Below are 72,089 nucleotides of genomic sequence, written 5' to 3'. Positions count from 1 at the left end.
GTGATTTTCGAGTTTGTTTGATATGGTGCAAAATCTGGTTCCGCAGATATGAATAAAAAAAAAGTATTTTTCTTTGAAAATGTCGAAAAAAGGCAAAAAAACATTTTTAAAAATCGTATTCAATTTGTTTTTTTTTTTCAAATCAACTGTACAGTTCTCAAGTTTAAGCCAATTGGGGCATATATTTTCAATTTCTTTTGTTTTTTTTTTTTTGCATTTTAAAATTACTTCTTGAGAGAAAAGCAACTCCATAAGACTATGTATGAAAAGCAGAGAATGTCGTTACAATTTTCGCTCAGTAACTTTAAAAATTGAACAGTTAGTTTCTGAGAGACATTCTTGCAAAGAATTCGAAACGAATTTGAATTTTAAAGACCCGGGGGTCATTAAAGTGGATTGCTTTCCATTTTTCGGGTTCGATATTAAATGTTGTAAACCTTCTGTGAAACTTTCTAATCTTTTCTAAATTTCAAAATCATGCATAACTTTTAAAAAGGTCCAAAAAAAAAAAACTCCGCAAAAAAAACTCATTTGTATCGTTTCGAATTCTTTGTGAGGCTGTATCTTGGAAACAAATTTCCAGAGTCGCAAAGAGAAAGTTGTAGGAAATATTCCAAACTTTCTGAAAATAAGGGAAATTTTCTTTTATACTGTAACTATTTTTTTTATGAATGCCAAAGACATCTAATTGATCAGAAAATCCAATGTCAAAATACAGATTTTCATATATTTACGTACCTATTTTGTATGACCAGCCCGCAAAATTGTATGGAGATTTGTATGGAAAACTAATGATGAAAAAATTGCTTCTTTTCAATGTCTCATGGAGTTATATTTTTTTTTGTAAATTTGACTTCTTAAATTTGGAGACTTATTGTATAGTTATATTTATCTGCCTATCTTCAATTCAATTTAATTAGTTTTTATTAGAAAATTATCAATTCACAATGTCGTAATTCCTAATAGACCTAATAACCTCAAAGCATCGATGCCAGATTATTTTATGGAAGATCTGTAATTTCTTAAAAATAAATCTGTATTTTATCTGCATGATGTCAAATTCGAACCCATACAAGACACTACTAAAATTTTTACAGCAGATTTAAGCTTTTTAATCACATTAAAGTATATTTCATTTACTTAATTGTTAAAATTTTGAAATATAATGATTTTTAACAAATCTGTACATACAGATTTTTGTGATTTTTGTAATCGAAAAACCTGTAAAATACAGATTTATCTGTATATCTGGCATGGCTGCCTCAAAGAGTTTTGGTGTTCCTTTTAACTATGATTTGTACTATAGTTCAATTTGATATAATTGGATATTCTATCAATGGGTTTGCCAAGAGAAGGAAAAAATATTTAAAAATCTGAACGGAAAATCCAAATGAGGTCAAATTTGTTTCAGAACCTCGATTATGGTCTAGATTATGATATGGAGAAAAAAAAATAGATAAAATGCCAAATGAATATTTTTGGCATTTGGTGAAAATTGGCTTTTACCTTTTTTAGGGGGTTTTTCCCCTCACAGTGAATTAGTCCACAAGTTGTAAATCATGAACCACATTACCAACATGGATCGAAATTTGGCAGGATGTAGGGCTCGAAAAATGCAATTTTTTGGATAAATAAACGATTTCAATAATTCAGTTTTCGACCGAATTTTTATTTGAAAACCGCCAGATCAGGTGAAAACATACTCCGAGTCCCCTTAAAAAATGAATAAATTCAAATTTGGTATGAAACTGGCTCTGGTTCAGCACATCCCCTTTCAAATGCGCCTAAGAGAGCTTAAATCCATAATGTGGGCTCTGAGAAACCCCCTACCACAAAATTGAGCACTTTTTTACCACACACGGACGTCACGCGTGCTCTACGGTAAATTGAGCGCGAAAATTCGGATATTGGAGATAGACCAATTCTGTCATTGTCAAACGATCGGGCGTCGAAAATCGATCGTCCCTGATTTTTTGCAGATTTTTCGAATGAATATTTCTCGAGAAACGATTTGAGAACGAAGCTTGATTTGGAGTCGGAGCCAAAAGCAAACCCTATACCTTTCTTTAGTAAGAAAGGCAAAAACCTTCGAAATTTGGAAAGGTATAGAAATAGAAAAGCTTATCTGCTTATCTTATGTTTTAAATTACAGCTGTTCACCAATTAACCACCAATAATGTTCGCTCGAACTGCGCAGAAGCTTTTTCCGATCACTCGAGATAAATTATCTCGATCGGTCAAGAACGTCAACTTTCGATCGATTTGGGCACGAGAGGGGGGAGCTCTAAAAGTCTGTACCCAACAAAACAACCCACATGTGGCACTTTTTAACATGGGTGGCCAAAAGGTGCGTTGACTCTCTTTCGCGCGCGTTGGTTCGGTTAAAGTGGCATAATTTGGCGCGCTTGCTTGTCCTTACGGAGATGCCGTTATGCCCCCCCGTTAATTGACTTATTTGCAAATGTCAGCCCGGAGTGTTTAACATGGAACAGCGCGTTTATGCTTTTTCGTCGGGCAGGGTTGAAGTTGATATTTGATTAAGTTTGTCAGGTTCCATCTAATTTGATTTTTTTGAAAAACTAAGGTTATCTTTTCAAATAAAATAAAGAACCAACAAATCGGACGCCAACCTTGAGAGGCAATTTGACACTCTCGACGCCCATTTCGGTGCATCCTCGACATGAAGCATCAGCCACAACAACATATGACTCAGAGTCCAAGGGGTCAAGTAGTTGACGCGTCGACACGTTGCTGAAAAAATATATAAAAAAAAGCTTTTAGCTGACCGTGTCCTAGAAGACATGAGAAATGGGACGTGACATTCTCCGATTGGCGCTGGTGATGTTGAAATTTATCATGTTCACTGATAATTTTGAAAGGTACGGAGTAAAGATTTGGCCTTGTACTATTTTTTATTTTGATTTTATTGAAATTCAGCAGTTACAAATATTACATTTTTGCTAAAAACCTAATCTTTTATGCTATCTATAATTGAGTCGTTCCGAGTCAGGTTTATCCATTGACCACTCAATAAATTCAACAAGAACGAACTTTACACAAAAAAAAGTCCAAAAAGGTGATGGACTAACCAGATCTGACTCACCTTGGTGCGGTTCGGACCCGCGAACGGTGACTTTGGAGAAGGAAGTCCACCAACTAGCGGTGTCGGTTGTATTTCGCTGATTAAATTCATGTTTATGGGGCTGGAGCCGGTGTTGAACATGATGTGAGTAGGCAAAATTTATTGAATCTTTTTGGGAGGACAAATTAATCAGAAGAAACGGTTTCGTGTGTCAGAAAAGGGTTGAAACTGGTTTTTCAAGAAGAGGTATTCTTGTTTTTAAACGGAAATTTAAATATTTTTGCGGTGGTTGGTGATCTTTTGACTGTTTTGAAATTATTATTTATGATTTAGATATGAGTTTTTGATAATTAATTTAGGCTTGCAATTTGAAATACAACCGAGTATTAGTTGTAAAACAGTTGTGCTTGGTTAATATTTTGAAATTTGAATATTTAGTTTCCTTTTTTTTATACCAGATTTTGATTTGAACTGCATGATGTAAGTACATACCAGACTCGATTATCCTAAACGCTCACAAAAAATTCACTAAGGACAATGGAGCCACGATTTTTTTTTCGTTGTCTGGTTTTGGGTCGTTTAACTTAAATCTGACCCTAACACTGCTCTAAAGTGATCTTGAAATATCTAATCAAAGATGGCTGATAATATTGACAGAACTACGCGAAAGTGATTTAGTTTTTTTTTAATCAAATGCAACTGTAATTAATGTCGAATTTTATGTTAAAAGCAGGAAAATAACGAAAACTAATTCAATCCACCTATGTGGTTCAGATCTTTACAATTTAAGACTCGTTGCGAAGGTCTTTTGATTACCTAACCAGCGATGAGTCGGATGATTGATACCGATACTTGAGATCAACTTAAGTGGTCATAACTTGAGACAGGGTTGCCAGATCAGCAATGTTTTAGACTCATTGGAAAAGGTCTTTCAATTAGTTATTCAACGATATATAACATGGTGTTATTTGGCACGATTTCAAGCCAGTTATCTAACTTCCGGATAAATGCGAAAACACATTTTTTACAGTACTTGTTCGGTAACTGGGCTGAGAACGTAGCCCAGTCACCGAATGCTGCTCGCTAACTGGGCTGAACGAAAATTACGAGGGGACCACCAATGCATAATATTTTTCTGATGAAATATTAAAATAAATGTAACTAAAATTTATTTACAATGCTTAATTTTCACATTTCTTTAATTGTGACATGAAACTAAATAAAAGTTTGAAAAAGTTTTTTTATTTATTGAACATGATTTTTGCATCCATTAACCCCTCGATCGTTTCGATTTGTTTTTGTTTTTTGACGTTTGTCTGCTTTTTAACTGGGCTACGGCCCAGTTATCGAGCGCCCGGTTGAAAAGTAGGCCAGTTAAAGATCACCCAGTTACCGAACAACCACTGTATATAACTTTTGAACTACTTATGGAAACATAAATTTCGTTGAAACTCAATCCACAGTGATGTGTGATGCGTGTTTTTGTTTTCAAGTTGATCGTGAGCACTTGCGAGGCAGCAAATGAGAACACAAAAAATTTTGGAATTCTGGAAATCTAACGGTGAATCACAATCCAGGCTTTGCAGGAAAAGGTTGGGGCAGCCTTGGCCATAGCCTCTTGCCCCAATATTAACCCGGTAGGCCTGGTCAACTGCCTGCCGATGTCGAGGCTGCAGTTTTCGATTCTGTGTCGATAGGTATACATGAAGGTGGGTCTACGAGCTTTATGTGAAAAGTTCATTCTAATAGCAGGATCATAGCCTTACCTCAGTGAGGAAGGCAATACCTCAGTGAGGAGGACAAAATGGGATTTTTTTGTTCATGTTTCGATTATCCGAAGTCCCACTTTGGATAATCGAAACTTCGAATAATCGAGGCTTCGGATAATCGAGTCTGAACTGTATTGCATTTTTCAATTAGCATTTAAAACGATGACGTTTTTTTTAATAAAGTTGCTCTTTGATTACTTTTATTTAAAAATTTGGAAAAAAGTTGAATGTTCAAATTAAATGTTCCTGAAAACGAAACGAAACTATTGGCACTACGCCCCCCGGGGCATGGCCTTCCTCTAACGTGGGATTTCTGCTCCAGCGCCTCTGACGAGACAGGAGAAACCGGGACCGACGTTTTACTTCACCATCCGATAGAAGCTCAGTGGATAAGGCGGGAATCGAACCCGCGTCTCATAGCATCATCGGGATCGGCAGCCGAAGCCGCTACCCCTGCGCCACGAGACCCTATTGTGTTCCTATTTATTTGAATAATTTTAAATTGTATAGTTAAATTATTGTGCTTCAATTAGGAACAAATTTACGACCACCAACTCGGCATAACAATAATACTTTCGAAACAAAGAATCCCGTTAAATTACCCTTTGGGCCAAGCAGGGCCGTAGCCAGGATTTTTGTTTGGGGGGGGGGGGGGGGGGGGTTGGGTGCAAAAATTCAAGGAGTATAAAAATCAGCAAATCATTTATACCATCACTTGGTTTGTGGTATAATTATTGATATGAATTGTAAAATTTTAATGTAATGTATGCAAAAAAGTTTTCGAAGATTTTCATATTATGTTATCAATGTATTTATTGAAGAAACTCGTTCGTCATTTTTTTTCTTTATTTTAACAGCTAGTTTGTATTAAAGGAGTAGAGAAAGTGTTTTTTTTAACATTTTCTTGAATTGTTTAATTGTAATCCAATTTCGTGATAAACGTCGCTAAATTTAAAATATACTTAACTTGAATCAAATTTTTGAAAGCATAAATTTTTTTTAAAAGAAATATCGATTTATCTAACCATAAGTATTATGTTTTCTGTATTTTATACTGAGAGAAATTTTAAACCGTCTGGATTTACATTTTCAGCTGTGTGATAATTGTGATGGTTTATCTAACATTTTTCATTTTTTCTAGCACAACATAAAACTCATAACTGGAATAATTGTTTTTCTTAAAATTTTATAAACAAACTTAAACAATGTTTTATATTCATTGTTCTAAGCTATTGAAGCCATTTCATATTTTGCGAAGCTCCTGGTGCTCTCAAAAATAAATAATTTTAATGAAATACAAAAAAAATATAATCGTTGAAATTTCAGGTTCTGAAGTGTCTCCATGGCAACAAAAAAAAAAATACGTCGAATCTCAAGTTTACATCAACTGAGTTTACAAGTGATTCATTTTTTCCGTGTCGAGTAAATTCACATGTAGGCCTATAATAAATATATATTTGAAGAAAAAAAATCAGTGCCTGTGTTTAATTTTAATGTGTTAAAAAATTTAGATAAAATGTATTATATTAATTTTTAACGCCAAAATATTCACTGGAAGAGTTGTTAATAAAGCATATGTAACCATTTTTAAATGCATATGTAACCGTTAAAATTTTCCTCGATTGCATCAAACATTAAAACGAATCATGTTTAACTTTAATATTCCGACTAAACGCCATTTTCAAATTCATTACTCATTGTATTCTGAAAATTGGTCCAGAATTTGAGCAAAAATAAAATTTTAAAACATGACAACAAAATTTAATCAGATCTCAATTCTAAATATAATTTTTTAATAAAATTTTAATCTATATACATGTTTAATAATTTAGGATTGTAACCATTTATTAAAATCGATGTTTGTTCAAGCAATATCTTGACTCTAGGAACAAAATCCTGCACATTTTATGGTTAAGAAATTTTATATTTACGAAACCTTGCTAAATTAAAAATAAAGAAAACTTTATGTAAGAATTCATAAATTGATATCTAATCTTAGTCTGCACTTGAATTCAAACATACCAATATTCGAAGCATCAAAAAAATAAGATTATTAAAACATAATTTATTGAAATGATTGAAAATTATTTTTTAAATATCTTTATTTAAAAATGATAAAAAATGTTTTTTTTTTATAATTTAAGGATTTTTTTAGTTGTAATTATTTTATATTTTTTTATGTATTTGATTTTTTTCATTTTTGGAATTTCTGATTTTTTTGAAATTATCATGTGTAATTATTATCTTAAATTTTTGTTTTAAAAGTAAAGAATACTTTATGTAAAAATTCTTAAATCAATTACATTTTTCCTGTAAATCAAATCTTAGTCTGAATTTTGCTACAAGAACAATATTTTACTTTCAAACGAAAATTTAAAAAAATGTCCTGTAGTACGGAGACTCTTAAAACTCCATACTAAAAAATCTCAAGGAACGGTCAAGAAAAGGTTTACGACTTCTCTTAAGCGGTACGCAGCTGAAAAGGAACAGAAACAAAAAGCGTCGTTTGATATTTCTTCGGGAGCAATATGTGTTGATGAGATTTTGATTTGTTTATTTGGATGCGACTGAAAATAACGTTTGAAAATAATGTATTCACTTAAATAATATTGAAGAATTGCCTCATGAAGCTGACTATCAAAACGCTGAATCTTAAAATGCTGAAATAAGGGAAAAGCCATTACAAAAATCACTTAATTTTCTGGTAAATATAAATTAATTTAGGAATACTAGAATTCAAACATAAACATATTTAAAGCATCCAAAAATTAAGATTGAAAAAACATAATTTATTGGATTTTGAATAACTTAATTTTAAAATGATATTTTTTTTAGTTTAGGATTTCTTAAGTATCAATTATTTTATTAATTTTTCAGTTTCAGATTTTTTATTTTTTGGAATTTCAGATTTTTTGATATTATTCTGTTGAATTGTTATCTTAAATTTTTTATGTTTTTATTATTTTTATTTTTGATTTCTGGCATTTCTTTGTCTTATACCAAAAAAATTTAAATCAAAAATTATGAAAATTTAGAAATTTGAAAGTGTAAAATTTTTAAATCTTCAATTAGCCGTTGCGAATATTATTCTGAAGTTTATGTCACTAAACTCTGACCAAAGTTGAGAGGGTTACAAATTTAAACTACAAGCTATGGTTTTATTATTTTAAAAGTGTTCAAAACACACTTTAAATCAGTACAGTTGTTTTGCATCATTAGTTTTCAAAATATCTAGCTGATGGCGAAATCCTTTTTTCGTGAGAGAAAACTTTCCGCGGTTCCGCGACATGTTACAAAAATTCTAAATATTTTTAAACGAGCCTAAACATGTCGTATATGATTATCAAAGCAGGAAAAACATTTCAAATTTGTTTTCCGGACCGACCTGGTCGCTGGTCCTAAAAAGACTTAATCGAAATAAGTTATTTCCATTAAAATTGTTAAGCTATTTTTTTAATATTGTATTTGCTCTCTGTTTTTTGGTCCATTTTGAAAAGGTGGCAACATAAACTTCGGAAAATATTTACAATTGATATTCAGAAATAAGAAATTATAAAAAAAAATAATAAAGAAATTTTAAAATTTTCAAAATGCAAATTCTAATCTGTAAAATCCAAAAAATAGAAATTAAATAGTTTAAAAATTAATTGTTGATCAGAAATTATATAATTTGAAAGTGATGTTTAATTAATTTAATTTCAGAGTTTTTGAATCCAAGCTTAAATTTTTTTAACGTTTTGAATATTTTTATCATTTTATTTCTTCCTTTAAAAATCGCAAGCTCATGCACAAAGTGAAAATTAGTTGATAATAAGTATTCACTTAGTTGATCTTCCGATTTTTGATATATTAAATAAAAATTGGAGATTGGGCACGGTGGAAACTAAAAAATGTGACCAAAAGAAAGCATTTTGGACGAGTGGTTTTGGAAAAAAGGTTTACGAAAAAGTAATAACAAAATACACACAGATATTTCTCAAGCATTTTTCTCTAAGGTCTTAGATATGTAACTAACCATATTCTTAAAACCAAAACGATAAAATTAGAATTGTATTTCTGATAATAGTCAAAATTCACTCAAATGTTTTTCATATTAAATGCTTTCGTTTTTGAAAACAAAATCTAAATATTTTTGAGAAATTATGATAAATTTTGAAAAATGTAGAGAAAAAACATGTATTAACAGTTTAAAGGTTTTAATGCAAATAAAGGAGGGCTATTAATTTTACAATCCAAATTCGACTAGCCGAAGCCTCGATTATCCAAAGTTTCGATTATCCGAAGTTCGAAGGACTTAGGATAACCGAATCAGGAACAAATGAAATCGGCATGTTTTATTTGCTTGTTTCGGCATCTGTTTTTTTAATGGTCCAATACACCAAGTTTTTGCTTTTTGGGTGTTTTTTAATACCCCTGACGGTTTCAAAAGCACCCAAAAAGCAAAAACTGGAAATTTGGTTTATTAGACCTTTAAAAAAAACACCAGAAATATTTCCTGACCTCCATTTTGACCGCCACATTGAATCCAAAAATTCTAAATTATTTTATGGTTCTTCAGGGGTCATACTTAAGTTCTACAATCAAAAATAAGACAACAAGATCTAAGGATTTTTGCTGTCCCTATTCAGACTGTAGTCCCGATTCGCCCCAGATAACGGTAATTATTTCTATGTAGCCCCTTCGAGCAGTCCGCTCGGAAATTGCTATTTTCGAAGGTTAATAACTTTTTAGCAAAAAACCCAAAAAAATAAGGTGTCTTCGGGAAAGTTTTTCCAAATTTAAAGAAGATATTAGTTCTGAAAATTGATAAGAACTGGATAGTGCGCCTTCCATTGGTCAAAACTGAAACAGTTGCCCAAACTTGGTGGTCAGTGGTCAGAAAAAGCTCAAATTTTGGAACTTAGGCTAGTGATGCGTAAATCTTTGATTTCAGGGGATAGCCCCAAGTAAGCCCAGATTTGGACCATCCTAACCAATGTAATGCTAAAACTACAAGATAAATGAGATGTTACTGAATGGAACAATGTTCAAATCTGCAGCTCAATTTTTAAATATCCAAATTTTGGATCCATAATCTACAAAAACTGAGCCCGGCAAAACTAAACTAAACTAAACTATTGGCACTACGCCCCCCGGGGCATGGCCTTCCTCTAACGTGGGATTTCTGCTCCAGCGCCTCTGCACAGTGGTTCAAAAGGCTGTTTTGACGAACTTAATTGATTAGAGCAAAAAGTAAGCATTTTCGTGCTTTGACATGTTCTACAACTTTATTCAGCACTCATCACAGCAGGCTATGGAATTTCTAACTTTTAACAGTTAAGAGATAGAGCTTTGGTGTCTTGGGCAAAGTTGTAGGGCTGAAAATTTCCACAAACTTTGTCGAAGACGCCAAAGCTCTATCTTTGCGTTGAATACCAGTTTTGGAACCTTTTTCATAAATCCCTGCCAAAAAACAGTTTTTTGACTAAAACTATGTTAAACTTTGATTTTAGACGATTACAATGTTCAGAAGAGTTGTTAGTAATATCAAAACAAACAACTTTGTCGAAGATGCCAAATTGATAGGAGCTATATGTTATGAATTATAGCAAGATTTCGTGATAATTTAGCTAGTTTTCGAGCTCGGTATACAAAGCCTCGGGCAAATTTGGGCAAAAACCCATACAATAGGCTTCAAGTATGACTATTCCACTACAAAATGTCGGGTGAATCTTTCGTCCGAAGGTTTACGGTCATAGATTTCCGAACATTTTAAGTTAATTTATTTTTGATGACTATTTAAATGTATTTAGGACTCTTTTAAGGCACATAAGCCATTTTTGCGATTTATTCGGACACACGGGTCTCGTGGCGCAGGGGTAGCGGCTTCGGCTGCCGATCCCGATGATGCTATGAGACGCGGGTTCGATTCCCGCCTTATCCACTGAGCTTCTATCGGATGGTGAAGTAAAACGTCGGTCCCGGTTTCTCCTGTCTCGTCAGAGGCGCTGGAGCAGAAATCCCACGTTAGAGGAAGGCCATGCCCCGGGGGGCGTAGTGCCAATAGTTTCGTTTCGTTTTTTTCGGACACACGAGGCGTGTAGGCCAGACTCTTGTGAAAATTTTGATGTATTGGAAGTCTATTTTTGAGGCTATCCAATGTATTTTTGGGAATATCTCTGAAAAAAATCCCTTCCAAAAGAGCTTTTCGGCGAATCTAGACATCTAGTCATCGTCATAACGTTGGTGTTGCAAAGACAATAAATTATTTCAAACATTCATATTATTTATTAGCCAATAAGTTCGAAAGATAGACTTCCAATACATCAAAATTTTCACAAGAGTCTGGCCTACACGCCTCGTGTGTCCGAATAAATCGCAAAAATGGCTTATGTGCCTTAAAAGTGTCCTAAATGCATTTAAATAGTCATCAAAAATAAAATAAATTAAAATGCTCGGAAATCTATGACCGTAAACCTTCGGACGAATGATTCATCCGACATTTTGTAGTGGAATAGTCATACTTGAAGCCTATTGTATGGGTTTTTGCCCAAATTTGCCCGAGGCTTTGTATACCGAGCTCGAAAACTAGCTAAATTATCACGAAATCTTGCTATAACTCATCACATATAGCTCCTTTCAATTTGGCGTCTTCGACAAAGTTGTTTGTTTTGATATTATTAACAACTCTTCTGAACATTGTAATCGTCTAAAATCAAAGTTTAACATAGTTTTATTCAAAAAACTGTTTTTTGGCAGGGATTTATGAAAAAGGTTCCAAAACTGGTATTCAGCGCAAAGATAGAGCTTTGGCGTCTTCGACAAAGTTTGTGGACATTTTCAGCCCTACAACTTTGCCCAAGACACCAAAGCTCTATCTCTTAACTGTCAAAAGTTAGAAATTCCATAGCCTGCTGTGATGAGTATTTTGAAAAACAAATTTTACCAAAAGTAGGCCATGACAACGCTGAACAAAGTTGTAGAACATGTCAAAGCACGAAAATGCTTACTTTTTGCTCTAAACATTTAAGTTCGTCAAAACAGCCTTTTGAACCACTGTGCTCTGACGAGACAGGAGAAACCGGGACCGACGTTTTACTTCATCATCCGATAGAAGCTCAGTGGATAAGGCGGGAATCGAACCCGCGTCTCATAGCATCATCGGGATCGGCAGCCGAAGCCGCTACCCCTGCGCCACGAGACCCACAATGGCCCGGCAATGGACAGGCAAATTACTTAGTTTGATCAATCAATTCTTGATTCTCTATCTTACAAATTATTTCTGGGAAGAGAACACACAATCATTGATTTAAGATTTTTTCAAGGTAGTTCAATTTTAAAAAAATTGGAAAAAATTTCGGGGGGGGGGGGGGGCTGCAGCCCGGAAGCCCTTCCCCCTGGCTACGGGCCTGGGGCCAAGTATTCCCTTTCCAAGCACTTAACGGGTTATCACAGTGTGTCCGTAACTCTATCATATATCATCGATTAGAATTGAGATTGAACTTTCGTGCACGACACTTCCCCAAGTAAATTGCACGACTCTAATCCACCCATTGGGAGTGCAATATAATCAGCCGTTATTTATAGATCTAATAACATCTACCCTCTCACTTGGATTCCTCCAAGCCAAACCGTGCTGAATCACACTCACACGATTCGAGTCGTCGTCGATTAAAAAGAATAAATATGACCCGGCGCAAAACGCCTCCAACAACTACGATTCGAACCTCATAAACAGCCTCATTGATTTATAGGGTTGGGAAGAACACACGTTGCAAAACAGGATGTAGATATTTGGGGAATCTCGATCAAAACAAAAACATTCCCTGCGGGCCCAGACCTTCGGGGATGACCGATTTGGATCGTCGCTCACCGGCAATAACAAAGAGTTGGGTTGAAAATGGAATGTGGTAAACAAGTCTTCCTGAAGTCATGCGCGATCACCTGCGGACAAGATTGATGAAGCGTGACTAGCGTCGCAGTTTTGCGCGATCAACGGTCGGAATTGACGATGAGTCATGCTCGAAATGTGTACAAGAAAGTTTATTTATTTGTCTCCTAATATATCTAAACATAAGCTGTACAACAGCTCGATTGCTAGCCTAACTAAGCGTTGTCACTTTATTCACTCTTGGAAAAAGTCGGATTGTCCAACCCGTCACCGTTCTTCTTGTCCTCGATCGGCAACGTCGTGTTGGCGTCGTCCTCGTCGTAGTTCTTCAGTGGAATGGCCTTGTAGTAGTACGCCAGCACGGCAAAGATGCCCATGTCGACAAACATCAGCACGGCGAACATGATGAACTCCCACTTCTGGGCGTCGAAGAACTTGGCCTCGGCCACGATGACCACGATCAGGTTACCGATTGCGACCGTCAGCTGCCAGCAGCCTTGCAGTACGGACTTCATACTCTCCGGAGCCTGCGTGAAGGAGAACTCCAGCCCGGTGATCGAGAACATGACTTCGCCCAGGGTCATTACAACGTACTGCGGAACCAGCCACAGCATGTTGACGGAGTTGGGTTCGGTGACGACGATCGCTTCGGTCCACTGGAATGGTAAAAAGTTAGTAATGAAGTGATGATCACTGATCGTAAGCAATACTCACGTAGTCATTGCCCTCTTCACCGACGATGATCGCGTAGACTCCGCCAAGCCGTAACGTGTACTCCTTGGTGGGCTTCCCATCAACCAAGATCTCGTAACGAGATGGGTAGGAATCAACGATGTCGTAGACGAAAGTTCCGTTGGTATGACGATTAAATGGATCACCCGAGTCCAGGTCCTTGAACACGATCGTGGTGTTTTGGGCGGTGTTACCAAGCACTCGGAACAGCGGATAACCCTTGGAGGACTTGTCCGTTTCGTCTTCGTAGCGCATCAAATTCGGTGCAGAACCATCTCGATTGTTCACAAAGTACGAAATCTGCTTGTGCTCTTCCATTGCGAACTGTCCGCTGATCTCTGCGTTACAGGCCGGGTCATTCGAGTTCGATGAGAAATTGTACGTGAAGGACTGCTGCCCGCTGACTCGTACGTACTTTTCCTCGAACATCTCCTTGGCCTTCAGCACGAACGTCGCGTGATCGGCCAGGCTGGTTTCCACGTTGTAGTCGCAGTTCATACCGTTGAAGATGCGCAGCTGGGATTCTCCAGCCTTCGGGAGCACGGCGTACGTGTCTTCCAGTTGCATTTCGATGATTGCGGAAATGACGAAGGAGACTCCGGCGAAGATTCCTCCCAGGGTCAGCTTTTGCAGTGGTCGTCGGATACCGATCATTGACAGCAGCGGGTAGAAGGCAACTTCGTACAGTGGGATAAAGACCAGGATCAACAGGGGATTGATGACCTGCATCTGATCAGGCTTGATCGTCCAGAAGCCAAGATCGCCGTCCATGCGAGTCGCCTGGAAGGTCCATCGGGAACCTTGCTGATCGAACAGAGCCCAGAACACCGGCAGAGGGATGTACAGCCGAAGCACGTTCAACAGAATGCGGGTCTCATCCACCAACTGTTGACCCCAGCGTTTTTCCGAGTAGTCCAGCCAGTGCTCGCGTGGGTTGACGGACTTTTCCTTGGATCGTGTCCGGATGGCAGTCTGTAGAAGAAGAATCGTTCGTTATACCTCGATCAACTTAAGAAACAAAATGTCACTTACCCAGATGCACTTGGACACCTTCATGAACATGTTTCCAGCCGGTGCGACGATCTTGTACAGCGGCTTACCCAGCAAGAAGATGATGATCGAGGTGATCATCAGCATACCGGGAACGCCGAACGCCAGCGAGAAGCAATCGTCATCGCCGAAGCACTTGACGTCCTCGCGCAAGATCGGCGTCAACATGGTCGACACGAACGAGCCCGAGTTGACGGCAAAGTAGAACATCGAGAAGAACACCGCCAGGTACTTGGCCTGCTCGGGCATCTTGAACTGCTCCCCGCCAAAGGCCGCCACGCACGGTTTGATACCACCGGAACCGATGGCGATCAACAGCAACCCAAAGATCGTCATTATCCGCGCGTCGACGTCCCACGTGGGGATCGCTCCGAGCGCGATCAGCGTGCTACCGCCGACGTACACCAGCGACAGGTACAGGATCGTTCGGAACTTGCCCAGCCAGCTGTCCGAGATAATCGCACCGATGACGCACATAAAGTACACCAGGGTCGTGAACGAGTGGTACAGTACCGTTGCCGTGTCATCGTCGTAATCCAGCTTACGGGTCAAGTACAGCACCAGAATCGCTGCGGATCAAAGATAAACCTCCATTAGTGCACACTAATCCAGCTACCTCAGTAAAAAACACTTACTTCGCATGCCATAGTAGTTGAACCGCTCGCAGAACTCATTGCTGATAATGAATGGAATGGCCCGTGGGTACTTGAGCTTCTGCAACAACACAATAAACGAAAAAAACATGGAGAAGTTATAGAACTACCAAGTCGGGTTGGTGCGTGTGGAATGTGCAAGTTACCTTGGGCTCACCCTCGACGTCTTTCACTTCGCCGCTGGTGGACGCGACCTCTGGAAATCGAAAGCAAAACAAATCCTCAGATTAGACCTCCATGTATTGACGCACTCGGACAAGGTAGTAAATATATGTATCTCCCACAATAGATAGCGTCGATGACCGCGGGTTGCATAATTACCCACTAAGCCCGTCATACTTGTCATATCTACAGCTTCTATAGATAGTGTCCGGTTGGTGTCCCTTTTCAATAACAAATCGGTTGGTAGTAGGGTTCTCTCCGTTGGGGAGACCGGCGAGTTTGATTGATTGGGTATCGCCGATGATCGATTGAGGGCAGTAGACGGCAAGCAGCGAGCACGTGGCTTGTAAACGTCTAATTTTGGAGGGTGGATAGAACCTATCTGATCTGTAAGGTCGAATACTAAACTAGACTGATATGTGGGTTAAGAATGTTTTATTGGCCATTGCCCTTGAAATTTTAGATTACTCTTTAATATTATTTTGAGAACTTAAGAAAAATTATGAAAAAACTTGTAAGTCGGTCAATGTCATATTTTAAAATCATTATTAATGTAAGGAAGGCACCAACCACCTAAAATTAATATTAAAAAAGTTTTTTTTTTATTGCGTGTCAAAATTTGTATTCAAACAAGTTAAGCAATAAATGCATTGTATTACCAACCTTTTCAAGCATCTGGTCAACACAATTCCAAACTACATTTCCACCGTCTGGTTCCATTTCAATGTCACACTTGAACGGCTCAAGTACCCGCTCAAAACTCGAAAAAAAAACCGTCAAACAGTGATAGCAAATAATCAACAAATCACAAACGTTCAATTGAAATCATTGACACGTCAAACGTCACATTATTATTGGCTCAGCTCCAAAATGGATGGCATGATAGGATGGTTTTTCTTTGCATATACGCCACTCGGTTTTATCTGCCTATAAACGGTCAATTGAACCCCATAAAGACCCGAGCGTCCTCCTACAAATCCCATATAAATACCCCGACGATGATAAGATAAGATAACGCACCGCTCCGACGGGCTGGCTGCCGTAGTGCTTCAATCCGGTTCTAGTGCTTACACCTCTCACTACGCTAGTAGTGTGTACTAAATTATGAAAGGGTTGTTTGCACTCAACAGGGAGTACACAAACAGCTTGAATGATCGACACTTGGAAAAAGTTTGAGATAAAAGTGTTTATAATCGAAAAGAAACTCAACAACAATTCACTTGCATAATTAAATATTTTTTTTCTAATTTTTTCAAGAAATGAATTAAATGAAATTTGAACCTCACTAGGACGAATGAAAAGTTTTGTTTGCATGGTACGATATAGCGAGCGATTTATCGCCCAACAATGAGTGATTAGCTGTAATCGAAATCAATTGATAGACTGAGACAATTGAATGTGCTTATCAGCTCAGCGATTAGTACGCTTTTTAATTGACTTAGCTGGGAAGGTTGTGGAGGAGGTTTTGTGGACAAAAAGTAAAATTGTCAAGGAAATTGTGTTTATCAACGATTTACAACGAAAAAATAATGAAGTTTATTTAAAATTTTCATATGTTTTAAATTAAAATATTTTCTCATCAAGCCTAACACTTGAAAATTTCTAGCATAAGTGTTTTTTGGCCTAATTAAATGTTAGACTTGAATTGAACATTTTGGAATTATTTTTTTGAAAAGATCAGAAAATTTCACATATGCCCCTTTTTTGAAATTGCAAAATTGAACAAATAGTTGCGAAAGTATTTCCCCTTTGAACTTTTTTCGAAAAATCGGAGGACAGTAAAAAAAATGTTGCTAAAAATTGAATTTGTATTGAAAAAACTTGTACCATTGATTGTAAACGATTCAGGATACATTGAATAACGTTAATTTTCGTATATTTAATCAAACAGAGCATTTTTCAACTCATCAAACACATCAAAAATTGACGCAACATTTTAGAAAAAACAAATATTTTTGTGAATATATTGAAATTTTCATTTTTTTCACAGTATCATGACTTTACAATGTGTTTAACTCTTTGTGGTACTTTAAATTTTTTGGTCAATTGCAAATTCGATTTTACATCTAGAAATAAATTTAAAAAAATTGAAATGGAAAAAAATCGGGTTCGCTTTTTCCTGAGCTGCCTTATCAGTGTTGTAAAAATATCAAAATTTCAGTTCTCAGCGACTACAATCATCATTCCGAATATTTCATTTGCCCTTCTTTTTGTCGCAAAATTATCAGTAGATACCAAGAAAAGCCGGTCTCTATCGCCTCACAATCCCTCGTACAATCTCTGTTTCTCTCTCGTTTTTACATTCACAATTATCCACTTTTAACAGAACGTAGCCACAAAAACCGCCATAAATCCTTCACTCACGTTCTGTCATTGTGGTTTTCGGAGAAAAAAAGAAGAATCTACGGCGAGTGTGCGTCAAACAGTAAAAGAGAAAGCTTGATAGAAAGAGAATGCTCTTGTTGGCAAGCAAGAGAAAATAAGAGAACTCACAAGCTTTAGTGACCATTGCCCTATTCTCTGATATTTTGGTGCAAGAATCATCAAATGATGTTTTTTTCTATCACTTTATCTTTATCTAATCTTTATCACTCATTTACAACATTGATCCTTATCATAACGTACAATTTTGCTTAAAATACCATATCGATCGTATTTTTTCCCAAAATACTGATTTTAAATTATTCCCATACCCATTTTGTAAGACCAGCTAGCGAATTTGTACGAGACTTGTATGGAAAGTTTGAAATATAAAAATACAAAATCTCAAATCTCACAAACGTGTTTATTTTATTTATTTGCGTTTAAGGACCACTTAACTCAAGAGTCATTCGGGTCCGATCACAAACGTGTAATATTTTAGAGAATTACTCTTAAGTGATTTTTTTTTTAACTTTTCCGATGGTAGATACTAGCGGAGCATATTATTTTTTTTCTTTTGAATGTTTTTAAACTTTGCTCTGATTCTCAATCCCTCCAGCAAAGTAGAAAATGACTGAATTTGTATCTTTTTGGCTTAAAATTTTTAGCGGTCTTCCCTTTTTAATCAATAAACTATCATACAATGTCGACAGCTGTCTTTGTTGATCAAATATACAATATATAATTTATATATCTGTAAGACAGTTTTCAAATACAGTCTATGATTAGGGGAGAGTGGGGAGACTTGATCCCCGGGGACACTTGATCCCAAGCCTGTATCTCGTCAGCATGTGGGTAAAACAATTAGCTTTGTTCTAGAAAGTTGTGCGAAATTGACTAAAACTCATTGTAGAAAACAAAGAAAAAAATTAAAAAATGTTTGGATTGAGTTACACATATTTTACTAAGAAGTGCTGCAAAAAACTTCCAAGAGATCTTTTTTCTTTGTTTTGATAAGTATAGAACACACTCAAAAATTATTCAAAAAAATATTTTTTATACATGAATTGTTTGATAAACATATTAACTCCAAAACCCTTACGCATTTGACGTTAAATTTATCGTCATACTATTTTTACAATCAATTGTTTAAAAAAGTGCGTTAAGGGAGACTTGATCCCTGCATTTTTACAGTCACTGGAATCAGCCTGAAGATTAAATAATTTGGCTGGATTTTCGTACATAGTTTCCTTTAGTATAGTTGTACATAACTAACTGCAGTTTGAACCATTTTTCAAAAGTTTTGTAAACAAAAATTACCAGCTTTTGTAAACATGCTTAATTTTGGTCTAAAAAAGAAAATTTTAAGTTTTTAAATATTTTACATGCTAAACTTGTTATATTTTGAACACAAACGTACAGGTTTATGTGAAATTACTGTATCTTATAGAAAATTAAAAGTTTGGATGAAAAAGAAACATTTTGCTTAAGATTTCTTCAAAATGTTGAAAGGGGGATCAAATTACCCCCAACATTTTGAAAATGCCGGTTTAAAATATTTTTTTAAAAGGCTTGGCATTATTCGAAGAGTTTATCTGATGAAATACCCTTATCAGCCAAACATAGTTGAATGTTTAAGCTTTCAATTCTTGCAAAAAGATCATAGTTTTGTGAGAAATTGACAGAGTTATGTGCGATACAAAAAAAGGGGATCAAGTCTCCCCACTCTCCCCTATATATTCTGTATCTATGAAATGAGTATCCAAATCTTTAAAGTTTTTTTTAAGATAAAAAATGGAACATTCATAAAAGATTTATATTTAACTTTTGTAAATTGGACCATTAGTTGCTGAGATATCGACATTAGAAAATGGTGGGTTGTTTGGGACTTAGCAAACATAAATTTTCCTGTTTTTTAAATCTCTACATGGCAATATCTCAGCAACTAAGGCTCGTATCAACAAAGTTCAAGAATGCAAATTATAGAGAATTTTCTTAGCTTATCAAAATTATTTTTTTCAACGGTGGGCTCTAATTGAAAAAATTAATAACTGTGATTTTTTTCAAAAAAGTTACCTAAATATGGCTATAACTTGAAAACGGTGCACTTTATCAAAATTTCACTAAAGTATTTTTTTATTGCAAATTTAATTTTACCTCGAAAAATAAAGTTGAAAAATGTTTACGACCAATATTTCGATTTTAAAAAAAAATCTGAATTGATTCAAAAATTCATAACTCGGTCAAAGAATTTGTGCCCATTCTGGAAATTTTCGAAAAGTTGGCAATTGATGTCCCCTAAAACATATCAGAAAAAAATAAAAGCAGTGTTTTTTGCAAATCAAGTTTTAGTGACAAAAAATGAAATTAAAAATCACCAAATTTTTTTTTACCGTGTATCATATTTTTTCAGTGTAGTCCTTATCCATACCTATAACTTTGCCGAAGACACCAAATCGATCAAAAAATCCCTTCCAGAGATACATGAGATATTTGAATTTTCATACATCATTTTTGTATGGACAGCTGCCAAACTTGTATGGAAAATTATATGGACAAACTAATGATGCAAAATGGCTTCTTTGGGCATACCGAAGGCACCAAAAACGTTTCAGCTGGATTAAAAAATACAAAAATTAAAAAAGACCGATTTTGTAGAGAATTGCTCAGCCATGAATATTGCTGTATTTTTAGAATTCAGCAAAAAATATTTTTGAAGGCTTAAAAATAAGTTGCAATATCCCCTTATAGGATGCATGTTTAGTTTTCACGATTTGTCATGAAACGAAGATAATCATTAACTATTTGTTCGAAGCACACTCATTCACTTTTAATAGCATTCCCATCCAGGTGTTGTTGACCAATCAGCATCAGCACCATATAAAATAGAGATAAATTGATGCTTTCCATCCCATGACATCCATTCCTGTCACACTGGATTATTAATAGCTGAACAGTATTATTACCAACACCCGGCTGATGTTGTAGACATATGACTCAGAACGAGTAACTGAATGCACTTCACCAAAGCTTCCACTCGCCCGTGTGTATCCAGTTGCAGCTCACTTTGTTCAAGCTAATCATCCACAACTTTGTACTTCATACTCCTAATCCATTACGGTTATTCCGAAACTAACCTTCCTTCTTCGAATCCTCCATGCTTGATGTTTGAATATTCCGTTTATCCTAACTTGCAGCTATCACCATTTCCCGTCCAGAGGTATCCAAGTTCTGGCTCTGATCTTCCTTACTATATTTCACTAAATCAGTTCGTAGACTGATTCCAAGTCCCAAGTAACACCCACAACCAGGTAACGCCGGCAGGTGACTGAAACTAATGCATTATTTTCACCTGGTTAAAAGGTACTGGACCGGTAAATCGACACCTCCCGGTACACTAAATACACACACACATTTCCCAGAGGACTAGCCGGCTTAGTGGTACGCGTCGACGGCTGCTGTAGCAATTCATCAACTAAACGCTCTCTGATAAGAGCTTTTGACCGGCGCGCGGCGCAGACTTGCTCTGAAATGCGAGTGAACGAGAGCAAAGATGATAACATTAACAATATACACACGGGCACTTTCTGTTTCGTTCATTCATCAGCACACTCGGGGCGTGTGTAATAACGGCAATTCATTGACGTTACGCTGTATACTACTGAGGGTAAAAGTGTGTGAGACGACGCGACATTGACCACCGATTGTGTGTCACTTCACTGTAATCAATCGATCTGAAGATAATTCTCAGCTGTGTGGTTGGACGAACGGTGCGTCGTAGTGGATGAGATCAGCCGGAGAAATTACTCGGCGACGCAGGCAGAGCACAGTGGCAATCTCTCCAAAATAAGCATTTTTCAGATTTTTTTGAAGTTATTTTTTTTAATTTGTTTTTAAGTTTTAACCCATATTTTTTATAACGTCTATTTGGAGTTTCCCCCCAGGAGAGACATTGTGGAGAAATAAATTTCGAATTTAATGTTTTTTAATGCAATTATTTTTTTTTTAAATATGAAACTACATTGAGTTTTCAATAGATCATTTATGAATGTTTTGATTATTTACTAGATAAATAATTGATTAATTCAAATCTTACAATTACTTACAAATCGTATACAGCAGATTGTACAACATTTAACAATCAAAATTTCATTTTCAAGCAAAATTTTGACGTTTTGAATTTTTTTGAAGACAAGTCTTTAAATAAAGTTGTTACTGTCCTGCTTTAAAAAAACTACTTTTTTTTCTTTATTTTGATTTACAATCATTGGAATTTGACAAGAAAAATAATAGAGGGGGAATCATCTATCCTTGTCGAATGAGAGAGCAATTCCAGCTCAAATCAGAAATTTTTCTGATACTTTTGTACCCGACCCTCTCCGATTTCAATGAAACTTTGTAGACATGTTATCCTAGGCCTATAAAAGCCATTTTTGTGCATATGGAGCAAATAGTTCTCGAGAATAACATTTGAGAAGGGCGTAAGGTATTAAAATATTGTTGTATTCTGTAACTTAAAAATTACTGTATCTCGAAGCCGTTGCGTCGTATCAAAAAGTGGTCAAAGACAAACTTGTAGGAAATTGGACGGGCTTTCTGAAAAAATACACTGAAACAAAAATACACGCCACTTTTATGTCATTTTTCAATTTTTAAGTTTAAAAGTTAAATTTGAAGGTGATGTCACGATTTTTTTTCGCTCAAAATTTTTGAGGAAATACCCTAAGATGTTACCAAAAGACTGACGAAAAATGCAGGATGGTATGTCTCTCCTAAAAAAATACAAAAATAATTTACTAAAACTGTTTTTTTGAAAAGTGGTCTAAACGTCAAAATTTTAAAAAAACCGGTAGTGGGAATCGATTCCCCAGATAATTTTACATAAAAGTCTCCGTATTGACCATTGTCCTATGTCCAATCCTTGGGAAGAAACAGCGGTTTTAAAAATAAAAATGTTGAAAAAACGGGATTTTTGGTGGTTTTTGACAATTTCTATATGACAGAATGACGGAAAGCTCGTCCAATTTCCCATAAGTTTGCCTTTGACAGCTTTTTGATTTATATCGTTTTTATATTTACGTAATCAAATTTACTATCCTGGCTTCTACCACACTGAAAGAAATATTCTATTTTCAGTTATAAGCAATGTAATTAAGCTTATATCTGTAAGCCCTTACATCCAATTGAAATGCTGTCAAAGGCAAACTTATGGGAAATTGGACAAGCTTTCCGTTAAAAATATTTACGAGACTGAAAAACCAAGTCTGTCATATAGAAATTGTCAAAAACCACCAAAAATCCCGTTTTTTCAACATTTTTATTTTTAAAACCGCTGTATCTTCCCAAGTATTGGACATAGGACAATGGTCAATACAGAGACTTTTATGTAAAATTATCTGGGCAATCGATTTCCACTACCGGTTTTCAAAAATTTTGACGTTTAGACCACTTTTCAAAAAAACAGTTTTAGTAAATGATTTTTGTATTTTTTTAGGAGAGACATACCATCCTGCATGCACAGAATACAAAAATATTTAAAGACCTTACGCCCTTCTCAAATGTTATTCTCGAGTACTATTTGCTCCATATGCACAAAAATGGCTTTTATAGGCCTAGGATAACATGTCTACAAAGTTTCATTGAAATCGGAGAGGGTCGTGTACAAAAGTATCAGAAAAATTCCTGATTTGAGCTGGAATTGCTCTGAGAAGAAATAAGGGAAACTTGTTGAAAACTAATTTCATGGCCAAATAAGCAATTCAGCATATCCGTTCGTCAATTCAAGTCTTCATTCAATTTCGAGAAGTAACCGTACAAAAAAGGACTTTAAATCTTTTAATAAAAAAATGTTTTTTGAGAAAGGATATGTAGCAAAATTTTAAAATAGATTTTGAAAGTTGGAAACGAATTCCCATTTTTTTTAGAAATAATGGAAAATTTGGGAAACATAAATAAATTAAAAAAAAAACTATCAATTTGCTAATAAGTATATTACAAATGTTCTTTTGAAAAGAAAAAAAATCGGAAAGGGATATGTTAAAATTTGGATAAACTGAAATGTTTGCTAATAGTAGTCACTTAAGAGTTATTTATGCAAGTTTAAGTTTTATGCATACAAATCACGTCCGTGCTCGATAATATATGTTTTATTTTTCGTAAAGACCAGCACAATGCAAATGTAATTTTAATAGATCAATTCTCTACGAATTCGGTCGACTTCAAGACATTTAAATTTTTTGTAATTTTAAATGGACCTAAGCTTTTGAGAGGGCTTCTCTATGACCGAAGAAGCCATTTTGCATCATTGGTTTGCCCATACAAGTCTTCATGAAGTTTTGGAAACTGTCTATTCAAAAGTGTTCTAAAATCTCCATCCTAAGCAGAAATATTCGATCGATTTGGTGTCTTCGGCAAAGTTGAAAGTATTGGTTAAATTTACAACTATTCAGAAACAATCAGATTAACTAAAAAAAACGTTACTTAATCCACCTTTAGGTGGTTGGTGCCTTCCTCACATTCATAAAGTAAAGACACTACACATCCTCAAAAAAGTGTATAAATAACACTTATTTTTTTATCAAATTATCTGAGATCCGGCCTCAAAAAAGTGTATCAAAAACACTAAAGTACTTATAACTTTTGATAGGGTTGTCAGATCTTCAATCTTTTGGGCTTGTTGGAAAGGTCTTTTGATTAACGATGGGTCGCATGATAGATCCGAACAACTTTTTCATCAAAATATTTGAGATCCGGCTTTAAAAAAGTCTATAAATAACACTTAACTGCCCGAGCAGGGGTAAATAACACGGGAATACCAAATTTTGGTATTACTTGGGCAAATAACAGCGACCAAAATGTGCCCTTGGTTGCCCAGTAATAGATGGTAAAATACCATGAAATCATACCAAAATCTTGTATGTGTAAGGGCACAACAATACCAAACCATGTTATTCCAAGGGTAAAATAAAACCTCAAAATAAAACCATTTCAATACCAAGTTGAGGTCTTCTGGATTTTTGAACATTGCTTGAATACCAAAACTTGGTATTGCCATGGTTTTATTTTTAGGTATTCCCGCGCCCTTGGAAAATCATATTTTGGTATTTTTGTGGTCTTTCACATACATGATTTTGGTATGATTTCATGGTATTTTACCATCTATTACTGGGCAACCAAGAGCACATTATGGTCGCTGGTATTTGAACAAGTAATACCAAAATTTGGTATTTTCATACCATTTTTAGTGCAGCAGTTGCAGTTAGTGAAAAAACGGAAATTATTCATATGCAACAGCCAAATCTACTCACCTGATGATTCCATGTTGTTATTAGTGATATTCTTCACCACACCGAATGCATTTGTCATTGATGAACGGCCTGTGCTTGAAGTTCTTGAAGCTTCTGAAAAATAACAAGATTGAAAAATAAGTATTATTAAAATGAAACTGAATTGAAATTCACCAAAATTCATTAATCTGTCGATTGACTCGTTTTTCAAAGTATTTGGTTATCCCGACTTAGAGATATTTCAACGTTTTTGAAAAAAATATTAGTGGGTATATCACACTAATTTTTAAAATCATCTTTAACATTTTTGGGTTTCAAGTCATTTTAGCGCAAAATTAATTAACTCGTAAATTTTTTTAACAAATTTTCCCATAGTTTCAGAGAAAATTGATGAAACCTTTCAATATTCAAATAATACCAAAATGTGCCATCATGACTTAGAAAATTTTCCACAATTTCAAGTCATTTCTGTAGGGGGTATATCAAAAATGTTTAAAATCAAGTTTGAAATTTCCGGATTTGAATGAAAGCATTCGCTTTGAGACATCATTTTAGCGCAAAATTAATTATTTTGTCAAAATTGGTCAAAATTTTCCCATAGTTTCAGAGAAATTTGATAAAACACTTTAATACCAAAATAATACCAAAATGTGCCATCCTGACTTAGAAAATTTTCCACAATTTCAAGTCATTTCTATAGGGGGTATATCAAAAATGTTTAAAATCAAGTTTGAAATTTCCGGTTTTGAATGAAAGCATTCGCTTTGAGACATCATTTTAGCGCAAAATTAATTATTTTGTCAAAATTGGTCAAAATTTTCCCATAGTTTCAGAGGAATTTGATAAAATACTGTAATACCAAAAGAATACCAAAATGTGGTGTTCGATCATTGACATTTTCTGCAATTTTGCAATATCAAAACAATACCTTAAATTGGTATGATACCACATTTTGCTCTTGCATAATCCTTAAGACAAATTTTAAAGGGTCCAGGAATACCAAAATTTGGTATTGATACCAGAGAAAGGTATTATTACGCATTTCCCTTGTTATTTACCCATGCTCGGGTGCTCATAATTTTTGATGGGGTTGTCAGATCTTCAATCTTTTTAACGCGTTGGAAAGGTCTTTCAAATACCTTTCTAAAAATGTATAGCATGACGGATTTTCTTACAAAAACCACCCTTTTTACAATCTTCCGGACTTTTGTTAAAATCGTTTTTTTAGCATAACGTTTGAAGTACTTTTCTCAACTTCATAATATTAATTAGGGTCTTGTGGGACCCCAAGACGGATCGAATGAGACCAAAACGGTCCAAATCGGTTCAGCCAGTCCGGAGATAATCGAGTGCATGTTTTTCGGTGCACGGACTCACATCCAGACACACGCACAGACATTTGTTCAGAATTTGATTTTGAGTCGATAGGTATACGTGAAGGTCTACGAGGTCAAATAAAGAAGTTCATTTTTCGAGTGATTTTAAAGCCTTTCCTCATTGAGGTGAGGAAGGCAAAAAACATTTTTGCCTTCCTCACTGAGGTAAGGCTATAATCCTGCTCGAAAAATGAACTTTTGAAATACAGCTCGTAGACCTATATTCATGTATACCTATCGACTCAGAATCGAAAACTGAACAAATGTCTGTGTGTGTGTGTGTATGTGTGTGTGTGTGTATGTATGTATGTGTTGAAAATTCTTGCCAAGTTTTCTCAGCACTGGCTAGACAGATTTTGATAAAACTGGTTGCATTCGACTTGGTTTAGGGTCCCATACATCGCTATTGAATTGTTTGAAGTTTCGATAAGTAGTTCAAAAGTTATATATAAAAATGTGTTTTCACATTTATCCGGATCTCACTTATATACATGAAAACTATGTCCGGATCCATCATCCAACCCATCGTTAGTTAGGTAATCAAAAGACCTTTCCAACGAGTCCAAAACATTGAAGATCTGGCAACCCTGTCTCGAGTTACGACCACTTAAGTGATATTTATGTACTTTTTTGAAGCCGAATCTCACTTAAATGTATGTAAACGAAGTCCGGATCGATCACCCGACCCATCGTTGGTTAGGTTATCAAAAAACCTTTCCAACGAATCCAAACCATAAAGATCTGGCAACCCTGTCTCGAGATATGTCCTCTTAAGTGATATTGATGCACTTTTTTGAAGCCGGATCCCACTTATATGCATGAAAACTATGTCCGGATCCACCATCCAACCCATCGTTGGTTAGGTAATCAAAAGACCTTTCCAACGAGTCCAAAACATTGAAGATCTGGCAACCCTGTCTCAAGTTACGACCACTTAAGTGATATTTATGTACCTTTTTGAAGGCGAATCTCACTTAAAAGTATGTAAACGAAGTCCGGATCCATCATCCGACCCATCGTTGGTTAGGTTATCGAAAAACCTTTCCAACAAGTCCAAAACATTGAAGATCTGGCAACCCTGTCTCGAGATATGTCCACTTAAGTGATATTGATGCACTTTTTTGAAGCCGGATCCCACTTAAATGTATGTAAACTATGTCCGGATCCACCATCCGACCCATCGTTGGTTAGGTTATCGAAAAACCTTTCCAACGAGTCCAAAACATTGAAGATCTGGCAACCCTGTCTCGAGATATGTCCTCTTAAGTGATATTGATGCACTTTTTTGAAGCCGGATCTCACTTATATGCATGAAAACTATGCCTGGATCCATCATCCAACCCATCGTTGGTTAGGTAATCAAAAGACCTTTCCAACGAATCCAAAACACTGAAGATCTGGCAACCCTGTCTCGAGATATGGCCACTTAAGTGATATTGATGCTCTTTTTGGAAGCAGGATCTCACTTAAATGTATGTTAACTATGTCCGGATCCACCATCCGACCCATCGTTGGTTAGGTTATCAAAAAACCTTTCCAACGAGTCCAAAACATTGAAGATCTGGCAACCCTGTCTCGAGATATGTCCACTTAAGTGATATTGATGCACTTTTTTGAAGCCGGATCCCACTTAAATGTATGTAAACTATGTCCGGATCCACCATCCGACCCATCGTTGGTTAGGTAATCGAAAAACCTTTCCAATGAGTCCAAAACATTGAAGATCTGGCAACCTTGTCTCGAGTTATGATTACTTAAGTTATATGTGTGTACGTTTTTTTCTGGATTCAAAAAAATAGCTGAAATATGTGTCCAAACCACTCATATTACTCATTTTTGGTAAATAGTGAGGAAGGCATCAACCACATTGGTGGATTAAGTTAGTTTTTCTTATAAATTTTTAATAGTAAATGATGATTTCCCAAAATCCGTTTTTGAGATTTTTGTATTTTTGTGATAAGTCATAATAATAAAAAATGCCTCTTTATTTCAGAAACAAATCCTCCGATTTTTAGTTTCAGAAAAAAATAAATATTTCGATAAATTTTCTGATCTCTTCAAAAAGTTTGGAAAGTTTTAAAATCAAGACTATCATTCAAAGTGCATAATATTTCTTCTTCGGCCCTTTTGGAAATTAAGTCTTGATTTAAATATATTGAAAATATTTATTGTGAAAAAATCCGAACATTTCAGAAAAGTAATTTTTTGACATTGTAAAACAGAGCATTATTTTTTGAGATATTTTTTGATTTTTTTAAGTTTTTTTTTTAATTGAGTGCTGTTTGGGTTAGACTGAAAACTTCATTTTTATTGTTTCTCAGTACCAAAAAGACAAATCATGAATGTTACTTTGTCAATTTATACAAAAATTTAAGTATCTTTTTCTTGAAAATAGCGCACTTCATCAAAGTTTCCGTATAATACTTTTTGATTGTAAATTCAACTCTATATCCAAAAATGATGTTAGCAATGTTTTTGCTTAAAACTTAAAAAAAAATAAATAAATAAATAAAAAATACAATTAAAATTAACATGGGGCAGTGACCATCCGCAGATTTTTGTTCTAGAATTGGTCTGGGGTGTCCATAAACGAAAATCCTCTAAACGCTCATATTGTTGCCCCACCTCCCTCAAAAATCTGGACATGCTAGTGATTTTTAAACAATTTTATCTTGTTTAACACTTAAAAGCCCAAGTTCGAGAAAAAGGGGGACTTTCCGTACAAATTCTCTCTTTTCCCGAGTTGATAGTTTTTGTTTTAACGTGTAAAGAAGTGAAGTTCGCATTTTTCGACACAACATCTTTCATATCATTTATTCTATTTTTGTTTACTGCTTGCATCTGATAATGTATTAGCCAGGCTGTTTTAATCTGAATTCGATTCTTCAAAAATCTGAAAAAAATATAGTTACAGATTTCTTGAAATGTGTATTTTTATATCAGAAACTGATATAATTTTCAATAGTGTCTGTTGAATTTATGATTTTGCACACATTATTTGGGGTAAAATTACCCAAAAAAGAAGTAATATTTAACCTTAAATTTTTCAACCATCTAAAATTTAACTATTTTTTCTACTGTAGCAGATCTAAGCGAGCTCATGACTCCCGGGTATCATGGGATTCCTGGGATTTTTTGGATATGGATTCTAATTTTCTTTTTCATTTACTCTATACAGTATACACTCTATCTCGATCAAATCATGCTTTATAAATTCTTCCATCCATTGTTGTTACCCTCTAAAATTCACCTCCGTGAATGGTCGCAAATCCGCGTATGACAAACCGACCAACATCCTCCCTCTCCCACTCTTATCTTGAAATGTGCCACTTAAATAGCCTATCGAGGGGCCAACACGTAATTCGATCGTTGACAATAAGCAACTTCGGGATTTTTACCTTCACTGTGTACCACAAAGGCATTCAAAACAATTAGGCTCTAGATAAGATTAATCCCGCGGTCGTTGAAGTTTTTAAGTGGCACTTTTGGTTTTAAAAAGTTGTTTTTTTTCATGAAAATATTGCAAAAATGTGTCGTTAATTGGTAACTCATTCATAAATCAGAGAATTTTTCAAATGTTAGTGACCTTTTAGGGAGGGAATTCCCTTCGACCATGAGGCACGTGACAGTCGTCAGCACATGACTCAATTGTGTAACCGAGTTGTCAATCTTGAAGTGTGGTGATAAGATGTGATGGGATACTCTTGATGTTTGAATTCCATGGGATATGAAGGATTACACGTAGTCATTGTGAACAGGCAAATTCGTACGCAAGTCACATTGAACTCCTGAATGCAAATGATTTGAAGGCAAATTTGGTAGTTTTAAAACTTTTTTAAATTTGTAATCAATTTTAACCAACTGATAACATCAATTTATCAAATCAAATTTGCAGACTTGCATTGTCTGATATGAAGCAATCAAACGGGAACTTTGGTCACATCTAATACATCGTCACACGATTGTTCACACACGGAATTGAAGATTGATCGATGTCGATTACGTACAAAAAATGGTGCTGGATTTTTCAAACAAATGACTTAAACAGGATTTTGTTTATTTTCTGCTCTTTTCAACGAAGTCTGACAGTGACGAATCAATTTAATTCGTTCTGAAAGTACAAGCCAGGTCATGAGTCACAAGAAGTCTGCTTGCTCTTAAGTTGCTTCTAGTTTCTGTACTTCCCACACTGCAAATCAGAACCCCATTTAAGGCCGAACCCCGCAAGAAAAAGTACGCAGACATCCGCTATTCTATCCGTTTGGAGACCGTTGACTTCGTTCCAAGGTGTGAGGATCTACCGTTTTATGACACTTTAGAGAGGTGCAAGGTCAAGTTCAGGACCACGTCACCGTGGCGTCACGACTTCATTCGGAATATTAGAATGAGTTTTCTGTGTACACAATATGCCTTGAAACGACAATTTAACGGATATCTCGTGTAGACAACCGGTGTCCGCAGGGTGCTTCATTACAGATATTATAGCCGTACTAAAACGCAAAGTGACTTGACCAATTTGGTTGGGCTGGGCCCGGCCAGAACTATTCGTTGCCCGAGGGGGGCGCGTCCATAGAATTGCTCAGCAAAATTGACGATGATCCGTAACGAGATTTCTTCTTCTTTTCGCTTCAGCGGTGTTGACTTCGGAGGGAACCGACGGGACCAACTCTCCCGCGGCAGAACACGCAGCCGGTGATCGCGCAACGGGTAATTGATCGCGTAATCGCTATATTCTTGCAATTTAATTCGAATATCATGATTTTTTCTACTTGCTTGAGATTGAATATCTCGATAGAGATGAGTTATGAGAGTTGGTAGTCATCAATTATCTGTTGTATGCTTGCAGGGATCTCGGCACGATCGATCGACAAGTTCACCAACGACTTCCCCGAGTCGGACAGCAAAATCATCAACCTGTCGATCAAACCGCTTAACCCGCAGGTCATATCCGGGTTGCGAGGCGCCAGGAATTTGGGCTTTTCGGCGGACGCCTCGTTGAACGCGATCCCTGGAACGCTGAACAACGAGCTGTCGAATGTGGACCTGAAGTCACCGGCCGCGCAGTCTCCATCGGGAGCAAAGGATAGCTATGGCAATCCGGTTACGCCGTACACGGATCTTGGATCAACCGGGTTGGATTCGGTGGGCTTTTTGACCGACGTCAACAGGGAAGTCCAGCAGCCAACCAAGACGAACCAAATTGGCAACTGGAACTTCAAGGTACCCAGCTACGCTTCGGGAATCCTTGAGCCAGTGTTGTTCCCACCAAATCCATCAACGAACTTTGGACAACCACAACCGAACGCGTACCCAACAACGACAACTCCTCCAACTACGACCAAGTTCCAGTTTGTGGCAGGCGCTATCATCCCAACTTCTGACGATGCTCAGACTACCTTTGTACAGACCCCGTTGAACGGCCTGCTTCCACCTTTGTTCCCAGAAGAGCAGAACGTCATCTTCAAGGTCGAAGTTGGTACGGAACGATCCCCAATCTTTGTGAAGGACCCTTTCGGACCTCAACTCAGCACCGGTCAGGCATTGCCATTCGACAAACCTGCCACAGATTTCAACCAGGGTGCTCAACCTCAAGGTCCGCTACAAATTCCACTGCAGACTCCGCAGATTGGCCAGCGACCTGTTCAACCACAAATTCCCCAGCAAGTCCCACTGCGACCTCAACCTCAACAACCTCAGGCTCCTCAACGACCTCCCGTTCCCCAACAAGTGCCCACCTACTCCCAACAAACTCCTCAGAGACCACAGATAACCCAGCAGATTCCCCAGCAGCCACGACCAACGCAAGCCCCAGTCAACAAATTCACCGGATCATTCGGTGGCGCCTCTGGATTCCTCGGTAACCAACAGAATCTAGGCACAGCATACACTTCAACTCCTCAACCGAACAAGCCGGCACCTCCAGCACCCGTTCCGCAACCACCCCCATCAGCTCCAGCTCCTCCACCAACCTACTTCCAGCCAACCAACCGTCCAACTCCTGCCCCAACCAAACCCGTCAACAAATTCACCGGCTCCTTCGGAGGCGCTCCCGGATTCCTCGGAAACCAGCAGAACCTCGGAACCGCCTACAAACCAACCACCCCCGTCCCAGCGACTCCTCAACGACCAGTCTCCTTCCAACCCCCACCACCACCACCACCCCCACAAACCCAAGTCCCGAACATCGTAAATCCACCCACCCCCTTCCAACCGGTCCCGCAACGACCCACCGCCGCCCCCGGCGGAACCTACACCGGAAGTTTCGAATTCCAGCAGCAACCCCAGCAACCGGTGCGACCAACGCCCAAACCGGGCCAGTACGTGGGCAACAAGTTTAGCGGAAGTTTCGGCGGTGCCCCCGGGCTGCTCGGCAACCAGAAGCAACCCGGAACGCACGTCAAGCCGGACGGAACGATTTTGCCGCCGTCGGCGCCCGGAGTCGCGTTTGCGGGGGGAGTTCAGCAGCAGCAGCAACAGGGTGGTGCGGTGGTGAGGCCACCGGTGCAGCAGCAGGGTGGAAATACCTTTACCGGAAGTTTTGGAGGACCGCCCGGAATTTTGCGCCCGTTTGATACGGTGCAAGGATGAGCGGAAGAGAGCAAGTGCAAAATATGTTACCGTGAAAGTATTCTTTTTTTGAGAGGAGAATCGTAGATTTTAAGATGATAAAATAAAGCGAATTTTAAGTAGGATTAAGGTCAATTTTGAGTGTCAACCGATCTGCATTTTTTTGTATGTTTTATTGACTTATGAACAAATAAATTATTGAATTACAACAAGTTTGATTTTTGTGTTTAATTTGGAAAGAAAAAGTGACCTTGCTATAAGCTATTTTTTGAACATCTAAAAAAATTATCAAATGGCAATATATGGCAATATACAAACAATAGGTAGTGTATACCAAGTTGCACATAGATGATTAAAAAATAATAAGAAAAATGATTTAATATTATTCAAATAAGAGACCCCAAATTAATTAAATTTGAGTAGTCGATGGCATACATAAAATCTTTTTGATTGGCTTTGGACGCTATCTTGAATATCTCGATTCCCTTTGAGAATTGGCGAAAGCAACCGGAAGATTCGGATTCAAGAGATCAATTTAGCTTAGATCTATAAAAACTGGAGGTCAGGCTGTAAATTTAAATGCATGAAATTTAGTTCCAGAGCTACACGGAGAAAAAAGAGTTCCCAAAATCGTGAACAAGCGTTCATGAAAATGGGAACCTCGAACAAAGTGTTCAAATCCCATGGTACGATTTTGAAAAACGTACCATGAAATTTGAACACTTTGTTCGTGGTTCCCATTTTCATGAACGCTTGTTCACGATTTTGGGAACTCCTTTTTCTCCGTGTACGACAAAAAATATGAAGTACAAAAACTTATGCAATATCGCAGTAGCGAGTAGAAATATGATTTAAGAAAACAGAAAAATGTGTAACATGATTTTTACATCAACAAATCTGCGACAGCAGAACAGCAGTTTTCCGTGCCTTTAATTCGTAGTTTCGGGTGATTTGGTACTACTTTTAAGAAAAAACTATAAGCTTACTTTTTTCACTTCTTTGAACATAAACAAAGATGGCTGACGAAAATTCAACTGAACTTAGGTAAAACGGGTAGATTTCCAGTCATTTCCTACCGAATTTCGGTAAACATTTCAAAAAAACGGAAAAAAAAACGGAAAAAAAACCGGCTCCGTGGCTTAATGGTTACGGCTTCTGTCTCCCAAGCAGAAGGATCAGGGATCAAATCCCGGTCGGTACCTTTGAAATTTGTAATCAGGAATTTGAATATGAATAAAAACTAAAATGAATCAGGTGGGATTCGAACTCACACCTTTGGTGGTGGTGGTGGTCTGGGACGCTAAGCAGTCGGCCATCAGAAGGTTTACACTCTAGCAGTGAATTGATCCGTAGTGTTGAAACATGTTATCTCTTCTTCTCATATTATTAAATACGCGCTGATCCCTGATTTGCCTGAGGGGATTAGAAGTCTAAATATAGATCGAGTTTCCTTCAGATGCTTGCTTCTATGTTTAGGCGGGGCCAAACAATGCCCAGCGACCTCGGAATTGGACCGCAAGGAGCTCTGTCATTCTGAAATGGGTCGTTGGAAGCAGCGCGAGGGCTATCACCACCTAATACCCGGGACTGAGATAAGCTGTATCAGCATTCGGCATGTACACAGTCTGATACAAATTATACTTTCCCATAATTTCGCTACCGGTTAGCGGGTATTGGATTGGACCACACACACATTGGACCACACACACATTTCAAAAAAACGGAAAAAATGAAATGTTTTATTTTATAAACCGGTATATTGATATTTCGGTAAAAATTGAAGTTTACCGATGAAATCGTTTTTGGTGATTTTAAACCAGTGTTTCTCAACCTTTTGCGATCCATTCTCCCATTGACTGATTTGCAAGAACTTCATTCCCCCCCCCCTTATTTTTAATTTACTGGTATCAATGCACAAACATAATTATTTTTTTTAGGTTTGCAAAAAGATTACAGTTTTCATAACAAAAAAAAAAAAAAACTAAAGAAGGTATTTGAAAACGTTTTATTTTAATTAAAAAAAAAAGAAAAGCCACTATTCTGAGCTTCTTTTCGTTTAAATTACAATAAAAAAAATACAATTATAAAATATGTACAAATATTAAACAAAATTAATAATTATCTGCGGCAAAAGACAGATTACTCTTAAAAATGTAAAGAATTCAATCAAACTTAAATATTACTTGAAAAACTTTTTGTCAACTGCCAATTATTTAATAAAACATTCTTGTTAAAAAGTGTACAAAAATCTCACAGAAACCAGCAAATCTGTCCCAAAAAAATCTGCTTAAGTCCAAAAAATACAAATACCTCAGAAATATAAAAAAAAAACATTTTATTGTTTCAAGAAATGTCAAAATTCACAGAAATTGAAACTTTAATAACTATTTTTTGGGAAAAAAACAAATGTTGTTATTACTAATCAAGGAAACTGAAAGTTGCAAATAATGATTCAAAATAGAATTTCTATTGAACCCTCATTCCCCCCCTACACAGAAAAAAAAATGTGAATTTACACGACACTGAAATGATGTTTAAATCGTAAACATGCTCGATGTAAATCTGAGATTCAATTTAACTCGTTGTATTGCACGTAAATAGCCTTCTCGTAAAATGAAATTCAATGTAATTGATGAAAAACATGTAAACGACATTTTTGGTACAGATATTTTGTAAAATTGAATTTTCAAAAAGCATGTAAATGTTGAAACCAATGTATAATTTGAAAAATGTAAATCTGAAATTATTGTAACTTTCATTTGCGAATGAAAGCAAGCAAAACAACAACCTGTTTGATCTTGTTCTGTCCTTCAGTTTGAGTTGGGCGCTCGTCAATGGAAGTTTTGTGCAAGTTGGATGCATTATGTGTAAATTTTTGGTCCTAAAAAGGATGTGCAGATTCTGGGTTGAATTCCTCGATCCGGGTTGACCGGATTGGCTGAGTAAGTAACGATTGCTTTGTTTTTGGTTTGTTGTAAACCTTTGTAAACAAAGAGTGTATCACTTCAAGCAAAACATTGTAATAGGGCCGAAGCCGAAGTGTAAACAAAGAGTCTATCCTGCTTGTTCCTAATGTAAACATCAACCGACGTGAGCAGGATAGACTCTTTGTTTACACTTCGGCTAAAGTAACAGTTTACATGAGGTGTAAGAGGGATAAAATCTTTGTTTACAAAAGTTGTGTCAGGTTTTGTGCTCTTTTGAAATGCTTACTTTACTTTGTTTACGTCCTTCCATTATGAACAGCTTCTTCTTCGCCGGTTCGCTTTTCGCTGTCTTGATCATGGCGTTCTTATTCTCGGTGCGTGAATGTTCGATGTGACACGACGACGACATCTACAGGTTGACGCGGCCGTGGACACGTTACGTGCGGTGATGCAGTCTCAAAGCACGGTTCACCTGGATGTGGTGCACAACTAGCCGTTCAACAACGTTCAGTTCACGATAGTCGGCGTTTGCCTTGACGGTAGTTTTAGCCGGAACTCGACGGACTTTTACGGTCAGCGACAGACGGACGTGTTCCAGTGTTTGACCTTGAAATGCAACCGGAGGATCGAGCCGTAATACATGCACGACTTGGCTGGTTTGTTTGGTTCCTCGGCGTTCCTCTACCATTTCCAGTTTGCAGTCGGTCGGACATCCCGTTTACGGTTCCATTACGTATGTTCTCCTGGAACCTTCCGGATCATGGAGGTACATGCGTGTGATAATAGGTCAGGATTTTATTTTGAGCATTTATAATTTTAAACTTACCGATGTTTTTTAACTTGAAAGGGCCAAAATTTAATTCTGAAAGGTTGACAAACAAAATAGTTGTAAACGTAAACACAGTTCAAAGTGCTATAAAAATATTTTATAGCAAACACGCAAAAACATAAATGAACAAATTCATGGTCATGGTGCCAGCCCTGTTAGACTGCAGTCCCGCGGTCGTGCGATTCGAAGCGTTATCTGCTCGATGTCGATTGAGTCCTGCCATTTTCGAGCGTTTGTCGTGCGTTTTGATCGAATGTCAAAAAGGCGACATCTAGTGCGTGTAAAAATCTTGGCAGGCGTTGATAAAAATCAATGACAGTTGAATTTTCGTGGGTTTCCAAAGTAATAAGTTTAATTTATAGTAAATAAAATTCTTATATTTAGTGAAAAAAACTGATTCAGGAGCATGACAGAACTCAGAAAAACCAAAGGATTGAGGTAAGGAATATTTATTATGGTTTGTTCACACTTTTTGTTAAATCAATAATTTATTTTAGATGGGTTGAAAAATGTTGTGGCCACCAAGTATGAACCAAAGCCGATTTACGAGCTTGTGACAAATTACAATCAACTTTATTTGGCAACAATAATAAAAAAGGATTGTTTGCAAATGAAAATTCTTTTTTTTTCATCAAATTAACCCAGAAAATCCGAAACGAGAACGTACGACAATGGCAGGACAATCTGAATAACAAAGGCGCCCGAAAACGGCCCGACAACGGCCCGTCAACGTCGATTTTCTCGAAAGCCGATTTCGTCGATCGTCGGACAAAGTGTTGCATATACGCACGAAAAGGGCCCGAATTCCGTCGGACAAACCGTCGGAATTCGGGCCGTTTTGTCGAGCCGTCGGGCCGTTTTCGGACCGTTGTCGGCCCCGTCCGTCAGTCAGGGAGGCTTACTCAAAAAAGACTAAGTTGTATTCGAAATTATAAGTTTTATTTAATTTTTTAATTTGTAATTACAATCACATTTTTTTTTTGTATTGAACTAAGCCGAAAAATTTTATTAGGATTTTCAAATAGCAATAGTGATAGTTATTTTTATCAAATTTTAATTTCGAAAAAGTACCCTGTTAGCCTCGCTAATGTGCTCAGCTTTTTTTTTTATTTCAATGAAAATAAGTTAAACTTAATTCATTTAAAAAACAATAATGCTCGACGGCGGGTACTCCATATTCTAAAACAATTTGAGCACTTTTGGGAGAAAATTCGCGTTTTTATTCAAAAATTTAATATTTCAGTTTATTGGGTTTTGCACAGTGTTGCAATTTTACTAACGATCATAATGTGTGGTAAATTGTTGCGATCAATTTTGACAATTATTTTATTTCAACAACCTTTCTGAAATGCTGATCGATTTTGATCATTTGAGTAAAACGTCGAAAAAAGAATGAAACATTAATCAAACGTAATATTGAAGTATTGAAATATCACTTTTGTTTCTTTCCATACCAAAATATTGACTGGACATTGTTTTTGATACTTTTTTCTGGAAAGCTTTGATTATTTTTTAAATTGATGAATATTGATGTTTTTTTTTTAAATTATGCAATAATATGACTTTTGAAAAGAATACCATTAAATCAATCTTAAAAAATTAACCTCGCGGTCCTTCTTGGCAGAAAAGGTCCGGCTTGACAGCTCGTTTCAAGGGAACCGTAGTTGATCCATCGAAAAAATATTGCCTCTTAATTATTTTTTTTTGCATTAAAATGAAAAAGTGATCAGAAATAGTTGTTTTTCGTGTTTTTTACCGTTGTACATACAAATTTACATAGGGCTTTAGGACCATATGAAACCTTATTAAACCTAAATTTGTAAAGTGCTTTTTGATTATTTTGAAAAAAAAAAAATAGTTCGTCGAATTCCTCATAAGGGAGCGTTCTTTTATTACGTAACGCTGTTGGTGGTAGGAGGGGGGGTTGGAGGTCATGTTACGCTCCATACAATTTTTTTTTAAATTTTTATGGAAATTTTGTTACGAGGCAGGGAGGGGGCCTAAAAATCCGATTTTTTGCGTTACGTAATAAAAGAACGCTCCCTAACCAAAAACTTGTTTGAACTTGAAATAGGGTAAATTTGGTTTTCCGTGTATTGAGTTTATGGCATTTTTCTTCAGCCGAAAACGTCAAAGCGCCAAAAAACGCTGCCTCCCACCCGCCTGCTGAGATCGCATTTTTTTTGTTTACGTGAGTTTTCGGCGTTTTCTGTTTTTTTTTTCTGAAGTTGGATTCGGACCGTGGCCCAGTTGGTCTACATTTCCGTCCGAAACCTAAACCGCGTTCCGGCGATCGGCCAACGTGAACGTGGCCGATTACTCCGCTACACGAGACTGTGGTCTAGGACAAGGTCGAAGTTGTTGATAACGGTAAGATCCTTCTATAGGAAATTCTGTTTGTTTATTTATCTATTTTCTATTTCCTCACAAAGGTTTCTGTTCTTGTTCGGCTTTCTTGGGCATAGACTCCGGCAGCAGCAGCGGAAACGGGCTTGGCTCCCTTCTTGGTAGCGGGGGCAGACACGGTGCTGAGCAGCCTGGCGCAGGTCCCGCCGGAACCGATTGCTGTTGATGATGTTCTTCAGCTTCTTCAGGGTGTGGCGTGGGTTGTGCTTTAGCGTCACCTTCACGGTGACCTTGGCCGGCTTGGTCTGGTTCTTTGGCCATCTGTAGACGACTGAGATGCCTTTATCCACCAGCATGATTCTCAGCGACTTCTAATGCACCAGTTCCGGCGCTTCAGTAGGAACGGTGAGATGAAGAATCGTCATGTAAGGTAAATTATTTCTATTGCCAGATACAACATTTTGTTCTTTTTCCCATGCAACTCGCCCACGACGTTGATCAATTTTTCGGGGACTTCGAAAGGTTGCAGCAAAACACGATGGTGACAACACAATCTGGATTGCTAAGGGCAAGGGCGATGACGAACACCGTTACGATGCTGGCAGGTGCCTCCATGGCTCAGTTGGGTTCAGTTCCATAGGTGATAATATTACTAAATGAAATTCAATTACGGAATTGATAACGTCTTTCGTTGCAGCTCTCGGTTCGCTGCTGCCATAGTCTAGGGTTCGGAATGAAGCATTGCCGGCGTCGAATTGCACGCTGGTCTTTCGTATCCGCCTCTTGCATAAGTTTGTAGTAGGAGCATTTGATCTGACCGCCTGGATTGCGAGCAGATCATGATGGACATCCTGTCCGAAACAGAATACAAAAAGCTTCAGGAAGGGGACGTGTCGGCTTATGGCTTCCGCCGCGAGATACGAATGAAACCATTGATTTGAAGCCGATTGATGTGGATTTTGTTTCTACTTTATTCATTTTTTCTTTTCAAAATTCCGCAGAACTAAAATCACAATCTACATATTTATGTGAGCCAACATTTCTCGCTTACTTTTTCAAAAAAATCTATCAATATTGGAAACCCATGGTGCGGTCCTTTTTTGAAACAGTATTTACTCTAGATTTTTCGTATTATTTCGTATCATCACTCCGTTGAATTTTAAATCTGATACTACTTTTCATGCTATGAGCCCACAGTTGTTTGGAATGATTTACTTTCGTAATTTCTAATCAATGAAAAGCATTTTTTATACATGAATGTTTAAATTGATAAGAAATATAACAAAAGTGAACCGATTCAATCAACGTTGAGTTTTTCTAGCATTTGAATTTTACATCAGATTCAAAATTCAACGGAGTAAAAAAATTTTAGGTTTGGGTAAAATTACATTGATTTCATCGGAAAATTACATGTCTGAAAGCAAAGTTTGTTTGGCAAATTTACGTCGGATGGCATTTAAATTTACAATGAATTTGATGTAAATTAGCATCATTAATGACGTGCACTTTTGGTACATCATAAATCATGTAAATTTACCCGATTTTTTTTTTCTGTGTAGAATGGCCAAATTCCCCCCCAGGGGGGAATTCCTCACCGGTTGAGAAACACTGTTTTAAACCAATATCGGTAAAAAACCAAGTATTAGTATTAGATGTGATTAGTTTCAATAGGGCCTTAGGGCCATTTGTAAACTAAGCAGTTTTTCGATTTTTAAAAATGCATTGAATAGAATAAATTAAATAAGTTTCGGAGGTCACTATGGCTATTACGACGTATTGCAAACTAACCAGAAAACCCAACATTGAGTTGTTATCGCCACCCTGCACTACATGTATCACATACCTGTAGGCGTTTAGTAAGTGTTTCATTCTGGTATAAGTCTACACAGCAAAAAAAGTGTAAATTTGGATGGTGTAATTTTAGAAGGTTGAATATTACCTCTTTTATGATGTAATTTTACCTCAATTTCCACTGAAAATGCGACACTACATTAGAATAGTGATAAAATTAGACATTTTCAGGGGTAAAATTATAAATATTTTCTGACATAAAAGATGTACCCTTTTCCAGATGTAATATTTATTACCATGATTTTTTTCTGTGTGCAAGGGTCACATCGACTTTGAAAAATGCTGCTTCATCTTCCAAAATTGTTGCATTTTCATACCCAAAGTTGAGTTATTTTCATTGTAATAATAGAATAACTTTGCAGTTATTCCTTTATAAACTAACTTCCCGTAATTAAATGCTTCTTATTTTTTTTTATAATAACCTCATTGCGTCAAACTCGATACTCGAGGCAAATTTTTCACTGAGTATTGTAACACCATACTGGTTCAGATCGTAGAGTTGAATTGAAATGTTTGGATTGGTGCTTCAGAGTATAATTATATACACAGTAAAAAAACATGGTAATATTATATCTGGGAAGAGGTACATCTTTTATGTCATAAAAAATGTGTAATTTTTCCTCTGAAAATATGTAACCAAACAGAGGAATTTTTTTTGGTATAATATAAATTTTTCTGTCGAAATTGAGGTAAACCTTCCAAATGTACACCATTTTTTCTGTGCTGTTTGAAATAGTTAAGTTCGGAACATTTTAAGAGTTTGTTTCCAGCTTCAGCTTCGATTCGTTTTGAATTAAATTGCAGTCAACTGTATCGAAATTTTGAACAAATTCCAATAAAACGTTATCAGAACTTTTGGGAATTACAATTCATTAGATTATAACATTATTAATAGGGTTAGTGAAATTTCACGATTTCGCGGACAGCGTGAAATCCGCGAAATTTGGCTTTTTCCGCGAAATCCCGTGAAATTGTACGTTTGTGTGAAAATGTAACTATTTTTCTAAAAATAATTTATCAAACTTAAATAGGATTAAAAATAATGATATTAACTAATTGAACGAGTGAATACCCTGGTTTGATTAGGCTTCATCCATAAAGTACGTCACGCTAAAATCGGCCAAATTTTACCCCCCCCTCCCCCCCTTTGTCACGCTTTTCCTATACTTATAACATGCAATGTCACACTTGCTCAGACCCCCCCTCCCTCCCTAGAGCGTGACGTACTTTATGGATGACGCCTTACTAATATAGGAACAGTGATTTCTGACGATTTTGTGGACGGCGTGAAATTCGTGAAATTTATCAATTTTCTCAATTACTTTTTTTTAATAACAACATAATAAATTTTTCATCCATAAAGACTATTTAAGTAAATTTTATTAGTTTTCAATTGAAAAGCTTGTTACTAACCTTATGAAGAAATGTTCATATTTTTGAGTATTATAGATACTAACTGAAAAATATTTTCATTTACTGTAATACAAATTTTACTGCTATCTTATTTGAAAGGTATAGTAAAAATAAGAAAAGTATCTTGCCTTGTTTCATTCAAAATAAAATGAAGAGTATGTTAAATTTTTGAAATCACCTTTTAAAAACATTTCATTTTTTCTGAGTCCAGTTTAAGTTTAACGATATTTGTTTATTTGGGTGAACAGTTCCCGTGAAACTTAAAAATGAGTACTTTTTTGTTTTCTTTTCTCATTTAGAATAAAAATTTCGATTTTGTTAAAAATTATACAAATGTTGGCTAATAAATTTTAAATTTAGTTTTTGAAAAGTGGGATGAAAACTTTTAAAATATATTTAAAGGGCTAAATGTCGCAGAAAATTTAATTTATTTTAGTAACTTTGGCTGCACAAGATTGTAAAATATTGCTTTGATATTAAATTTAATAAAGTGTAAAATTTTAAAACAAAAGCAAATCGACGAAAACTTTTTAGCTTCATTGGGGGAATATTGAAAAAAGTAGTTCAGTAAAAGAGAATACGCATGCCCTACATTTTGTTTCAAAATATATATAAAGCTCATCCATAAACCATGTGGAAACTTTTATGAAAATTAAGACAATTTTTTTTTGGTGTCACGTTCAAGTTTAGTGAAGATTTTTTAAGTTTATTGAAGAATAATAAACAATGAAGCATAAAAAACTAGTTTCTGTGATTTAAACGTAGGAATTTCAAAGTCATTTTAACATTTTTCATGTTCCGCGAAATTTGCGTGAAATTTTGTGTTTTGAAATTGAGGTCCCCGTGAAATTTGCAATTTTTGAGCGTGAAAAATCACTAAGCCTAATTATTAACCAAAACTTCTAAAATTTCATAGCACATGGCAACATGTTACATAACATAACGTTTACCTAAGCTTATTTTTAGCAAAGTCAGTCAGTACAAATACGAACTCATAGTCGTTCGAAACCTTTTAAGAATCTTTAAGCAAACCAAACAGAAAAAAGTTTTACTTACCAAGCCGTCTCTTACGTACTGCTTTGTCTAAACATCGACTCGACTTAGCTCCAAATTCGACTTTCTGCGAGGATGATTGTTCTAATATTTGCCAAATTTTTGGCGGTCATACTGGCTGCAGCCCAAGTTGACCGTTTTCGCTATAAATAGAGCAGATAGTGATCGATATTGGCATCAGTACAAGTGGGCAGTTCAGCAAAAAAGTGATACTTCTTTCAACCATGAAGAGCCTTATTCTAGTCGTCCTGTGTTTTTACTCGGGTTAGTTTAATTGATTTATAATTTTATGATTTATTTAATATCAATCTTCTTTCTGCAGTTTCCGCCGACGTAAGTGAACTGCTCTACAAGCCCGAACCGCATGGCGTGCCCCACTTCGAGCATATCTCAACGCTGGAGCACGTGTTCGAGGGAGGAATCGAGGTGGAACCAGTTCCGGAAGCGGTTCCATTCGGTCTGCCCAACGAAGGCATCGAGGTAGTTCAAGCCCTGGAAGTGATCCCGCTGGCCGATGCCGTTCCGGCGATTCGCACCCATCCTCATCAGCAACATGGACACGCCCATCCGGATTACCAGGGACCGTACCATTACGTGAAGCCAAAGGTACAGCTGGAGTATGGAACACCGCTGGAAGATGGCCCGGTGGAGCATCCGAAGGTTCACGATGAGCAGCCGACGTCGGAATATCTGCCACCAGCTGGCAACAGTGAGGTTCCGGTGAAGCGACAGGTCAAGTTGGTGTATCGACGAAGAGTTTGAGACTTGGGGGAGAGGATGAATCTGATATTTTGTGGAAAATTGGTGATAAAGATGCTTGTGCGAGAAATACGAATCTTGGATGAAAAATAGATGTTCTGTTTGTGTCATATGTTCAAAAAGAAATTAGAATTAAAAAGTGCAATTTTTAAAATTATATTAGATGTTGTTTTGCTTTACAAAATGAAGGCCAATGTGTTAAAGTACTTCTCTCCTTTAAATTTCTTAGGGTCAATTCAAAAACTAAAAAACTAAAAACTAAAAACTAAAAACTAAAAACTAAAAACTAAAAACTAAAAACTAAAAACTAAAAACTAAAAACTAAAAACTAAAAACTAAAAACTAAAAACTACATTTTTGCAATTCCGTCGTGAAACTACTTACTTTTCCTGTCATTCTTGAGCGATGAAAAAGCCTACTTTTCTGCACCAAAAATAACAGAATCTAATAGAAAAACTTTTCAAAATAAATGCTGAAAAGTTGTACTTTTCAGCACTGAAATGAATGCTGAAAAGTTGAGCTTTTCAGCACTTGTTTCGAAAAGTAATACTTTTCAAACGGTTAATTGACAAAATACATGAGCATTTGACTTATAATTCCACTCAAAGGGTGTTTTTAGGAATTGAAAAAAAAATTTGTATGGAACTCGTTGCAAAAATTGATTTTTTCAGCACTTGTCATATTTATCCAACTCGGTGAACCTCGTTGAATAAATGTATGACTCGTGCTGAAAAAATCTTCTTTTTGCAACTTGTTGCATAAACTACTATTTTTTTATATTTTAAACCCCCGCGCTGTCGTGCTTTTTTCCATACAATATTTTTATTTTTAGTTTTGTGTTATGTTCAGAGGATCAAAAAATAGATCTTTTGAGTTATAACCCAGCATGAGCTAAACTTATCTCGTAGCCCTGGATTTTTTTGAAAATTTAAGTATTTTTTTTAAGGTAATTAAAATGGCCGAAAAAATCATTTAATTTCAAAATGGAGAATCGGGTAATATAAAGAGAAAACAAAATCAGAAAAATTTTCGTGAAATGCACCGTTTTTGAGACTCATGTTTCAAGAAAAACTAAAAACTAAAAACTAAAAACTAAAAACTAAAAACTAAAAACTAAAAACTAAAAACTAAAAACTAAAAACTAAAAACTAAAAACTAAAACACTAAAAACTAAAAACTAAAAAGTAAAAACTAAAAACTAAAAACTAAAAACTAAAAACTAAAAACTAAAAACTAAAAACTAAAAACTAAAAACTAAAAACTAAAAACTAAAAACTAAAAACTAAAAACTAAAAACTAAAAACTAAAAACTAAAAACTAAAAACTAAAAACTAAAAACTAAAAACTAAAAACTAAAAACTAAAAACTAAAAACTAAAAACTAAAAACTAAAAACTAAAAACTAAAAACAAAAAACTAAAAACTAAAAACTAAAAACTAAAAACTAAAAACTAAAAACTAAAAACTAAAAACTAAAAACTAAAAACTAAAAACTAAAAACTAAAAACTAAAAACTAAAAACTAAAAACTAAAAACTAAAAACTAAAAAACTAAAAACTAAAAACTAAAAACTAAAAACTAAAAACTAAAACTAAAAACTAAAAACTAAAACTAAAAACTAAAAACTAAAAACTAAAAACTAAAAACTAAAAAAAAAAACCTAAAAAATAAAAACTAAAAACTAAAACTAAAAACTAAAAACTAAAAACTAAAAACTAAAAACTAAAAACTAAAAACTAAAAACTAAAAACTAAAAACTAAAAACTAAAAACTAAAAACTAAAAACTAAAAACTAAAAACTAAAAACTAAAAACTAAAAACTAAAAACTAAAAACTAAAAACTAAAAACTAAAAACTAAAAACTAAAAACTAAAAACTAAAAACTAAAAACTAAAAACTAAAAACTAAAAACTAAAAACTAAAAACTAAAAACTAAAAACTAAAAACTAAAAACTAAAAACTAAAAACTAAAAAACTAAAAACTAAAAACTAAAAACTAAAAACTAAAAACTAAAAACTAAAAACTAAAAACTAAAAACTAAAAACTAAAAACTAAAAACTAAAAACTAAAAACTAAAAACTAAAAACTAAAAACTAAAAACTAAAAACTAAAAACTAAAAACTAAAAACTAAAAACTAAAAACTAAAAACTAAAAACTAAAAACTAAAAACTAAAAACTAAAAACTAAAAACTAAAAACTAAAAAACTAAAAACTAAAAACTAAAAACTAAAAACTAAAAACTAAAAACTAAAAACTAAAAACTAAAAACTAAAAACTAAAAACTAAAAACTAAAAACTAAAAACTAAAAACTAAAAACTAAAAACTAAAAACTAAAAACTAAAAACTAAAAACTAAAAACTAAAAACTAAAAACTAAAAACTAAAAACTAAAAACTAAAAACTAAAAACTAAAAAACTAAAAACTAAAAACTAAAAACTAAAAACTAAAAACTAAAAACTAAAAACTAAAAACTAAAAACTAAAAACTAAAAACTAAAAACTAAAAACTAAAAAGTAAAAACTAAAAACTAAAAACTAAAAACTAAAAACTAAAAACTAAAAACTAAAAACTAAAAACTAAAAACTAAAAACTAAAAACTAAAAACTAAAAACTAAAAACTAAAAACTAAAAACTAAAAACTAAAAACTAAAAACTAAAAACTAAAAACTAAAAACTAAAAACTAAAAACTAAAAACTAAAAACTAAAAACTAAAAACTAAAAACTAAAAACTAAAAACTAAAAACTAAAAACTAAAAACTAAAAACTAAAAACTAAAAACTAAAAACTAAAAACTAAAAACTAAAAACTAAAAACTAAAAACTAAAAACTAAAAACTAAAAACTAAAAACTAAAAACTAAAAACTAAAAACTAAAAACTAAAAACTAAAAACTAAAAACTAAAAACTAAAAACTAAAAACTAAAAACTAAAAACTAAAAACTAAAAACTAAAAACTAAAAACTAAAAACTACATTTTTGCAATTCCGTCGTGAAACTACTTACTTTTCCTGTCATTCTTGAGCGATGAAAAAGCCTACTTTTCTGCACCAAAAATAACAGAATCTAATAGAAAAACTTTTCAAAATAAATGCTGAAAAGTTGTACTTTTCAGCACTGAAATGAATGCTGAAAAGTTGAGCTTTTCAGCACTTGTTTCGAAAAGTAATACTTTTCAAACGGTTAATTGACAAAATACATGAGCATTTGACTTATAATTCCACTCAAAGGGTGTTTTTAGGAATTGAAAAAAAAAAATTGTATGGAACTCGTTGCAAAAATTGATTTTTTCAGCACTTGTCATATTTATCCAACTCGGTGAACCTCGTTGAATAAATGTATGACTCGTGCTGAAAAAATCTTCTTTTTGCAACTTGTTGCATAAACTACTATTTTTTTATATTTTAAACCCCCGCGCTGTCGTGCTTTTTTCCATACAATATTTTTATTTTTAGTTTTGTGTTATGTTCAGAGGATCAAAAAATAGATCTTTTGAGTTATAACCCAGCATGAGCTAAACTTATCTCGTAGCCCTGGATTTTTTTGAAAATTTAAGTATTTTTTTTAAGGTAATTAGAATGGCCGAAAAAATCATTTAATTTCAAAATGGAGAATCGGGTAATATAAAGAGAAAACAAAATCAGAAAAATTTTCGTGAAATGCACCGTTTTTGAGACTTATCTGGTTTGCTTTTATTGGTAATGTTTTGCAGTGTTTCTGGTATTTTTTAGAAGCTGCCCAAGACTGAAAATATTTTTTTTTTTGCAATTTCCCTGTGAAACTGTCATTTTTTCCTGTCCTTCGGGAGAAACAATGCAACAAGTTGCAAAAAGGGGATTTTTTCAGCTCGAGTCGTACATTTATCAAACGAGGTTCACCGAGTTGGATAAATACGAAGAGTGCTGAAAAAATCAAGTTTTGCAACGAGTTCCATACAACATTTTTTGCAATTCCAAAAAATACACACTGAGTGAAATTTCATGTCCAATTATCATGTATTTTGTCAATAAATCGTTTGAATCAAAAAAAAAAAAAAATTGAAAAGTGTTACTTTTCGAAACAAGTGCTAAAAAGTTCAACTATTCAGCACCCATTTGAGTGCTGAAAAGTAGTACTTTTCAGCATTTATTTTGAAAAGTGTTGCTATTCGATTCTGTTATTTTTGGTACAGAAAAGTAGGCTATTTCGTCGTGCAAGAATGACAGGAAAAGTAAGTAGTTTCACGACGGAATTGCAAAAATAGTATTTTTAGCACTGATTTTGGTGCTGAAAAGTTGAACTTTTCAGCACTATTTTGTTTTGTATCATCTGAAGGATAAGCATGTAATTCCATTATACTCTGAGTACTGTAATAATCTGGAAATTAAAGTCAATTTCTAATAATTTTGAAAAAAATGTGAAGGCTGATAATTAAAGATATAAGAAGACTTTTGTTTCCTGAATTTTATAACATTTTTGTTACGAATGATTATTTTGAGCTGATTCGCTTTTTGAAGAATGTTGATCTCTTATTCAAATTTTCCATTTTTTATCATGTTTTACATCAAACCAAGGAAAACCCAAAATTAACAAGTTTTAAATCGCTTTTGTTCACTGTAACTTGTTGCTTCAATGAAGCTCACATTGTAGCAAGTGTGTAAAAACATGTATCAATTTCAATTAAATGGTCCGCACGCGTCCAGTTCATTCGCAAGCTTCTGCTGCTTCCACCATTTAATTTTAGGGGTCTTTCTTCCCTTTCCGCCTCGACCGGTAGATGGATTTCTTTCCCTCTCAATGAAAAAAAGCACGAGCCAGCTTATTTTTCTTCTTTTCTTTCTTCTCTAAACTAGATATCTTTATTCACGGTTCTGCTTTTGTTATCATTTAATTTCTAGGCATTAAACTTAAATTGGCATTGTTAAACTACGAATCAGTACACACACAATAAATTAGTTTTGGAAATTCTCGTTCTCCAATTTTGTTGCTGTTGGATTGTTGGCCACTGTTGAAAGTTTCCATCCATCGATTTGCTGAGCATTGTGACACGAAATGGAAGCAAAAAAACCAAAAATGACTGAAAAAGAGTGAAATTAAGCAGCTCGGCCACGAGATATCGGTAATTTGCGCGCATAATTTCACACTGCCGTTTCCTGCGCGCGTGTCCCATTTTCATCTTGATTTATTTTGACTTCTTCTCTTTTGTTATCTTGTGACGGCGGCGGCGATGAAGGCGGATCGTGTGGAGAGGTGGAATAATAGAAAATCGCGACTATTTCTACTTATAAATTATTGTTTTTTTTATGATTTTGAGCTTTTCTCCTCTTTTCTTTGTTCTTGTGCGATTTCGAAAAATGTGCTTCTCAGTGGGACCAATTAATTGCCCCGTCGTTTCACATTTCCGGACTGGATCTTCTTCTGGACAGGAATGGCGGGGATCGTATAATTTTAGTTCGATTTAGTTTCTTTTGTTATGTTTCTCCGATCTTTTACAGGTGGCTAAAGTGCCAGCTGACGACGTGTCGATGATAATTTTTCGCTTGCCGGAAATCGGATTCTCCTTAGTTCTTGGGCTTTTGCGTCGTCGTCGGTGCCTTCCACTTGCCGTCATCCCGTTGGTTCGACGAGGTGTCTGCCTGCTTTGGCTGCTGCTGGTCGTTCTGGTTGTCCTGGCGGTGGGTCGTTACCTTGCCGTCCTTGTCCACAAAGTGCGTGGTCTGGGTCACGTGGCCGTTGTTGTTGCTGAACGAGGTGAAGGTGCTCTGGACCACCGGGCCGTCCTCGTCGAAGCGGTTGTGCAGGTTGCCACCACTGGAAAATAAGGAATTTGAAAAAAAAAAAACATAATTACTAGGGTTTGTGTTTAAAAAAAAAATCAAGTGGGATTTGAAGCTTCAAATCAAAATCAAACCATCCACATTAACGACCCCCGGGTCTTTTGTGGTCTCTATTGCAAGTTTCTGCTCGAACCTAGGAGTCCGAAGGCTTGAATGGGGAGAGCACCCAAACCTCTTTCTACTCCAAGGAACCTTCCACCCCAGTGTTTGAACTGACGACATTTGGATTGCGAGTCCAACCGCCGCCAGCGATTCCACCGGAGTAGGCTTGGTTTGGTGTGTTGAACTTTGAAAAATATTTGCAACGGCCCTAATTTATTTTAAAATTTATATGGATGATACAAATAAACGTATTTGTCTATCCCATTTATGATTTTAAAGTTCAGTGATTTTTCGCGCTAAAAAATGCAAATTTTCACGGGGATCACTATCCGAAACACAACATTTCACGGAAATTTCACAGATCTTGTAAAATTATATAATGACCTATAAAACATTTTGTTCTTCAATCGGAAAGATTATTATATATTAAGCAACCAAGTTAAGTGATTTTTCAAGCTCAAAGTTTCCGGTTTTCACGTCGACCAACAAATCAAATCATCACATTTCATGGTAATTTCACAGAACTTAGAAACAAATACTGAAAAATCGCCTGATTTTAAAGTCTCTTTTTTTACTCAACTTTTTGATATCTTATGGTTTTTGTCAGCACATTGAACACTTCATTTTCAGTTTGAAAAAATAGTTCACATGAAAAAACGGTTTGACAAAATGTACATGGAATTTTCAATATTATTAAACATTATTTTAAATGAACTAAAAGGGATAGTAAATGCACGAAATAGTAGTTTATGCAACAAGTTGCAAAAAGAAGATTTTTTCAGCACGAGTCGTACATTTATCCAACGAGGTTCACCGAGTTGGATAAATACGAAGAGTGCTGAAAAAATCAAGTTTTGCAACGAGTTCCATACAACATTTTTTGCAATTCCGAAAAACACCCATTGAGTGAAATTTTAAGTCAAATTTTCATGTATTTTGTCAATAAATTGTTTAAATCAAAAAAATGTTGAAAAGTGTTACTTTTCGAAACAAGTGCTGAAAAGTTCAACTTTTCAGCACTCATTTCAGTGCTGAAAAGTAGAACTTTTCAGCATTTATTTTGAAAAGTGTTGCTATTTGATTCTGTTATTTTTGGTACAGAAAAGTAGGCTATTTCGTCGTTCAAGAATGACAGGAAAAGTAAGTAGTTTCACGACGGAATTGCAAAAATGCATTTGTTTTGAGTTGGTTGCACTTCTTTTTACCACTAAACATATCAAAGAGTTATAAAAAATTGTTTTGTCTCTAAAAATATTTTATTTTAACTATATATCAAATTTAAATTTTTATTTTCATTTTAAGTCAAAAGTATGCATAACAGCTATAATAATGTTTCTACTGACATGCTGTTGTGAAGAAAAAAAACCCCTTACCAATGGAAAATATTCCTAGCATAAATTGAAATCCTTTCAAGGTCACCCCGGTTTACGGTACCAAAATTTTAAGAATGGACAATTTGTCATCAAAGTTTGTAAATTCTAATTGCACCTGATTCTGAGGAACTGTTTGTGTACAAAAATTGATGAAAGTATACAAATCGACGTCGTCGTGTTATCTTGTCGCACCCGCCATTTTGACGTTCCGAGAAAAACGCGTTTTAATGTTTAACCTTGAATAAACAAAAACGAGAGCACGCAATAACAAACACGTTATGTTTGGCTGACCATTCTGTGCATTGTCCCGAAGTTTGGTTGAAGTTGGTTGCTGGTGTCCCGAGTTATACAGTATTTGTTCGGTAACTGGGCTGAGAACGTAGCCCAGTCACCGAATGCTGCTCGCTAACTGGGCTGAACGAAAAATAACGAGGGGAACACCGATGCATAATATTTTCCTGATGAAATATAAAAATAAAAGTGAATCAAATTTATTTACGATGTTTACTTTTCATATTTCTTTAATTGTGACTTGAAATTAAATAAAAGTTTGAAAAAAGTTTTTATTATTTATTGAAAATGTTAACCATTAACCCTCGGTCCATTAACCCCTCGGTCATTTCGGTTTGTTTTGGTTTTTTGACGTTTTTCTGCTTTTTAACTGGGCTACGGCCCAGTTATCGAGCGCCCAGTTAAAAAGCAGCCCAGTTAAACAACGCCCAGTTACCGAACAACTACTGTAATTACAAATGTTTAAGGTAGTCTAGCTTGTACGTGCGTCAAACGCATCCTGACCTGAAATCCCTTTGGCCTTTTGTCGCACTTACATCAATTTTCAGGGAGTGACAAGATAGCACGACAAGATTGAAACTACTTTTATATGAAAAGTGACAAAAATTTTCGGAGCTTTTTTGGTTTTCATTGAATATTTTAGGATTGAAATCAAATTTTGGGGATCTGTGAAGGTTAAAAGATGTGGCATTGTGAGATGCACAAAATGGTTTTCTTAACTAAATTTGGCCCAAAATGCACGCACGACAAGTTAGCACGACGGCGACGAAATGATGAAATTTATGAATTTATTTAAATAATTTGGTGTAAACACATGTTTACTGTTATCTGAATGTTTAAATTATTATTATTTTTTCGAAAACACAGTAAATAACTCATGTTTCAAGAAGCCTTAAGCATTCAACGTTTACTTCAAAACTAAATTTTTCCACGTTTATCACTTCTAATCAGCTCATCTTCATCGTCACCCTCATCAAGATCTTGCTCACGATAAAGGAAATCCTTGCTTGCCAAGAATGTTGCATCCCATTTCAAACGACTCAGCGAACTGATCCCATCAAATTGAATCAGCCCGGCAGAATTAACCCGTAATTGCCAACAGTCATGTTCCTTTGAGAGTGTCGGCGCTGGCGCTAGCGACGCTTAGCAATGATGTCTGGGGGAGAATCAATAGGTTTAAGGCTGGGATGGTGAACTTAATTCGCTTTATATTTCTTCTTGAGGACTTGAAGATCTCTTGGATATCCGATCGTCAGCAGTTTTAGAATGCAGTTTGCAAGCACGGTGTGTTTTAAGATATGTTTCTTTTTCACCTAAATTTGATGATATTTGATTTTACAGGATAATAGATTTCCTTAAAATTATTCTAGGATAAAACTTGTATCTAGAAATTGTACGATTAAGGAATTTAAAATGGATTTTCAAATGTTCAACCCCACCAAGCCCAGCTTTTCCAGACCAAAAGTCAGCCCTAATTAGGACCATGTTCGCGGTGGAGCCTCTATTCCAGCCAAAGAAAGAGTGTTTATAGTCCCTCCCCTCCCTCAAGAGACCACGCAAGGAAAATATGCCAGAGTATAAAAATAAACATCTCAGTTGATAGCATTTCCAAGATAATTTCTTATTTCCCCCGGTGGAGCCGAGGAGATTTTCCCCCTCCACACGCTGGATGGCGCTTTGTGCAATGATGATGGTATGCTTTTATTTTTACTTCCAATGAACCGAGAGCACGGCGACCCCCTTAAGCCCCCCACGTGCACTTGCGGATTATGTTTGCCCAAGGGTAAAATTGCGATCAACCTGTGGATGCTGTGGAGGACCACTGCTAAAAAAATATTTTTAAGATTGATTATTTTTCAAAAAAATCATAAAAAATTACTAATTATTTTGTAGTTATACATTTAATTTTTTTAGGAAGATTATTTAGATTTTTTTATAGGTGAACTCTCCCCCTCAAACATGGAGCCGGAAAGCTCCAAGATACACGTGTGGCCTCAAAGTGGAGAAGATCACTGCTCCACCAGAGCGTCGAACAAGGCCGCCGCGAAGTTGCAGCATCCGCTGGCCTGGCATGACTTGCTTAAGAAGCAGCAGCAGCAGCACAATGCTGTGATAAATTCTGTAAACTCGAATTAAGATATACGCTGCGCGATAGAATAGCGGTCTTTAGCGCGAGTGGATTTCTTTTTTTCCTTTCTTTCTTTATCTTTTTCAAAGAGTTTATTTCCTTACTTCAGTGTTGTTATATTTTTTCCGGGACTTTAAATAAGAGTAAGAGGGCCACACCAGCTGAGGGCAGAGAAATTGATAGGCTTTTGCATCATTACGCTATTTAGCTGCTCTCGTTGCATTGAACGTACGATGAATCTCGAAGGTCTGGGTGAGGTTGAATCTACTACCGCGTGGATTTTACCATGTTTGGAGCGTAAAAAGATTTTCCCCTAATGAGGTCGATTCATTGCTTCGCCAAGTTTGATAACAATAACAGTGACATGTAAGCAGTAATTATAAATTACAACTTTCAAAACATAAGACATAAATAGCTAGATTGTTTTTTAAGTACGATAGAACGGGGCAAAGGTACGCACAGCCATTTTGATACTATGTATTTTTCCTAAAAAGCTCATGTTCGGATTTTCGACTTGTTTGTTTGAGTATGTTACGGAATGTTTTCACTTTTTGGCCATTTATTTGATGTTTGAAAAATAAAGTCTTTTATACTTAGGTTCACGAAATCTTTGTAACCTTATAACCAGTACAGTATTAAGCCAAGCCTAACAAATTGCTAATCATTGAAAAAAAAAATTAAATTCCTCTTCTCCTTATTTTTTACAATCTGTGTTCCTAAAAAAAATGCGGGCAAGAAAATCCATACATTTTTGTACAGAGAATCCTCTTTTTACGCGGTGGCGTTACGCTTTTTACTTCATAGATTTCTCTAAAACCATACAATATTTTTGGAAGCTCCAAAAAGCTTTTTGTAGATCTGAACAAAATCTACAAATTGCTTTTAAAAGATTGCAAAACTGTTGCGTCGTTCCAGAGAAATCGACAAATAAGAAAAACGTAACGCACCGCGTAAAAAGAGGTTCCTCTGTATTCTTTTCTTCAATTTTTTTTGATAATTTTGATTCAAAATCACTAAAAAATAGAATTTTAGTCAAAATCGGACCAAAAATAGTAGTTTATGCAACAAGTTGCATAATGAGGATTTTTTCAGCACGAGTCGTACATTTATCTAACGAGGTTTACCGAGTTAGATAAATACGACGAGTGATGAAAAATCAAGTTTTGCAACGAGTTCCATACAACGTTTTTTGCAATTCCGAAACCTTTGGACAGAATTATAGGACAAATGTCCTTGCATTGAGTCAATGAATCGTTCAAATCAAAAAAATGTTGAAAAGTATAACTTTTCCTAACAAGTGCTGAAAAGTTCAACTTTTCAGCATCCATTTCAGTGCTGAAAAGAAGAACTTTTCAGCATTTGTTTTGAAATGGGTTACTATTCGATTCTGTTATTTTTGGTTCAGAAAAGTAGGCTGTTTCGTCGTTCAAGAATGACAGGAAAAGTAAGTAGTTTCACGACGGAATTGCAAAAATATAATTTATGCAAAAATAGTAAGTGTTTTAACCAATATAATGAAACTTAATTGTTTAAATAAGTCAACTAACGGTAATTTTATCTTTATTTGGGGTTAAATACAACCCCCAATTGAAAATTAAATAAGGGATATTCGCCCCAGATGACGGTACCATTGCAGATGCATTTTTAACGACAGAACAGAATTCCAAAACAATATCGGAATTCGTTATATTAACACCTTAACTTCCAAGCTCAACGAAATTGGAATGTTTCCATACTAATTTCCTCTTTTTTAGCTTCTTGAAGGTTTAGGTGTTAATGGAATATAAAGCACCATGCGTCTTCAGCAAACTGTACTTGGCTCTCATTTCGATGGAGAAGCATGTTACTTTGAGTTCGATTTATGTACTGAAATCCGGTAATTTTGTTTAAATCATAATTCAAAATCCCGTTGATATTCACCACATTTGGATATGTTCCGTAACCCATCCTGAAAAATCATACAAAAATATTTTCATTGGTGAGACCGCGACCTTCAAATCAGCGAATTAATTGAGGCGAGCTTAAATTGATTCATTTAGAATCATTGTCATCCGAGCATTCGTTGGTGAAGGTTGTCTGAATCAACATGACTCGTCGCGTCCCGGCGCAAAACGCCGGCAATATCGCCCTACCTGCGGCTCAAGCAGGCAAAAAAGTGGGAATTTCCAAAAGGAAGGTTGAGGCCTCAACTGATGGCCAAAAACCGGGAATTTCCAAAAGGAAGGTGCTTTTGGAAGTGACATCGAACAGCAAAAAGACGAAAAAGAGCGACGGTACTGTACCGATGGACGAGGAGGAGGAGAACTCTTCGTCGCACGAGGAGCAGCTATTGAAGAACAACAAGTTTGCTGGACTGCCTGACGAGGACCAGGTAGCGGAAGCAAAGGAGAATGAAGTGAAACAGCGAAAGGAGAAACTGCCTCCTTTTTATGTGAGGCAATCAGCAGCAACGATCGACTTTCGTGCGGGGCTGGTTGAACTCATCAAGTCTGGGAAAGTCCAAGGCAACATTCGTCTGTGTCAGGACGGATTTAACGTGCTGGTGCAATCCAGGCAGCACTATCAACTGGTCAAGGATTACTTGACCGAAAACGAGGCGGAGTACTTTACCCATGATGTCGTCATGGATAAGCCGTTCAAAATCGTCGTCAGAGGTCTGTACGACATGCCAGTGGAGGAATTAGCTGCCGAGCTAAAAGTTTTGAAACTGGATGTGTTGGCCGTGCACAAAATGAGCCGACGCAACAAAGACATCAAGTACCGTGACCAGCTCTACCTGCTGCATTTGGCTAAGGGATCGACGACGCTTCCTGAGCTGAAGGCAATTCGAGCGGTTTTCAACATTATCGTGTCGTGGGAGCGATACCGACCAGTGCATCGTGACGTCACACAATGCTTCAACTGCCTGGGCTTCGGGCACGGAGGTAAGAACTGCCACCTGAAGCGTCGTTGCGCCAAATGTGGTACTGATGCGCACATCACATCCCAGTGCATCCAAGATTCGCTGGTGAAGTGCCTCAACTGCAACGGTGAGCACTCGTCAACCGACCGAAAGTGCCCCAAGAGAGCTGAGTTCGTGAAAATTCGGCAGCAAGCATCGACGAAGAATCAGCCTCAGCGTCGTAGAACTCCTCCAGCCCTGGTGGAGCAAAATTTTCCACCTCTTCAACCGCGACGCCAGGTCCCGAACTTGGCACCGTTGCCGTTGGATCCCAGGAAGAGAGCTGAGATGAATCACCCACGGCCGGGTTCCAGCCAAGAGCCGAGACCGCCACCACCGGGCTTCAGCCAGGAGCCAAGACCAACCCAAGAACCAGCAGTTGAGGAAAATGGTAATGATCTTTACACCTCAACCGAACTCCTCAATATTTTCAAACAGATGTCCGCTGCACTGCGTGGATGCAAAACCAAGACCCAGCAGATTGAAGTGCTGACCTCGTTCGTCATCCAGTATGGATCGTAGGTCCCTCAAGCTGCTGAATTGGAACGCTTGCTCCATTAGGAGGAAGAACTTAGAGCTGGTGGATTTTCTTCGCGAGAAGGAGATCGACGTAGCTGCCATCACGGAAACTCATCTGAAGCCCGGTGAAAAAGTTTATCTGCAAAACTACAAGATCGCGACGCAGCTCGATAGGACCGCCTCTGGAGGAGGAGGTGTGCTTGTCGCTGTTCATCGTGATCTCAAGCCACGCCGGCTGCCACACTTCAAGCTGGACATCATCGAGGCCGTTGGGGTGGAAATTCCCACTTCTGTTGGCCCAGTTCTCTTCATTGCTGCATACTGCCCACGTCAGGTGAATTCCAGAGATGGTTCAGCAGCAAAACTGAAGGGCGATATCCAGAAGCTGACACGGCGGAGCGCAAAGTACATCATTGCTGGTGACCTCAACGCGAAGCATGAAGTTTGGGGCAACAGCAGGAGGAATCGGAACGGAGTGATTCTGCACAACGATCTGCAAAACGGATACTACAACGTTGTGAGTCCGGATCGTCCAACGAGGGTGGCTCGGTCTGGGAATCACTCAATCATCGACTTCTTCATTACCAATATGGCTGAGAACGTGGCTCATCCTGAGGTGTTTGAAGAGTTGAGTTCTGATCACTATCCGGTGGTTGTGGAGGTTGGAGCTTCCGTTACTCCGCAGCGGCAACCAACCCGGAAAGATTACCACAACGTTGACTGGCAGCAGTTTCAGCAAGTGGTAGACAGCAACATCGACTATGATCAACACCCGGAAACTTCTGCTGATATTGATCGTTCGCTGGAGGTGATCCAGCAGGCTATCAACCAAGCAGAGGCTGCCAACGTTCGGGAGGTTCCTGTTAATTTTAAGGTAACTGATATTGACGTAGATACTAAACACTTGATTAGACTTAGGAATGTTTATAGGAGACAATATCAACGGACTGGGGACTATGACAAATAGATTTCAGTGAACAATTTGAACAAAATCATACAAGACCGACTTGACAATATCAGAAATCAAGAATTTTCAAAACATGTAAGCCAGCTTGGGAATTATTCAAAACCATTTTGGAAACTTTCAAAAGTTCTTAAAAAAAACCAAAGCCTATTCCTCCTCTGATTGTTGAGGATTCTCCTTTGATTACATCCGAGGAAAAGGCAAATGCACTTGGGCTTCATTTTGTTAGTTCACATAATCTTGGCGCTTCCATGACCAGCCGTAAAGAAACATCAGTAGCCAATAGTATTTCAACAATCAATGACTCTACCTTTGAATTTCCTGCAGATTCCCATGTTTCTGGTGAGGAAGTCAAAGTTGCAGTTAAACAAATGAAAAATATGAAAGCTCCAGGCTTTGATAACATTTTTAATCTAGTGTTGAAAAAACAGAGTGATCAGTTCTTTCAACATCTAGCCAATATTTTCAATAAATGTTTGCAACTTGGTTACTTCCCCACCAATAGGAAACTGGGCAAAGTCATACCAATTTTGAAGCCTCAAAAAGATCCAACATCGCCAACAAGTTATCGTCCCATTAGTCTTTTGAGTAGTCTGTCCAAACTCTTTGAGAAGGTCATCTATTCAAGGCTTTTGGATTTTACCAACGATAATAATATAATTTTGAACGAGCAGTTTGGCTTCCGAAAGGGGCATAATACTGCTCATCAGCTTACGAGAGTAACTAAAATCATCAAGCAGAACAAGCTTGAGTCTAAATCAACTGCTATGGCTTTGTTGGATGTTGAGAAGGCTTTTGACAATGTTTGGCATGATGGTTTGATACATAAACTGTATTTATACGGTTTTCCAATGTATCTTATCAAAATTATCCAGCACTATCTTTCGGAGAGATCGTTCAAGGTTTTTCTGAATGGGATTGCTTCTGGATTATTCAACATTGATGCTGGGGTTCCCCAAGGAAGTATTCTTGGCCCACTTCTGTACAATATTTTTACATCTGATTTGCCTACTCTTCCTGGTAATGGTGTGTTGTCACTTTTTGCTGATGACACTGCCGTTATTTATAAGGGTAAAATAACCAGATATTTAGTTGGCCGTCTTCAGAAGGGTCTTGATGTTCTTTCCGAATACTTTGGCGACTGGAAAATTCGCATAAATGCAGCCAAAACTCAAACCATCATTTTTCCACTTTCCAAATCGGCCCGATTTGTCCCAAAGGATGATGTTTTGATTAAAATGAATGATGTTTCAATACCCTGGTCAAAGGAAGTTGTCTATTTAGGTCTCATACTTGACTCGAAACTATTGTTTCGGCAGCATGTAGATAAAATATTGTACAAGTGCAGCATTCTCATCAGGTGTTTGTATCCTTTAATTAACAGAAAATCAAAGCTTTCTTTGAAAAATAAGCTAGCAGTTTACAAACAAATAATTTATCCCGTTATTGAGTATGCAGTACCTGTTTGGGAGTGTTGCGCTAGAACTCATAAATTGAAGCTCCAGCGTGTCCAAAACAAGGTACTCAAAATGGTTTTGAATGTTCCTGGCTGGACAAGATCACGTGAGGTTCATGAATTAGCAGAAGTTAAAATGTTGGATCAGAAGATTCAAGAAAAATGTTTGAAATTCAGGGAAAAATGTGCTATATCTGAATACCCCTTGATTCAAGGATTGGTTTAGTTTATTTTAAGTTTAAGTTAGTTTTAGGTTAGGTTATGTTTTCTTAACATTTTTTTTTCCTCATTGTACCTAGTGTTACAAAAATGATAAATCATATACTTTTAAAGTTATAAAAATGAACAGTGTTTAAATCACGAAAAGCAAAATAAAGCTGAAGAGCCACAGCTGACCACTTATTATGTAAACCAAATGTAATTATTATAAGAAAGATTCAATAAAGTATATTTAATTCAAAAAAAAAAAAAAAAAAAGATTCATTTAGAAAAAGAACAAAAATAACTGTAAAACGAAGTCGTTTTTCGTTGTTCAACTATAAAAAATCGGGAGAAATGCTATTGTAGGGGAAATTTAATGTACATCTCATGTTTGCAATAACTCAAATTGGTAATTTTCATTTGTTTCATTTATAACAAAAATTTTCATTTTAATAATTCATGCTTTTTCTTACTCTTTTGGGCTTCGGTAGATATATCTAACAAAATGTTTTTTTTTTCAATTTCTTGCTTTTGAGCCATTTTTATGTAAGCATAAAAAAATCAATGACAGCATTTTTCTGTATTGATAATCTTATCAAGCATGTTTGGGTTCGTTTGAAAATATTATATTTGTTTATGAAATTCCTATTAACAATGTACGTAATTACAAAACAAAATGACTGGTGTATGGTGCATTTTAAAACACTTTTTTTGAGTAAAATGTTGAAACCGTAACTTGTTATTGCCATTTTTAAACAAGGAACATAAACTTTAAAAAATATTTTTTTACAATTCCGTCGTGAAACTACTTACTTTTCCTGTCATTCTTGAACAACGAAATAGCCTACTTTTCTGTACCAAAATAACAGAATCGAATAGCAACACTTTTCAAAATAAATGCTGAAAAGTTCTACTTTTCAGCACTCAAGTGCTCTAAAGTTGAACTTTTCAGCACTTGTTTCGAAGGTAACACTTTTCAATATTTTTTTGATTTAAACGATTTATTGACAAAATACATGAAAATTTGACATTAAATTTCACTCAGTGTGTGTTTTTTGGAATTGCAAAAAATGTTGTATGGAACTCGTTGCAAAACTTGATTTTTTCAGCACTCTTCGTATTTATCCAACTCGGTGAACCTCGTTGGATAAATGTACGACTCGTGCTGAAAAAAACCTCTTTTTCAACTTGTTGCATAAACTACTATTAACGGTTTTATCAGAATATAAAAAAAACAACAATTATTGAAATCAATTTTGAATCTAATGCTTGGTAATTTGACTTGAGTTATTATGTTATAAAGATTAATTGAGTTTTTTAACTGAAATCTAAATTATTTTGTTTTCATACGTATTACAATGCACACCACAGTCAAAATATCCTACCAAAACAGAACACATGCAAATCAGAACTAACGATACAACTGGTTCAATCTGGTTAAAACATGAAACTCGGCAGTTCATTGGCTTGCCTGATTTGCATTTTTTTTTAGTTTGTTGTAGACTTCGATGTAGACTTTTCGATAAAAATTTAATATTCTGCTTCTGCATGGAAATCCCACAAATATTACTTTTTGTCGCAGAGACCAAAAAATGAGTAATCGGTTCGGTCCATCTGTCTTATTTTCCACTCATTCCGAGGTAAACAACTTTGGTGATAATAAAACGAGTTCCTTTTTGTTTGTTTTCAACAAAACGTCGCGTTGATACTTGTTTACTCTTCTGATGTTCTCTCAGAGTCGGGCCCAAATGGATGTGACAAACAGAAAGTGGTTTAACCAGTTTCGACTGTTTGCACGATGGGAAATCCGCCAAGTTTTGAAGAGATGCTAATTTAAGGGTACATCACCTACTAAAAGAGTAAATATTTGCGATTTTAGAAAATTTAGCAGCCCACTTACCCGGTGCTGGTGATGGTGGTCTGGACGCCCTGGAAGTTACCCTGGCCGTTGGCTGGGATCGCCGGGAAGTTCGGGAACGGCAGTTGCGGGAAGCCAAAGTTTACTGTTATTGTGCGCCGGAAAATGCGTGTTGAAATGAGAGGAAAAAAAAAAAAAAACAAACAAATTATTAATGAAAGACATGAAACGGGGAACGAGCAAAATGACGAAGAAGTCAATTAACACCCCGGGATGAAGGCGAGGTGCAATTAAAAGTAGAGCACTTATGTACTTGTTTGCTGGAACATGTGAGGAATTTGTGTTATTAATTAATCAGTATGTTTTCTTTAATGAGAACATAACTGAGTGGGAATCAGCAAAAATGAACAAAAACAGCTAATTGATTTGCTAAAAAATTATAATCTGGTACAACGTCAGTGAAGTTTATTTTGATAATTTCAAATACCTTTATTGAATTTTTTAAAATATTTTTCAAACCCGGGTTAATTCTTCATGTTTGGCAACACTTCATTTTGTTCATATTTAAGCCAATGAAAATTTTATTTAAAACAATTTTTAATACTGGGCGGATTCGTTAACCCGGGCATGGTCTTCGGGTCTATAGGACCCAGTAGCACTATAAAAGTGATTGTAACTTTTGACCAAAAACACCTAGAGATCTGAAATTTTGTGACTTTGTGTAACTTATTAAGACACACATTGTGGCCAAAAATGAACTTCCGGTGGCCACCGGAAGTGCCCGCCAAAAAAAAACTGACACCAATGGTATTCCGGGTCTATAGGACCCAGAATTGTTTTCGGCTGCCAAAATTCGAGATTGAAACCGATTTTGGATGTCTTGACCTCGAATGAAAGGCTAGGATGTCTACTTTCTGAATCCGACCGGCAGAACCAGTTTTGGACACCGTGGCCACCGGGAACCTGCTATAACCAAAAAAAGTCCTTTTTGAGGCCCCTACTTTGAGGAACTGTATCTCCGAAACGATTGCACATAGTAGGTTGCTTCCGGTTGCATTCGACAGATAATAACCTGAATTTGAAGCCCCAGAAAAAATAATTGGTCCATAGTGGCCACCGGTTCCGGTAACCCGGAACTTCCGGAAAACTTGATTTTTGCAGTTATTGACATAAAACCGTCACATGGACCAGTCATTTGAAACGGATTATTTTGCAAATCATTGCAGAAGGATACTACATACTACCCCTGACTGTTTGGTATCGGTTCTGGCCAACTGTGGCCAATCCGGAACCGGTTCCAGGAGTACCCTAAACGATTCCAATAATAGTCACGCTAGAAACCCGTCATGTTGCATATCAAACTTCATGAAATTGAAAGTTATGATCATCTGAGGTCATGTCGATGTCTTCTGACCCACCCTGGTGACTCCGGAACCGGTTACCGGTGGCCACTGAGGGACACTATCGGAATATGCAATGAACCCTATCATCCGACGTATCAAACTTTATGAAATTGAAAGTTATGACCATCTGAGGTCATGCCGATGTCCTCTGACCCAACCTGGCCACTCCAGAAACGGTTACCGGTGGCCACTGAGGGACGCTATCGGAATATGCAATGAACCCTATCATCCGACGTATCCAACTTCATGAAATTGAAAGTTATGACCATCTGAGGTCATGCCGATATCCTCTGACCCAACCTGGCCACTCCAGAAACGGTTACCGGTGGCCACTGAGGGACGCTATCGGAATATGCAATGAACACTATCATCCGACGTATCAAACTTCATGAAATTGAAAGTTATGACCATCTGAGGTCATGCCGATGTCCTCTGACCCAACCTGGTCAATCCGGAACCGGTTACTGGTGACCACTGAGGGACACTATCGGAATATGCAATGAACCCTATCATCCGACGTATCAAACTTCATGAAATTGAAAGTTATGACCATCTGAGGTCATGCCTATGTCTCCTGACCCAACCTGGTCACTCCGGAACCGGCTACCGGTGGCCACTGAGGGACACTATCGGAATATGCAATGAACCCTATCATCCGACGTATCAAACTTAATGAAATTGAAATTTATGACCATCTGAAGTCATGCTGATGTCCTCTGACCCAACCTGGTCACTCCGGAACCGGTTACCGGTGGCCACTGAGGGACACTATCGGAATATGCAATGAACACTATCATCCGACGTATCAAACTTCATGAAATTGAAAGTTATGATCATCTGAGGTCATGCCATAACTTTCAATTTCATGAAGTTTGATACGTCGGATGATAGGGTTCATTGCATATTCCGATAGTGTCCCTCAGTGGTCACCAGTAACCGGTTCCGGATTGACCAGGTTGGGTCAGAGGACATCGGCATGACCTCAGATGGTCATAACTTTCAATTTCATGAAGTTTGATACGTCGGATGATAGGGTTCATTGCATATTCCGATAGTGTCCCTCAGTGGCCACCGGTAACCGGTTTGGGAGTGAACAGGTTGGGTCAGAGGACATCGGCATGACCTCAGATGGTCATAACTTTCAATTTCATGAAGTTTGATACGTCGGATGATAGGGTTCATTGCATATTCCGATAGTGTCTCTCAGTGGCCACCGGTAACCGGTTCCGGAGTCACCAGGGTGGGTCAGAAGACATCGACATGACCTCAGATGATCATAACTTTCAATTTCATGAAGTTTGATATGCAACATGACGGGTTTCTAGCGTGACTATTATTGGAATCGTTTAGGGTACTCCTGGAACCGGTTCCGGATTGGCCACAGTTGGCCAGAACCGATACCAAACAGTCAGGGGTAGTATGTAGTATCCTTCTGCAATGATTTGCAAAATAATCCGTTTCAAATGACTGGTCCATGTGACGGTTTTATGTCAATAACTGCAAAAATCAAGTTTTCCGGAAGTTCCGGGTTACCGGAACCGGTGGCTACTATGGACCAATTATTTTTTCTGGGGCTTAAAATTCAGGTTATTATCTGTCGAATGCAACCGGAAGCAACCTACTATGTGCAATCGTTTCGGAGATACAGTTCCTTAAATTAGGGGCCTCAAAAAGGACTTGTTTCAGTTATAACAGGTTCCCGGTGGCCACGGTGTCCAAAACCGGTTCTGCCGAACAGATTCAGAAAGTAGACATCCTAGCCTTTCATTTGCGGCCAAGACATCCAAAATCGGTTACAATTTCGAATTTTGGCAGCTGAAAACATTTCTGGGTCCTATAGACCCGGAATACCATTCGTGTATGTAGAAAACGAAGACCATGGCCAGGTTAATTACAGAAGAACTGCATTCCAATGAGCGAATCCAAATCCGCTAATTGGACGACTGACAGCTGTCAAAATTACGTGCTCGGTAATCGTCAATGGAGCATTTCCATTCGAGCAGTTTTTGCTTTTTTCTACAATGTATTCCTTATGGGAGAACTGTCATTTCTACCACTCGTATCCGGTGCTCCATTACCGCTGATTAAGGTTGATGCACGAACTGATTTGTTAACCTTTTTTCGGCACCCTCCCCAAACGTCAAACCATACAAAACTGCTGCCAGATCTTTTCCGGGAGAGATCCGAAAAAAAGATCCGGCAGCAATTTGTATAGATTTGACGTTTGCTGAGTTGAAACGTCAACATCAGTTTGACACCTGGTATTGGCGGTTGAGTGACATTCGAAGTAGCGAAATTTGAATCTACGAATTCGCCCACGTCTTATGACAAGGTAGCCAGATACACATTTTTGAGATGAGAATGAGAAAAAAAGTTATTTAAATAGCACTCAAGGCATAGGGTTGTAAATTCTTCAAAAAATTTCTCTCATGAGTTGTTCAAACGCCACAAAACAGCTCAAGGTCGGCTAAGCTTCCCGATCAAAAGAAAAGCAAATATTCAGATTTCAACAGGCTAAAAACAACAATCATTTTAGGCTAATTACCTCCTCCCAGCTGGGCGGCTCTCCTCGTGCGGTGGAAGATTGGCTGAAATGGTAAAAAAAAACAAAAATCAGGGGCAGCAGCAGAAAAAAAATCCCGAAAATTCCACTGGCATCATCATTCATATATCCGTGCCGCGCCGCATAAGTGGGAAATCGCGGAAAGAATCAATTCATAAATGTTGGCCAAAAGAGCTGATAATGCCTCCTGCTGTTTTGGAGCTGGTTCGGTTGTGCCGAACTCCCCGAAAACTGGGGCTTTCGGGGTCTTTGGCCGACATTCACATATGTGGTGAAACGCTCCGTCCAAGTTCTTACCGGCAGGTTGTCGATGTAGGTCAGCGGAGATTTGTAGCCATTTTCGTCGATTTTGTAGAACGCCTTCGGGACGTAGAAGCCAAATTCTGCAAGGAAAGTGAGAAAAAGCAAAAAGGTGAATCGATCTGGCAACACTGGTTGGGGCGGTAACTTGCCAAAAAAAATCAAATTAGCCCTCGAAAATAGGGAAATGACCCTCCAATAGAAACCAGCAATCTTCGAGCGGTCAGTTAATGGGGCTCGCGGCGAAAATTATGATAGTTTACGGATTTAAATCCAAGCCCTGGGCACCGGCGGAAGGAACCGATGATAGGCCCCTGCCTGAACCTCGAAGGATAGGTTTGTGGGAAAAACCAGTTTGAGCGAGCTAACACATGCTAATTGGGATGCTTAAATGGTGCCAAATGATGGTTCGATGAAGGTTTTATTGAAGTTGGGGTGGCGTTTAGAGGTCGTTGATTCGCAGGAAGGGCTTCACGCGTGGAAGCGAAAAGTTGGTCAATAGGTTGTTGTAGGAGAGAGTTTTCAAACGTTTTAAAATTATGATTAAAAATGAGATAGTTATTTGCCAGAGTTGAGTAAACAGCAGTACTTTTATTGCAGATGTCCAACAGAACCAGATGCGCAAATACTCCCTCATCTGACATATTTATAGCATGGAGCTTCCTAGCACCCCATGGAATGACAATCACCACCGCTGAAAGCCATCAACGCTCGAGCACTTGTCGCATAATTTCGTATTCAGTGCTGTTTCCAGCGCGCTTTCAAGTGCACCATCAGAAGATTTGCATACTTTCTTCAGGTTTCATCCACTTTGCAGCTCCGTTTCAGCATGACAGCCATATAAATTATTTCGAAAATCACTCGTTGATGTTCTACATAAACCATAAAACAACCGGACAGTACAGACACGGTAGCATGACGCCAAAGTGCTAAAGCAAAATTTTATCGACTGCTCAAACGATCGTCATTGAATTATGCATGAAACCGTGGATTAGTCCAGTCAGCGTTAAAACGATTTGACCCGTGCGCGAAATCAGTTAAGATTAAGCTCAAACGACGCGTGTAGACGACACCGAACGGAACCAGCAGTTGATTACACTGCAAGGTGTTCAAATTTTGACCAAATTACTCTGAACGAAAAAAAAACAGATGCAAATTTGTGCACAGCTCATCGTCAGAAAATTGGGCTATCATTTCAAATATGCTACACAATCTGGAATAATTTGGCGGTTATTAACGTGTTTTGGTATAATTTTAAGCTGAAAATTATCTAATTTATCATCGACCGGACCGTTGACCACGACGAAGTCTTGTTGTGAGGTCACCGGTTAAATTAGTTGAGGAATACTGTAAATTTCAACATTAATCATGAATTCACAATAGCGTGGTTCACGGATATATGAAAAAGACAAAAGTGTTTAATTTCGAGCGCATCAACCGGAATTTTCAAGCATTAAAATTCCCTACTAACTTCAGGACCATACTGGACATATTGAACCTTAACTAATATGAGCTCATATTTTCAGTCTAGTTTCTCAATCAGAACAAAGTTTCAATTCGTTTTTTAAATTAGTGTTTTCTGCAACTTTACAGGGTTATTTTTCAGAGTGTATCAATGTTTATTTATTCCGTTTAGCGTAAGGGAAACCTGTTTTAAATTGCTGACAATGTTTGAGAAAATTGTAGAGCAGACAATTACAAAAACATATTTTAGCAGGTTTACACAACCTTTTCCCCTGTGGGCCTGATCTGATTTTCCTGAAGCAGTGGCGGCTGGATCTAAAGTTCGATAAAAGTTAGAAAAGTATATTTTTTTTTCATAAAATTATTGTTAAACGATTCTTTTAAAGAAAACTAATAAATAAGCTAGTGATGCAAATAGAATTCATAAATCATTTTTTTCAGGATTTCTAGAAAGAAAAACAAACATAGCATTAAAAAATGTGTTTATTTGATTTAATTTTATTTTGCGTTGTTTAAAACTGTTTTGTTATTTTTAATGTTCCTGATTTTTTGACTCATTTTGAATCAATTATAATTTTAATTTTTTTTTTGCAGCGATTTTTATTTTAAGTATGACTAATTTGCTTTTAATAAGCTTTTTAAAACAATACTTTATCATTGATTGATACCGAGACTCGAACCCGAGACCTTCGTCATATTAAACTGCGCCTTTGCCGTATCGGCCACCGAGGTTCGGTTATTATGTGGTGGTCATTTGTTCATATAAGGCACTCAACGGGATGAACTGTTTTAATGAACGAATGAACACGATTTGTTGTTGTTGTAGCGCGAGAGGTCTTTACTCTCATCAAATAGTACTTTCCTCTCGTTTCTTTTCTTTTTTTCCGCATGAATTTTAACTTTGAGTGTAGTAAACATAGTTAAACTGGAAGAAGTTTAAATCTAGTGTCTTATTGCGCATTTAAGAAAGCAATCCATTTTTTTTTAATTTCAATTTTTTTACGAAATGGGTAATTTTGATATTCTGCGCCATTTTAATAATTGGTTATAAATTGACTTAAAGGATACTTGAATTTGAAAGATTTTTTTTTGAAAAATACAAAGGCATAATCCAAATTATACAATGAATTAGCAACATTTTAATTCAAAAATTGAGTTCAAGTTTACCACTTCAGGCTGCAAATCATTAAAACACGTCTTTTTTCGAATGATCAAAAATGAAAGTCACGAGAAATCGAAAAATTGACCTCGGAAATTACCCCATTTTGCCTAATAAAACGTTGAAGGGAACGTTACCAAAACAAACATTTTTGAAAATAGTTTTAATATGTTAATATAAGACACTTTTTTTTTACAAATAAGCAACAAAACAACTAAAAAATCAAGTAATGTTGCAATAAACGTGGTTTGTGAACCTACCAGGAGCGACCAAAATGTCAAAACTTTTGATTGTTTTTATAAGGCAGGAAAAGGGTGTTCCATTCTGCCCCCAAGTGGATTTTAATTTAACACTTCCACCACCAAGGCTCTAAATGAATTGAAGGTTCCGTTGTTGTTTTATTAACTTCGTAATAGCTCCTGGTAACATTATAAACATTGAACAAACTTTTTTAAACAATCTAACTTTCGAGAAAGCTTATTTAAGAACCTCGAAATAAACAACATTTGCCTGGTTTGGCAATTTACATTTTTGCTCATAATTAAAAAAATACAATGAATTCAAACGTCGTTTTCGGTGTGGTGATGTTATTTGATATCCTTTATAATACCCTTGCCTTACAGTTCGTCTAAATCCATTCTAAAGCCCAAAACCAAGGGTGGTCCCTTCTGCCCCATGGGCCATTCTGCCCCCATGGGCCATTCTGCCCCCCCCCCCCCCTGCCCCTATTCCATTTTTTGAATAAAAATGGCTGAATTTTTTCACTAAATTCACCACTTCACCACACCACTCATCACTTTTTCAATACTCAAAAATATAAAGCGACATATTTTCTATACAAATCAGCCTTTTAAGCTTTTTTTAAATAGTTTTTTGCTGCCATTTTTTAAGAAGAATTTTTCAAAACTTCCAGGCAGTTTATTTTTATTTTTAGTAAGTCGTCAGTCTTGATTTGAAGTTAATATGAAGTGATTAAAACTTATTTTTGAATATTTCAGTGCAAAACTCTCTGGAAAATGATATTTTTCAGTAAACCGCAAATTGCGATCTCTAAAGGATTTATGTGATTTTTTGATGTATAAAACGTTATTCCTGACACACAAATCTATTCTTATCAGACTGATCCTGAAGGTTTTCATGAATTCGCGTTTTTGTTGGGATATGTTATTAAACAGCTCTACCAAGTTAAAAAAAAATGCGAATATGAACTTCGGCCGTTGCAAATATATTTCAAAGCATATTTCGCCCCCTCTCTACCCTACAAAATTAGGGAGCAAAAAAATATGTTTTGAAACCATTAGAATTTTATGTAGATAAAAGTAAAAGCCACTGAAAAAAATTGTCAATACTTTGATATTTTGAAAACAACTGGACTAGTGTAAATTGCATTTTAAAATACTGTTTTCATTCACTTAGTTATTTTTGCTTTTATCTAATATCTATTTTTTAATATAAATAAGTGACTGTATTTTTAAATAATGGCAAACAATTTTTTTTAGCTCAAGGAGGTCATCCTTCGTCTCTTTTTTTGCTTGTCCGGAATGTTAGTACAAATTATCAAGTCAACACAATTAATATTTTTTATGGTTTCGCTTGTCCAGTTCATTACGGCGACTCCACGTTAAACAATGATCACATTTTCTTTATCTACACTTCATCATCTCTTCAAATAGAACAACAACAAGCTATGTTCTTCATTCTGTATAGTCCGCCAATGGCATCACCTTAAAGGCATCCCACCACGATCATCATCCAGCACTTATGGTTGCTCAGAATCTTCCTGGTTGTTTAATCACGTCACGTCCAACTCCACACTAGTCGCTCCATACACTTACACTTACTCGCACACTATAGCCGTTCGTGTTAATTGGTAACCTTCATGGATTTCCCCCCGCTTAAGCTGATGTCACACATTTATTGTAATTCGATAATATTTTTCGAACTTCTTGCGAGCCATCCACAGAAGCACTCGGAAACATCAGAACAGAGTTGCAACCTTGGGGCAGATATCGCTCAAGATCAAGTTCGCCGGTTCACCTCGACGACGATCTTCAGCTGGTTCTTCTGCTGGCCAAGAACGCTCGCAGAATAAACATTAAGAACCGGTATTTCTGGCCGTTGTTTTCGACTGTTTTGATAACTGACCAAAACCAGTTATCGAATCAAACCTTACTCTTGTTTTTTACTTTTGGGTAGATTTATTATGCGATGGCACACCATGCTCGGCGAATTACCTGCACTGACAACGGCGGCCAAACAGGCGACACCAAGAACTGCACCCAGATTCTTCATGATTTCAGGACTGAAGATTTGCGTATTATTCCTGACTGCTTCTTTTAAAAACTAAACACACTCTTGAAACTCCACGAGGTCCACGATCTTCACTCGGCGACGGTCGGTGAATTAATGCGGTGCGAATTTTCGTACATTTAAACTTTATACATTGAACGGGTGGACGGGGAACTGGATGGCGGATTCGCGCGAGAGGAGAGTTGAATGCGCGCAGCAAGAGAGACGATACACGAAGCCAAGAAGCGACGAACCTGTCGAAACGGGCAGGCGCCTGCGCAGGTCGGATGGGCTCACGAACGAACTGATCGAGCGAGCGGGTTGCCGTCGATTGTTCAAGATGTTTTGATTTCGAATACCTATCATGAAGAATTTTGTGTTATAGCTGCAGGAGTTGATTACGACTCTTCATTTTTCAGTGGACAGCTAAGCACAGGTTAATTTTATATTCTTTGGAAATGAGTATTTAATTATGCAGATATTCAAACATTTTTTTTTGTAATGATATGAAAATTTTGAATCTACGGAAGTAATTTTCTTATCGATTTGGCGTCTTATTAAAAATTAGACAGCAAAAAAAGTTTATTTTTCGTGATTCGATTGTCCAAAGTGAAATTTTTCTTAAGCCTGCAAAAATTAAATCTGGACAGAATAATTTTTCCTGCTTTTTTATCTTTTGATAACCAACGTTTGAAATCCCCTATGATGATGGCGTTGGCGTTTTCTAATTCAAGTAAGAATTTTTGTTCTGCATTTTTTATAAGTCTATCTGGCTTATGTAGTTTTATATCGTCATTTTGTACGCGACCTGGGATGATATTAACACTGCCCATCCGCCGGCGATCATAATCAACAGACAGAATTCTTCTTCTACTTTTGATTCTTCGTCGAATGAATACCGTTGGTAAATGACACAGTATAATATTTCTTGTTAAAAATATTGTATTTTTGTTTATTCTTTACAGTAAAAATCAAATCATTTTATTCGTGTATGCCTTAGTTCAACAATTACTCTTGTAGAAATAATTTTTACTGTGCATTGTGCTGTTGTCCAACAAGGGCAGCTAATTTAACCCCGCGGACAATACTTTAAGAGTATCGCGAAGACTTTATGGGGATCGGCTATTGTGCGTCCGTCCATCTTGGACCTGCTGACTTCAGCTGGAAAGTCCAAGTT

The 72,089-nt window shown here is 36.5% G+C and overlaps 4 protein-coding genes and 1 pseudogene across 4 annotated transcripts in view; 2 read left to right on the top strand and 3 right to left on the bottom strand.

Annotated features, from left to right (window-relative positions):
• The window catches only part of LOC120429086 (uncharacterized), a 36,298-nt gene extending 3,175 nt beyond the window's left edge, over nt 1–33,123 (top strand). The window contains exons 2-3 of the mRNA XM_039594248.2: nt 30,974–31,048; nt 31,188–33,123. Of these exons, the coding sequence (XP_039450182.1) occupies nt 30,974–31,048; nt 31,188–32,929 (1,817 nt within the window). The 3' untranslated portion in view covers nt 32,930–33,123. The remainder of the gene's footprint in view (nt 1–30,973; nt 31,049–31,187) is intronic.
• On the bottom strand, nt 12,863–21,156 carry LOC120429081 (peptide transporter family 1). Its single transcript, XM_039594240.2, has 6 exons — nt 20,817–21,156; nt 15,303–15,352; nt 15,139–15,217; nt 14,486–15,072; nt 13,436–14,425; nt 12,863–13,377 (listed from the first exon to the last, which is right to left on the bottom strand). Exons 1-6 carry the CDS (start codon nt 20,836–20,838, stop codon nt 12,952–12,954), a joined length of 2,154 nt encoding a protein of 717 aa, XP_039450174.1. The 5' UTR covers nt 20,839–21,156; the 3' UTR covers nt 12,863–12,951.
• Nucleotides 33,124–38,664: 5,541 nt separating the features above from the next.
• On the bottom strand, nt 38,665–39,435 carry LOC120429021 (60S ribosomal protein L28-like; annotated as a pseudogene).
• A 4,053-nt stretch (nt 39,436–43,488) lies between these two features.
• On the top strand, nt 43,489–44,245 carry LOC120428749 (uncharacterized). The gene is made up of 2 exons (XM_039593834.2): nt 43,489–43,591; nt 43,650–44,245. The coding sequence occupies exons 1-2, from the start codon at nt 43,552–43,554 to the stop codon at nt 44,087–44,089; spliced, it is 480 nt and encodes a 159-aa protein (XP_039449768.1). The 5' UTR covers nt 43,489–43,551; the 3' UTR covers nt 44,090–44,245.
• A 4,638-nt stretch (nt 44,246–48,883) lies between these two features.
• LOC120429792 (uncharacterized) lies at nt 48,884–71,140 on the bottom strand. The gene is made up of 5 exons (XM_039594854.2): nt 70,858–71,140; nt 65,998–66,083; nt 65,683–65,725; nt 61,777–61,879; nt 48,884–49,875 (listed from the first exon to the last, which is right to left on the bottom strand). The coding sequence occupies exons 1-5, from the start codon at nt 70,913–70,915 to the stop codon at nt 49,626–49,628; spliced, it is 540 nt and encodes a 179-aa protein (XP_039450788.1). The 5' UTR covers nt 70,916–71,140; the 3' UTR covers nt 48,884–49,625.
• Nucleotides 71,141–72,089: the final 949 nt, after the last annotated feature.

The sequence above is a fragment of the Culex pipiens genome, chromosome 2 (genome assembly GCF_016801865.2).
Source record: "Culex pipiens pallens isolate TS chromosome 2, TS_CPP_V2, whole genome shotgun sequence".
Lineage (NCBI taxonomy): Eukaryota > Metazoa > Arthropoda > Insecta > Diptera > Culicidae > Culex > Culex pipiens.
Note: the sequence above shows the minus strand (reverse complement) of the source record. Positions and strands in the feature narration are given on the sequence as shown.

Excerpts from the sequence above, each read along its gene's own strand:
- LOC120429792 (XM_039594854.2), bottom strand. The coding sequence starts at position 70,915 with ATGAAGAATCTGGGTGCAGTTCTTGGTGTCGCCTGTTTGGCCGCCGTT. Across the intron at positions 66,084-70,857 it reads GGCCGCCGTTGTCAGTGCAG|AATTTGGCTTCTACGTCCCG; the intron begins GTAATTCGCCGA and ends CTTTCCTTGCAG. Across the intron at positions 65,726-65,997 it reads CCTACATCGACAACCTGCCG|CCAATCTTCCACCGCACGAG; the intron begins GTAAGAACTTGG and ends TTACCATTTCAG.
- LOC120429081 (XM_039594240.2), bottom strand. The coding sequence starts at position 20,838 with ATGGAGGATTCGAAGAAGGAAG. Across the intron at positions 15,353-20,816 it reads GGAGGATTCGAAGAAGGAAG|AGGTCGCGTCCACCAGCGGC; the intron begins GTTAGTTTCGGA and ends TTCGATTTCCAG. Across the intron at positions 15,073-15,138 it reads CAACTACTATGGCATGCGAA|CGATTCTGGTGCTGTACTTG; the intron begins GTAAGTGTTTTT and ends TTTGATCCGCAG.
- LOC120428749 (XM_039593834.2), top strand. The coding sequence starts at position 43,552 with ATGAAGAGCCTTATTCTAGTCGTCCTGTGTTTTTACTCGG. Across the intron at positions 43,592-43,649 it reads CGTCCTGTGTTTTTACTCGG|TTTCCGCCGACGTAAGTGAA; the intron begins GTTAGTTTAATT and ends TTCTTTCTGCAG.